General features: G+C 35.9%; 2 protein-coding genes, 1 long non-coding RNA gene, 1 other non-coding gene and 1 pseudogene across 6 annotated transcripts in view; 1 reads left to right on the top strand and 4 right to left on the bottom strand.

Moving 5' to 3' along the window:
• Window positions 1–15,551, top strand: part of LOC18442285 (phosphorelay protein) — a 20,601-nt gene extending 5,050 nt beyond the window's left edge. The window contains exons 2-4 of one of the 3 annotated variants that reach the window (XM_006852508.4): window positions 9,115–9,224; window positions 14,268–14,372; window positions 14,768–15,551. In XM_006852508.4, the coding sequence (XP_006852570.3) occupies window positions 9,115–9,224; window positions 14,268–14,372; window positions 14,768–15,436 (884 nt within the window). In that variant the 3' untranslated portion in view covers window positions 15,437–15,551. The remainder of the gene's footprint in view (window positions 1–9,114; window positions 9,225–14,267; window positions 14,373–14,767) is intronic. The other 2 variants (XM_020672341.2, XM_088868549.1) reach the window with 2 other exon arrangements.
• Window positions 15,552–19,860: 4,309 nt separating this feature from the next.
• Window positions 19,861–20,606, bottom strand: LOC18442284 (monothiol glutaredoxin-S3). The gene has a single exon (XR_016056712.1). It is a non-coding gene; the product is annotated as a monothiol glutaredoxin-S3 (transcript).
• A 21,890-nt stretch (window positions 20,607–42,496) lies between these two features.
• Window positions 42,497–49,580, bottom strand: LOC148783876 (uncharacterized). Its single transcript, XR_016056711.1, has 2 exons — window positions 49,382–49,580; window positions 42,497–42,794 (listed from the first exon to the last, which is right to left on the bottom strand). It is a non-coding gene; the product is annotated as an uncharacterized LOC148783876 (long non-coding RNA).
• Window positions 49,581–60,097: 10,517 nt separating this feature from the next.
• On the bottom strand, window positions 60,098–62,406 carry FLA13 (FASCICLIN-like arabinogalactan protein 13 precursor). Its single transcript, XM_088868502.1, has 2 exons — window positions 61,757–62,406; window positions 60,098–61,338 (listed from the first exon to the last, which is right to left on the bottom strand). The coding sequence occupies exon 2, from the start codon at window positions 60,958–60,960 to the stop codon at window positions 60,247–60,249; it is 714 nt and encodes a 237-aa protein (XP_088724628.1). The 5' UTR covers window positions 60,961–61,338; window positions 61,757–62,406; the 3' UTR covers window positions 60,098–60,246.
• On the bottom strand, window positions 61,115–62,310 carry LOC105420061 (glycine-rich RNA-binding protein GRP1A pseudogene; annotated as a pseudogene).
• Window positions 62,407–72,089: the final 9,683 nt, after the last annotated feature.

Below are 72,089 nucleotides of genomic sequence, written 5' to 3'. Positions count from 1 at the left end.
CTGAGAAGGATGAGATGACGTCGCCGTTATGGTTGCGGGAAACCCCTCCAGTGCCCGCTAGGCCTTGATTTCCCAAGGAGCATCCATCAAAATTAAGTTTAATAGCTCCCACCGGGGGAGGTGTCCAGATTGATGCGCTTGGGTCGCGGTGAGGGGTGAGTTGAATAAGGTTCACCCAATTGCTAAGGAAACTAGCCGCCAAAGTCCTGGTGAAAAGTCTGTGGTTGGATGCCCAAAAGATTACCAGCATAGTGGCCTTGTGAAACAGAGCTGCGAAATCGCTTTTGGTATCGCGAAAAATTCTTGACTTTCTTTTTAGCCAAAATGGTCCACAAAATTGCAGCTAATGAGGCTTTCCATAGAATTCAGCCCGATTTCGGCTAGTGAGAGTCAAAAGAGCAGGATGTCAGCGTTGGAATTGAAGGAGGGGTAACCCAAGATACTCCAAAAAGTTGGATAATTCGACTCCAAAGTTGAAGGGCAAGCTGACAATGAATGAACAGGTGAGGGTTCGTTTCTTCCTCGCATAGGCACATGACGCCCCTATTGGGAGTTTGGAAACCTCTTCTTTGGAGTACGTCTATGGTAAGTGCGTGTTCGGAACAAGCAATCCAGTGAAAAGCTTGCACTTTTGGAGGAGCTATGGGGAACCACACTTTGGAGAATACAGGGTTCGAGTTGAGAGGGAATGAAGGCTGCAACAATTTCTTGTAGAAGGAGGCCACTGTGAAAGAGCCGGTACGCGAGGGAGTCTAGACCAAGGTGTCTGTCCCCGAAAAGGCAAGAAAAGTAGAGTGGAGAGAAGCCGAGAGGGACATGAAATCCATGGTTTCTTCTTCTGTGAGGGTTCTCCTAAAGGATGGATTCCAAACCCTGCGATTGCTGGAGAGGACGATTTCCTCTGAGACCAGGGAGGGTTTATTTATTGCCACAGTGTATAGAGAGGGGAAGAGTTCTCTAAGCGGGGTATGGCCTAACTAGAGGTTGGACCAAAATCGCACTCTAGCCCCTCCTCTGGCATGGAAACAAATGAGTTGTTTAAACGGTTGGAGGGAGGAGAGCAACGATTTCCAGATGCTTGAGCCCCTGGTCGTTTGATTACCCTCAAGCAGACAAAGGTCTGGTGGGATGCTATACTTGCAACGGATAACTTGGGCCCACAGCTGGCAGTTTTGGGTGGCCAGTCTCCACCACCATTTTCTCAGGAGCGCAAGGTTGTGTTTCCTTAGTACTTTAATCCCTAGATTGCCCTGGTGTTTTGGAGACAGACTTTATCCTACGAAATGAGGTGGATCTTATTGGACACCGCATCACCTGACCAGAGGAAGTTCCTTATCAATTGGTCTAGGCGCTTAGCGACCGAGGCTGTCAGAAATAACGACATGAGGTCAATGGGGGCGTTGGCTAGGGTTGCTTTGATAAGCGTAGTTCTCCTTGCGAAGGATAAGTATCTGCCTTTCCATCCTGCCAACCGTCGGTCTACTCTGTCGATTACATGAGACCATTGGGCTTTCTTTGGCTTCTATAGTCCCAGAGGCAAGCCAAGATATGATGTGGGTAGGTCCTCCACCGAGCATTGCTAGCAGGGGATGAGGTTTCTGGTTTGGAGGTTGGATAGGCCTACACTAATCATTTTAGACTTATCCATGTTTACTTTGAATCCCGTCGTGTCCTCGAAGTAGGTTAGGAACAATCTAAGGTTTTCAATTTCCTCCAGGGTCGCTTCTAGGAAAACTAGCGTATCATTTGCATACTGCAAATGGGATACACACGAGCCATTTCTACTACTTTTGAAGCCTGAAAGGAATCCGACTTGATACAGTCGGGAGATAGACTAGCTAAAGACTTCCGCAGCCATAACGAAGAGGAATGGAGAGAGAGAGTCTCCTTGGCGAAGGCCCTTGTGGATGAGAAGTACCCTTTCGGTGACCCATTGATGAGGACAAAGAAGAAAGGATTGTAGTAGCAACCCCTCTTCCAATTCCTCCTGCTCGTCGAATCCCATCGTAGACAAGGCTAGGTCGAGAATGGTACAATCCACATGGTCATAAGCCTTCTCCTAGTCTATCTTGAAGATTAAGCCCGGTTTTTGCTGTGGTGGTGAGAGTGTAAGCACTCATGGGCCACCAGCACACTGTCTAGTATTTGCCGATCCTTGATGAAGGTGGACTGTGAGGGGGATATGACAAGAGGAAGAACATGTTTGAGCCTGGAGGCCAAGGCTTTGGATAGAATTTTATACGATGAATTAACCAGACTGATTGGTCGGAAGTCCTTCAACTCCTCTGCCCCTTCTACCTTAGGAACTAGCACAATGAAGGTTGCTTTGATGGCTTTGTGCAGTTTTCCACGATGGAAGAATTCATCAAAGAAGAGAAGGAAGTCATTCCTGAAGGTATCCCAGAAATCTTTAAAAGGGGTGATTGGGAATCCGTCTGGTCTTTTCCCAGGTTCTCAACCGCTTTAAAGATTTCAGACTTGGAGAAAGGGAGTTCCAACCAATCGGCCCAATGAGAGGGGAGAGATTGGAAAGGAAGCTTACCCATTCTCGGTTTGGGATATGAAGGGTTGGAATAAAGATTCTGAAAGTAAATGAGGATGACACATTCGATGTCCGGGGCAGTGTCTTGGATCAGGTTACCTTCCTTAATAGTGGAGATGGAGTTATCTCGTTTGCGGCAGTTTGCTATCCTGTGAAGCCAAGTAACTCGGGATCTCTGGTACCAGTACAATGCTTCTTTTTTCAGTTCTTCTTTTTTAGGGTAGAGAGATACTCCAACTTGGTTTTCGATCTGAGGCTAGCCTCAGAGGTCGATAGAGGCCTCGATTCCTCTGTCAAATCTAATGCTTGGATGGTGTTCAACTGGCTTTCCTTAGTAAGGGAGAAATTTTCTGGAAGGGATGAACTCCAAGTTTTAAGGGAGGCTTTGAGAAGTTGGATGTTTTTTTGCAGCCTAAAGCTAGTTCTGCCTGAGACTTTGGCGGAAAAATAATTCCACCTTATCGGAATTAGCGAAGACAGAGCTTCTTCTTCAAGCTAGGCGAGTTCAAACCTAAACGGTATGGGGCCTCTAGGAACTGCTATGGTGTCTAGGAGGATATGGCAATGGTTTGAAGTAGGTTTAGGCAAGGCTAAAGCATGAGAGTCGAAGAAGTTCTCATCCCAGGAGGGGGAGATCAGAAACCTATCCGGTTTTGACAATTTTGGTTGGGAGCCATGGTCCGATCAGGTGAACCGGTTCCCTTGTAGTGGGATGTCTATCAGCTCATTACGAGAGATGAAATCCAAAAAATCCAGCATTCCTTGGGAGATGTTGGAGTTGGAGTTCCTCTCGAATGACCATCTTATTATATTAAAGTCCCCGCCCAAGCACCAAGAAGGGTTAGCCTAAAGAAGAGTTCTTAGCTGAACTGAGTTGGGGCCGTAGATTGCGGAAAATTTCCACGGAAAGCCATTTGACCGTCTAGAAAGTAACGCGGTAACCAAGAATTCCTCAATGTGGGAGGAAAGCAGGTTGTGCTCAGATGGATTCCAAATCACCAAAATACTACCTGAAGCACTTGTCGCAGGCAGAGAGAGCCCCTGACAGGGTTTCCTGCTTTTTCTCATTTCACCTGTTTCAGTTCACCTCCAGTAGGGAGATACTTGTCATTGAGAGAGAGAGAGAGAGATCACAATGCTTTGCATCGAGCCATTTGAAGTACACTAAGCTTCTTTCGTGCCTAAGGAGTTGAGATTTACATCCTTATACTGGGTTTTTTAGTTTCACTTCTCATGTATGAAACACACTCAATGATAACACAAAGTTAAACAGAATTTTAGAGAAATGATTATTTTTTTAATGATAATTTGGTTTTTTAATTCAGAAAATTAATCATATTATTAAATGGAATTTGTTCCCGAACTATTGTACAATAGTTATGTGAACTCTAGGATCCTCGATCCTACGCTTGACAAGAGCCTTGAGCCTAAGCTTGATGGATCGCGTTCCCATATTGTTTAGCGCTTCTGGGCCAATTTAGATCGTCCTCCCCAGTGATTCAAAAAGCGGACCACTCAGCGCCTAGGCGGCTGCCCAGGCCTAAGCCCCGCCCAGAGGCGGAAAACCATTCGGTGAGGGCATTTTTCGTCTTTTTTTTATTATTATTTTGTAGGGGCCAAAACTTAGGGTTTTAGGTTCATTTGAAACCTAGAACTTATTGGAGCCAAATTTAGAGAGAGAAAGCCCCCAACAAACTAGATTGTGGTGAATTTTTTAGGATCGAAGGGTTACTCAAAGTTACTCAAACTAGATTGTTTTCTTCGTCATGGTGGTGTACTACAGTATTGGTGTAATACTATTTGATAACTTGGTTTGATAATTTTTTACCGCCCGACATTCCACCCCATAGAGCAAAGCTGGTCTCACAGCTATCCTATAGAACTTGCCCGTCATCTTCATGAAAAATATGTACGTTGGAAAATTTTAAGTTTTAATTAGATATGAAAACCTTTTTGCTTACATGTATAAAACCATAATTAGCTTTATAAAGTTTTTTTTTTTAAAGAAAAAGAAAGGAAGAAAAATTACCATCAACATTAAGTTGTTAGTTTTACAATCTACATGAATATCTTATTATTTATCAACGTATGTAAAGGGGAAATGCTACTTTCAAAGCATTCCAAGCATGATAAGATATGGAAAAAAGCACCAAAAAAAAAATCTAATTCGCATCATTAATTAGATAAAAACAACTATTACACATGTAAAAATATGTCCATGTATGTGAAAACGGAAAACAAAATTGAATCTTAGTGATTTTTTTGAGAAAACGTGACAATTTATACATGATTAGCTAAAATATATCTAGATCTATTGATATTTGTCCAAACAATTGAAGCTCAATCTCTCTTCAAATGCGATCCTCAAATCTTTGCACCTGGTGTGAATCTATCCATCCAGCTTTAGTGAAAAGTCATCATGTATCCCAAATCAAAACCCTTAGAGTAGATTTAGGATCTGAGTTTGGATCTAGTTAACCCAAGCTCTTGAAAATTCGGTGGAATGGTATTTTGGTATTCAAAATATCTTGAGTCCGAGATTCTGTGTGTTTTTTTTTTTTTTTGTACAAACTAAGCTTTGAATTGAATAGATAACACAAGTATAGGCTTAGGAATATTTTTTAGGGTCGATAGAGATAGGGTAGCAAAAATTTGAAGAAGTGAACTGTGGCCTATTCCTAGCTTGAAAACGTTTCGCAAATCTCATCATCGTCAAAGCCTTTTCCCTACTAATTGGAGTTGGCTACACAAATCCTCGTCCACCATTCTACTTTATTAAGGTCATACCCTCAGTGAGGCCATAAGTCCCCATATCTTCTCACTACTTCCAATCATGTCCTTTTAGGTCTACCTTTTGCACTTTCTGAGCCTTCCACTTGAACAAACTTGCACCGCCTAACAGGTGCTGTACAAGGTCTGCGCAACGCATGGCCAGCCCACCTAAATCAACTCTCTCATCTTATCGTCTATTGGTGCCATACTTAAATTTTTTTGAATGTATTCATTTCAAATTCTATCGCTTCTTGTTTTGCCATTTATCCATCTCAACATCCTTATCTCCGTTACACTCATTTTATGGGTATGTTGTTTTTTTACCGCCCGACATTCTACCCCATAGAGCAAAGCTGGTCTCACAGCTATCCTAGTGTCTGGAGACTCATTTCTTTTTCGACACCTACCAAATTAAATCTCGAGGTACTCTATCATATGCTTTCTCTATATCAATAAAGACCATGTGGAGGTCTTTTCCCTTCGTCCTAAACTTCTCGATCAGTTGTCTAAGTTGGAAAATAGCCTTGGTTGTTAACCTCCCTGGTATAAAACCGAATTGATTTTCTGATACACTTGCTTCATGCCTTAGTCATTGCTCAATTACTCTCTCCCAGAGCTTCATAGTATGGTTCATAAGTTTGATCCCTCGATAGTTCACACAATTTGAAATGTCTTATTTGTTCGTGTAAATAGGTACCCCAATACTTTCTTCATTCGTCTGACATTTTTTTGTTCTCAACACCTTGTTGAACAACTTGGTCATCCAGTCAATGCCAATTTCCCTGATGCACTTCCAAACCTCTATAATGATACCATCTGGTCTTAAAAGTCTTTCTTATCTTCATCCTTTTCAAAGCTTCTTTCACTACCGATATCCTAATCCTGCGAATGTATCTATGACCTTGGCCATCATTTATGCCAATGGTTCCTTCTACCACTATGTTCCTATTGTGTTTGTCATTTAATAATTTTTAAAAAATAAACTCTTCACCTTTCGTTGACTTCTTTATTCTTCACCAAGACCCTTTGATCCTCACTCTTAATGCATTTAATATGGTCTAGAACCTTAAACTTTTTCTCTCTCATTTTTGCTAATTTGGAGACATCTTTTTTACTTTTTCTTGTTTTCAGTTTACTATATAAATTATCATATGCATTAAGTTTAGCCAAAAATAGAGAAATCGATATCCTTGCCTTTATCGTAAAAATGTTTTCTAGCCTGATTTTCTTGTTACGAAGCCGGCGAATTAATAAAATACAATTAATTCTGCCAAAACACCCCCACAAATTAAAGAGAGAAACTATCTCAAATTTTAAGTTTTAGAGAGAATATTAAATATTTAGAGAGAAACTATATCTAATTTTAGAGAGAGAAACTACCTGAAAATTTTACTGAGAGAAACCATCTCAAAATTTTGTTAGAGAAACTATCTCAAATTTGAATTTTTAGAGAGAAAGTATCTTAAAATTTTAGAGAGAGACTACATCAAATTTTAGAGAAAGAAAGTGCCTAAAAGTTTTAGAGAGAAACAATCTCAAAAATTTTAGAGAGAAATTATCTCAAATTTTAAGGTTTAGAGAGAGAAAGTATATGAAAATTTTTAGAAAGAGAAACTATCTCAAAATTGTTAGAGAGAAACTATCTCAAATTTTAAGTTTTAAAGATGAACTATCCCAAAATATTTAGAGAGAGAAATTGTCAAATGTAAGTTTCAGAGAGAAAAAATCTTAGAATTTTAGAGAGAGAAATCATATCAAAATTTAGAGAGAGAAACTATCTCAAATAGGCGATTACATGAGAGAGAGTAGACTTAAGTGGGCTGGCCATGTATTGCCTTGATCCAATACAATACCTGTTAGGAGGTGCGAGGTAGTTCAAGTGGGGAGATTGAAAAGGTCAAAGGATAGGCCCAAAAGGACGTGGTTGGAAGTAGTTGGAAAAGATATGGGGACTTATGGTCTCATTGAGGGTATGACCTTAAATAGAGCAGAATGGTGGACCAGGATTCGTGTAGATGACCCTAGTTAATTGGGAAAAGGCTATGATGATGATGTTAGAGAGAGAAAGTACCTGAATTTTTTTAAAGCAAGTATCTCAAATTTTAAGTTTTAGAGATGGAAAGTACCTGAAAAGTTTTAGAGAGTGGCTACATCAAAATTTTTAGAGAGAGAAACTATCTCAAAGTTTAAGTTTTAGAGAGAAGCTATCTAAAAATTTTTAGAGAGGGAAACTCTAGCAAATTTTAAGTTTTAGAGAGGGAAAGTACCTGAAAACTTTTAGAGAAAAAACTGTCTCAAAATTTTTTAGAGAAACTATCTCAAATTTTAATTTTTAGAGAGAGTATTTTAAAACTTTAGAGAGAGAAACTATATCAAAATTTAGAGAGAGAAACTATCTGAAATTTTTTGAAGGAGAAACATCTCAAAATTTGTAGTTTTAGAGAGACAGTATCTTAAATTTTTAGAGAGAGAAACTATCTCAAAATGTTAGAGAAACTATCTTGAAATTTTTAGAGAAACAATTTCAAATTTAACAAAAATAATGACATTGTAATAAATAATACAACCAAAAGCATTTCACAAAAAAAATAAAAAAGAAAAACGCTATGAAAATGTTATGTATCCATTTACCATCCAAACAGTAGAAATTTATTTTCCAGGAAATACTTTTCTCAAGATATATATTTCATAGGAAATAGATTTTCTAAGACAATGTATTTCCAGATGTCCAAACGACCCCTTAGAGTCTCACCGGATCTTGTCTTCTTGCTCCATTGAGGCTTTTAACCCCTTCAACTCATAATTTATCAGTCATTACGTTTTGGGAGCCGGTTCTCTCAATGAACCAACCGGCGATCAAAAGACTATCGACCCTTTCATCTAATTGCCATGAGTTTTGAATCACGAGCTTTTGAAAGCTCTTCTTTGTAACGTGCCTTATACTCGAGCTGTATTGAGGTTGTCACGGGCAGAAATGAATTTTAGGTGCTGGTTCCTTATGGATTAACCATACTATAAGTCTATAATCCTCTTTAATTGAATTTTTGTTTAGGTGTCACAAAACACACCCAAACATCTCCCAAAAGGTTGGGATCAAGATCCAAAAGTTTGGGACCAAGATCCCCAAACTTCTGAGCAAGAGAAAAATCTTGCTCAGAAGCCGTTGAGTTCTTTGTAGGGTTAGACATAGCTATAAATTATCAGGCGGCATTTACTCACAGGAGCCGTTGCTTCAAGGAAGATTGGTTGCTCTTAGTGAACTTTGAAAATTTGTTTTTTTCCTCTCAATAATGAAGTCTCGTATATTTCATAACATGATTTTTTATTTTTACATTTATTGTTTTTAATCTTTACGAAGGCGTTTCAACTAGGAAACAACTTCATAGTCATTGTTCAAGTAAAATTCGAAACAGAAATGGGTTTTCGACTAGAAATACGGTAACTTAAAATTTGGATAATCTGCTCTTCAAATGACTAATAAATCTCATCAGTTGTACATCTGGAGAAAAAGGTCCCTCCCACATTCTGCAGCTCTTTTTAGTCAACACATGTATAGATTTAACTGTCAGTAACTGTTCCAACTGGACTTTGTGTATGGGCCAGTTATATGCTTGCTTGACCTCTTAACGATTTGTCAGAATCTAAACAGCTGCTATTGTGTTCCTTCATAGTGGTTTCTAATAAAAACATAATTTGAAATTTTATATTAGATCACAACTTAAAGTATGATTTTAGAGGCTGCATGATGTAGGAAATTCATTGTGGCCTTAACATAGTATTGACACTGATCTATTGTTCAGACCTTATACAGGGAGCTGGTCCTATGCTTTCTTTCAAGGGAAAAAGCCTCTTATCATGGAATAGCTATGATAATTTCATTGTGGATGACGAGGAGCATTTGAACCAGGAGGTAATTGTTGGTTTAGGTTTCACTTATCATTTGCTTTTAACTTAAGTAAGAAAACAAATAAAAGTATGCATATAGATATAGATAAATCAAGTTTATGGTTTTGCTTAGGCAAATGCCAGAAACTTGTTTTGCCTTATGTCATTAGTTATTTCTTGATTAGGCAAGGGACCCAAACCTGCTCTAAGTCAGTCTCCTCCATTCCAAAAATAGTTTCATGTAAAAAAAGATTTCATTTGGAGCTAAAAAATGCTTCAAATCCATAATCTCCCTTAAAAAAGATCTGGATTCTCCATTTGGATAGGCAGTGGATCAGGGCGACTTGAAGTTTTTTTGGAGCTCTAAATCAAATCTTATTTGGAGGAAATTGGTTTTGGAGCCTTTTTGGGTCCCTCCACCCAATCCAAAAATGGTGTGTTTGTTGTCTTATGTTTGAGAAATTGGAAACAATTTTTCCCTCTAAAAAGCAAGAACATGGAAACTTTTACTCCTAAAATTTAAAATGACAGTTTTTATGGTCATGTTGCATTTAACATCTAATTTAAGATAGATAACAACACACCTCCCCCCCCCCCCCCCCCCTCCCCCCCCTTTTTCCCCCTGAAACTTTTACTCCACAAATTTTAAATGACAGTTTTTATGGTCATGTTGCATTTAACATCTAATTTAAGATGGATAACAACACACCTCCCCCCTTCCCCCCTCCCAACTAATTTAAGGTAGATGTCAGTATCCATATCATATTAATATTCCTCTTTCAAGCTAGAAATGAATGAAGAAAATCAAATAGTCAGATAATCTTTGGTTTTAGTTCTCTCCCTTATCCTTTAAATATTTTGGTTTATTATTTATTTTGTTAAGTTTAATTAATATTTTTGCTTCTCCGACTTTTTGTTTCTCTTCATAGTTTTTTCTGTTTCTGGGGTGTTTGGTATCTTTTGGTCATAGTTCTATGGGTTTTCTCTATTTAATTATTTTTAGGAAATTATGTCCACCTTTACTTTGGGCATAAACAATTTAGACGTCCATCACAATAGGAGGAACACTACAAATGAGCAATGGAAGGCAATTTGTGAATATTTAGGGGCCAATCCTCTAACTTGGGCCCAATACAAGTTGTTGAAAGCCCCTTCGGAGTACCATTTCAGAAATTTTTAAGTTGAAATAGGAACTTAAAATTATTTCAGCTCTAGCATCGAGACTAAAAGATGGTGCCCCAAACTTGATATTGCTCTCACAAATTTGATATTGCCTTGCAAATTGGGTCTTGAAATGTGAGCATGAAGGCATGCGCCTGACAGAGAACTTGATCAAATTTAAAGGAAAAAAAATTTGATGAGAGGATGAAGCTACCTGAAAATAAGACTCCAGACTTTCCTAGTGAATTGTTGTGAGCTTTTGAAAACTGCCTCAGGTTTTGACACTTCAAATTATATTGGGAAAGTAGTTCTGCAGATTGCAAGGCTATTGAGATGACCTTGCCTGAGATACATTGGATCACTGACAAGTACCTCCTGAAGACATTTAATTTGGATGAATCTAGTTTATTTTGGACTACGGCACCAGATCATACAGTAGCATCTCAACAAATTTAGGGAATCATGGCCGTTGTTTCCAGTTGACCATGGCATTGGTAGCAGCAAATCCTGATGGTTAGAAAAGGTGGATTTATTTTTTACTTCTCGTTCCAACACACCTTGATACTTCAAGAAGAAAAGGGCTGAGCAATTGGGCTTTAATGATTACGGTCATAATAAAAAGGCTTGGATAACTATGCTTTTTTTCCAAGAATGGATAAGCAAAATCAATGACAAAATGAAAGAATGGGAAAGGAGACTTCTATTGTTATTGGATGATGTCACATGTCATATTCTTGGTGGCATGCTGCCTGGTAATGTTAAGATACTGCTCCTCCCATAAGACAATACTCCAAAGATCCAGCCCATGGATGTGTGCATTATTACCTCATCCAAGTGCCACTGTTGTTGGTTCCAACTACAACATGCATTGGGTAGGGATGAAGGTGGAGACTCAAATGATGAAGGTGGAGACTCAAATATTTATAATACTTACCAACTTTAAGCCAAGCAGAGATCAAAATTAGCTAGGCATGAAAAGATACTATCTCCCTTTAGAATGCAAAGATATTATCTCCCTGTAGAGATGATGGTTAGCCTCTATTGCCACAAGATATTCATGATGTGGTATGACAAGTGTGGATACATGGATGAGTGCAGAAAGGTCTAATATTCTGTAGCTCTTTGAGTTGAAGAACAAGAAGTTAAAATGAGCAACTGGAATGCATGGTTTAGAGAAGACCTAATGTCTATTGAGATACTCATGAGGGTGCACTGATGAGGAACTTTGAGTGGTTGGCCGAAACAAAATGATGAAGATAATTCAGATGGAACAGATCAATCAGGGCAATATCTGACCACAAGAGACATTGTTATTGTGGATGATTGTGGAAACACACCACATAGAGATCACTTTGAAGGCTCGGGGTAATATATTGTTGGGTCTTGTCACCTTTAAAAGCCTAAACTCTTGTATTGCCCTTGTGGGCACCCATCTAATTAATGTAATAAAAGAGAGATCCTAATTTTTGCAGGGATATGAAATGGTTCGTGTGGGACCAAGATTTTCCATGGATTAAAGAGGCCATTAGAGCAGGTTCTATGGATGAATGAGGTCATAAGAGCAGCATGGCATGAGTGCCTTTGCACTTACCCTAGGTTTGGCATATAGGCCATTGAGTCTTTAAGTTGTAAAAGCCAGAGACTGTGGGCTCTAGAGGGGCAAGAGGTCCTATACACTGTGACTATTGGGGGTTAGTGGGTTATCCTTTGTCAAGGTCAGAGTTGTGGCCCATGGTAGGTTGAAAAAGGAGAAATGTGTTCTCTTATGTGAGGATTGGATGCTTGTCGGGGCAAGGGCCAACTCCTTAATATTACCACCCCACTAGATGCATGCGTGATAGCTGCATCTTTGGGGAAGGAACATTTGCGGCCTTCATGTGCATGTGCTGAGAGAGGACCTCTGAACCAGAGCCTGTCTGAGGGTGAAATGACTTGTCCTTGGGGGACACGTATAATCCTCAGCAGTGTTGCAATCTGTCGACTTATTCACTTGCTTTGATAGGCCTAATTATGGGTCATGGGTCCTATTAGTTTAAGAGGATAAACCTTGACTGCAATGGCCAACATAAGTGGGGTGCCATGTTGATGTGTTACTGTTACTGCTACTGCAATTACCAACATAAGTGGGGTGCTTTGAGATATTAGAGGTCCCTAAATGGAGTTTTTTTAAATGACTTTTGCTTGATTCACGGTGTGCCATTGATGATGGGTGATTTTGTGCAGTTACTATGTCCCATGAGGTGATATGGGGCAATACTCATGGTATGTTATTTGCTTTTTATTTTTTTTGTTAGTAATTTAATTTTTACTGGCATTGTATGGACGTTGCAGCGCAAGTTCTTGGGCATTGTTCTTGATTTCAAGTGGAAGGCTCTAAAAGGGCAAGGGAAAAGCCCGGAAGGACATGGATAGAATTAGTGAGAAAAGATATTATAACTATTGGTCTTACTGAGGGTATTGCCCTTGATGGAGAAGAATGGAAGAATTAGGACAAGGCTTGGATGATGATGATGATGATGATGATGATTTTAGTTTGTAACTGATGTACAAAAGTGAAAAGCTGATGTACAAAGTATGGAGTGGCTACTGTAAATGGGCATACCTGTATGAAAAGTGTTTGGAAAAAAATTTTTAAAGGGAAAATTGCTTAAACCCCCCAAATATGGACTTTCTAGGTACTTTACCCCCAGCCCAACATTTTCTAACATATTTTCCCCAAAACCAACTATTCTAGCTAATACCGCCCCAATACAAACAATTCACTTTTTTTGATGGAAATACCCTTCCCTTACATAACAAATTATTTTCGCTGGAGAGGTCGGTCCGACGTTTAGAAGAGGCGGTCCAGCGTTTCATTGTGATGGTCCGAGGATTGGAGAAATGGGCAGTTCGGCGTTTTGAAATAGCGGTCCAGCATTTTGAAGGGGCAATCCGGCATTTTAAAGTGGCGGTATGACATTTTGAAGGGGCAGTCCGGCTTTTTAAAGTGGCTGTCGGAGTCTGGCGTTGTACAAGTGCGGTCCAGCGTTTCCTTTTATTGGGATCCAAAAGTGATTTGTTATGTTCGAGAAGGATATTTTCGTCAAAAAAAAATGAACTTTTTGTATTGTGGGGGTATTAGCTAAAAAAGTTGGTTTTGGGGCAAAATATGTTGAGAAAAGTTAGGCTGGGGTAAAGTGCCTACAAAGTCCATATTTGGGGGTTTTAAGCAATTTTCCTTTTTTTAAATGCAGCATATTGAAGATGAACTGAGGAGGGAGTAAACTGAGAAAGATGCACAAAAAAAACTCTTTTGACTACATTGTTAGAGATTTTTGGATGGGAATTGTTGTTGCCCTCTCTTTTATAGTATATGCTAAAAATTTTCCCTCTAATCTACATGGGTCTTTTTGTAATTTTAGTATTGAGTGTGTGATATGAATGATTATTAGTTTTTTGTATGCGAACCAATATTCAGAAAAAAATTGTATCAAATTGAAGAGGATATCTATTTTGACAGGATTTGTTTTGAAAGGTAATATTATTATATAGATTACTTTTCCCATTGGTATCATATAATGAATGTTTGCAACGAGTGAAAATATTGAAGTCTTTATTATTTTGTTTCGAACCTCTGATGCAGGCAAATTTGGGCTTATAAGTCATTAGCCAATATCCACATTCATGTTTTCATTCTTTTTAATTTTTTTCTTTTGCCAGTCAATCTTGTTATTTATGAGAGATATATGACTTAATTTCCTTCCGGGTGATTCGATGCGACTGTTCAATGGTTCTTGTAACTGTTTCAAATAAACAAATTTTTACAATCAGCGGGGTTCAATGCATCTTGTTTTTCTTTTGTTCAATTTGAATGTGGGTTTTTTTTGCTTTTTCTGTTCTCATTTAGTTTCTCTTTCGCTTGGTGCAGGCATCATTTCTATCTATTGATCTTCACAAGCTTGCAACAAAGCTTGCAAATATAAATCTTTCAAAAAGGATCTTCATTGAAGAAGACCTACTCCCTGAAGAACTGGTATGGCTGATAACTATTTATGATGTCTATAACCTGATAATGTGAACTCGTTCCAAAATGATATGCTGATGTCCTTCAATCTCAATGATTTAACAAGCTGGGGATTAAAATTTAAAACCTAAACCTATTATTGGGACCAACTCTGCCTTCTACTAAAATATGTTTGCAAAACAGTAGTGAACCTTTCTATGAGGTCACTAATGATTCTCATCATTCTTGATGAAAGATGAAGAGTATCCATGATGTGAATGGCAGTCCCTTGGCAATCCTCTCTAATCTATTGCTAGATTTTCTTCTAGTATAATGTTGCTTTAGAACATTTACCTATGTAAGGGTCCATGCATCACTTTTATTTATAATTTGTGGGTGGTATGTGTGTCTATTTCTTTCAACAGTGCGGGACTGAGAGGCAAGGACGTACCACTCTGGGCATTGAGCATGTTAAGAGAGCTCTTGGAAAGGATGGGGGAAACGTTGGGTCTTCAGTAATGTTTCAAGGGAACTCGGATTTGGGGACTAAGAAACATAGTCAAAATCATCAGGATTTGGTTACTTCAATAAGTGAAGATTATTTAGAGAACTATTCCCAACCAACATTTTCTGGGATTGATGTGGCAGTTGATCATTTTCTTAGAGGTTCTGAACTTCCGCAAGAACCCAAACCAAATAAAACTCAAGAAGAGCAGACACCACGCGGGGTTGCTCTAGATGGGACAAACTCTGGCAAAAATAAGGGTTTTGAAGCTGCGGCAGCTGAAGTCGAACTTGATTTCCTTCTTGATACATTTGGTGAGACAAGACGTCTCGACAATTTTAGCATAGCAGAGGACCCTAAGTTGGCAATCGGAGCTTCCACGTCATTCAGTAAAAACCCGTTGGATTCTTTTGGTGCAGGGCCTTCAAGAACTACGAAAGGTTATACTAGTTTGCAAGCTCCCACTACTGTGATTGGCGCAAAAGCTGGAATTGCAAACCCTCTTAACAATAATAAGGATTTCAGTCCTTCAGACATGGAAGGTTCTAAGGTCTTGGATGATTTTGATGCATGGTTAGATTCTATGTAATCAAAATTTATCTTTTTAAATGTAATTTGAGTTTTCATGTGTAGGCATTCAGGCTGAACTGATTTGAATGGCTGATTGAATGCATATGATATTTATCTTTGTTTTTGTCGTTAAATTCTCTAGTGGATACGTGGTTGGGTGTGCATTACTAGAACATGCTGCCTTTTTTTCTCATTTATTTACTTTGTTTTTTCTTCCCTTTTTTTTTTCCCGACAAGTTGGAAGAAGCAGGTCCAATATCGACTTTTTTCAAAAAACTGATTCAAAGAGAGAGAGAGAGATGTTCTACCAAACATACCCGAGAGAGAGAGAGAGAGAGATGCTCTACCAAACATACCCATCGATAACCCTGCCCTGAATACATGTGTGCCCCATAAAACCAAGTGGCTCGTGATTTGATTGCACCTCTGAACCCCTCCCCCCCCCCCCCCCCCCCCAGAAATGAATAATTGCACCTTTGAACCCCTTCAGAAATGAATAATTTTTAGCACCACATTCTACCAAGTTTTAAATCAATCTCGTAATTTCAAATAAGGGAAAATTATGTACTCCACCGAGTTTCTTACACATGGGCCCTTCTAACATTTATTCACATCATAAATTTTGTTACTGGTTTCTTTGCATTAAACCTCTTGAATTTTTGAAGTTATTTCAGATGAGAGTACTCCTCTCAAGTCAACATAAAAACAGGGTTTTAAGGCCACTGCGATCTTTGGACATTACTTATAGAATAGGTTCGGAATATATTTTGACATTTGTTGCCAGGTTGAAGAGGTTACATCCCAGAAAAATGAGGATCCGAGTGAACGAAAGAATTCTTCCCTGGGAGCATAGAATCTTTTGATAAATTAATAGACTATGTTTGGAATATATTTATTCATTTATTTTGACATTTGTGGCTAGGTTGAAGAGGTTACATGCCGGAAATTTGAGGATCCGAGTGAACGAAAGAATTCTTTCCGGGGAGCATAGAATCTTTTGACAAACTAAAAACAGCGACCGGAAATTTTAGACCATCCATGACAGTGAAATTTTAGACCATCCATGGCAGTATCACTGGATTCGAGCCGCATTTTGAAATAAGATGTAAAGAAATTCACTAGTGCTCAACAGTTCATGGGATGATGGTTCGCTAAGATTCCCAGGCCAATATTGGACGAAACAAGGGAGTACTCGATCGCTTTAAAAGTAGCATTTTGATGTTTTTTTGGTATTTCTATTGGAATGGGTAAAGCTGGTCCACCTGCTTTAAAGCTGTAACGCCCCAAGTCATTGCGTTATATTTCTTCTTTTTCTATTTTAATCTTAGGAGTATCTATCTACAACAGTGAAGACTTTTCAATTTTCTAACGCCACCGACTACTCTACTTGGCATTGCTAATTCCTAATTGGAGTAGTAGGTGGGCTTACAATGTTGCCCATGCGGTTCCTTCCTTGTAACACACCGACTCTTGAGACCATAAAAAAAAACAGCCCAAAGGTTTTCTACTCCCACAGGGGTATGCTGTACAGTTACTCCATCGGGCATAGAAATACCGTTTAGATCTCAAAATTTGAGAACGTAATCTCTACAACCATAACTAATCTTACTAAAAAAAAATCCAAAATAAAGTTTCTATATGCTAGAAAAAAAAGCCTCAAGATTGAGATCGTTTAAGTTTTGCAGAGCTAGATCTAAGTGTTATAGAACTCAAACTTCAATTTTTTTTTCTTGAAAATAATTATCTGGTAGTTCTTATGTGGTTCCCAAAATTTAAGACCAAATTACTCTTTCTAAATGAGTATTTTGCACAAGGGAGTAGATACATAGAATGCTCTTACGAGATATATCATCATCAGAGCTTTTTTTTCAATTAATTTTATAAGATTCATGATGAGTTTTAGTAAAATTTTATCTTAATTGTCGGCCTAACACAACCCATATCTTTTACCAGGGAATGGGATAAATTAAAAAAAAATTTAAGGTCATCACCCTTCTTAGACCCGAGAGCAGCGTACATAATCAACAAAATAATTTGTGAGAGAGAGATACATCTTATAAAAAACGAACAAAATGAAATAAAAGAGGAAAAGTCTGAGAGGGTTTAAAAGGGCCACGTGCAAATTGCGAAGAAACCAAAAGCTGTTTGCTTGTATACATTGTATGGCTGGAATTGCCGGACTTTAAGGCCCAAACCTGACCTCTTACCAGGCCTAGCTGGCCCTTAACAAGAGTTAAACAAAAAGCTGGACGGAAAGCAAAGTAATCAAAGTCATGGGGCTTTTCACTTTGATGACCTAAATTGTCTGTCTTTTATAATAAAAATCGTCATATAAAATCAAACGTACAGATTCAGTCTCTGTCTTTATATTTTGGTCGATGCTTAGGTCATTTTCACTAAATGGGGGAGACAAGCTGATAAATAACCATGACCCAAAATCAACACTAAAAAGAAAAGAAAAATCAACGACTCAAAATTTGCCCGCCCTTATATTAGAAGGCTCCTTTTTTTTTATTTGTTTATTTTTATTTTTCATTCTAACATATGAAACTAAAGGGCGAGGGCCCATGCTAACGATAACCCACCCACCTTCCCCATTTTATCCTCACAACTCATTTTACTCACAATGGGTACCGTTATATTGAATGGTTATTGTCCAATTTTTGAAGTATTGTAGTTCCTTGGTGGAGTTAAAGTCATGTTTTTTTATTTTTATTTTTTTACTATATTTTAACTAATTAAGGGTTTAAAAAACGGATAAGTGACCCAGATCGTACATCTGGATTTCTGATGAGGTTCGACAGATCAACCATCAAATTTCCAGAAATGGTCAACTAAAATTTTAAAAATTTGAAAAGATAAGACATAAGTTGGGCCAGTTCTGGGTAGTTCTCTGATAAAACCGACCAGAACAGAATGTGTCATGGGGAGAACCAGCCGGTTCTCTAAAGTTGGTTTTATCATAGAACTTGCCAGAATCTACCGTTTCGTGGGAAGAGCCGGCCACCCTCGACGATTCTCATTTTGTATTGGTATTTTTTTAAACCTCGGTTCTGATGAAAGATGAGCACGAATAAATACTAAATTGCATGTTGGTCGCAAACATCTAGTATATCCTTTTTCTCTTATAATGATTATATTATAAGTAAGCTTAGTCTCCTAATATAGAAATTAGGAAAAAAAGAAAAAAATGGACTTATAAATTTTAGGATGTTAGCAAGTCATTTGAATTTTGGACTGTTCATGAAACAAACTATTGGTGGGTAAAGTTAGGGAGCCTAACCAAGAGACCTATTTTCTTAGACACACCCTTTAATTCTTTAGGAACCTTGATGCCTCACTTAACTTGGAGCAAAAAGAAAAAGAAAACCCTCAAAGCAAAGAGCATAATAAAATGCTTGATTTTGTTGTGAATTATTGAAGCAAGACCTTTCTTGGGGTTTTATTTCAAATAAAACCAAAGAAAGACAAGAAAACGAAATTACATTTAAAGCACATTGGACTCGAGCAAAACAAGCCAGTCCAAGTGGCACGATGTAGGCTCAATCATCCCCCTTCAACTCACGTGATTCACGGATTCTTAGTCCTTGTTATTGAATCAATGGCCAAGACCCATCAAATATCGAGGGCCCTGTCTTATTATTTATCTCATCCCACTAGAATAAGTTTATGCGATGTTATAAAATTCTTATAATATGACGTACATATGGAATAGACATTTGGCATTGCTGCATAGCACATGCACCATTGATATGAGAGTTTTCGTATTTGAAAACCTTCTTCAAATGGATTTTGTTGGAGACTTGTATATATAAAACATTCATTCGAGACTTGTTATCTTTGTTTTGTAATGCAATATTTATTGATTAAAGATATTTTTCGTCATTAAAAAAGATGGAATAGATATTTTTATAAGATATTAATGACATTCTATTAGTGGTAAAAAAATAATCAATATTCAATATAGATGACGTTGGATGTAGATAATATCATTTTCTAATATAGTTCATAAACATTTTTTTTATAAAAAATATTATATTTTATTTTTGATTAATTGCTTAAAATGTTTCTAGATAAAAAATTACTATGTTGTGCATAGACATTAAATTTTTTTATTTTTTTTATTTTGAAACCTTAAGAAGAAAATACTCGTGTGGGAGTACCCTAACAAATCTGTTAATTCATATTCAAGTCCTTGGGGTGAAAGTAGAAGAGAAACCCATGTAATTTCTAAGTGAAAAATAAGGGGAGATGGGCATGTAGGCCAAGACTTGACTTTACGCAGAAAAAAGGCAACCAGAATTTCCTTAATTATTACTGTCAAGCACCCCGCTTTCTGCAGGGAATCGACTGATACTTTTCTGGAAATTCAAAATGAAATAAAAGAAATCAGGGAGGAAAGAAAAAAACAAAAACAAAAAGAAGAACCAAATTATACAAATCTTGCTTAACAATGGGAATATTTCTATGAATTGATAATAAAAAATTACAGAGCAACCAAATGATACATTTCTTCCTTTTACGATAGCAATTTTCGTTGCATATATACAAAAATCCTCCTCTACCACAAAAAAAAATACTCTCTCTTGCTCTATGTGCACACCTGCAATTTTTTTGAAGTCAATCAAGCAGCCTACCAAAATCAAAGCCAGTAAGCCAAATACTATTACCCTACGATCGATCTACCCTTCCGGTGAAAACGTTTTCGATCAGAGCCACAATGCACCCGCCTGCTTCAAGATGGGCACCAGCTCCCCGCTGATGTGCGCCGCCATCAACCGATCCAACCCTCCCACCAGCCTCCCCCCGATAAACACAGCCGGCAACTGAGTTCCTCCCCCCATCCTCCCCAACGCCTGCTCTGCCTCCTCCGCCTCCGCTCCCTCTTCTAATTCACAGACAGTTGGGTTCACTCCCAGCCCAAGCAAAAGCTTCTTCACAACATGGCACATACAGCAGGCTCTGCGCCCCAAAACCAACACACTGTTTTCTGACACCATCTTTCCAATATTTCCAGACGCCACCATCTCAGGCGGCTGCGTCTTCTGAATTGGTCCGAGTGGCTGAGCTCTTTGGCTTAGCATTTGTTGAGCGGTGGCGGTGGAGGTGGCGGTGGAGGCGAGATTGATGGATGTTTGTTGGTTGGTTGGGTTGGGTTGGGTTGCGGTGGTGAGTTTTGAGTTTCGGGATTGAATTTGTAGATTTATGGAGAGGGGTGGGAAGGGTTGAGCCCACGTCAACAACGGCAGTTACGGACGTGGGCCCCGCGTGGACGCGTCACGCGATGGAGGGTCGGCGTGTGAATGACGTCATCGGTGGATAGAGAGGAGTCGCATTTGCTGCTCTTGTCCTGGTGACGTGGATGACGCAGCCGTACTCGCATGTGCGCCCTGGAGCATTGGCCCACCCCTCTCCTTCTTGCCTATATCTTTTCCCTAAAAGACCTTTGTGCCCTCTCTTTTTTAGGCGTTGTTTTCTTCCTACTTTCTTTTGTATGGACGGAGTACGAAGAGGGAACTTATTTTTGACCGTTAATAGAGTGTATATTAATTTTTTATTCAAATTGATTATTGAGATGAAAAGAGCTTGCAAACCAAAATTTGGGTTATACAAAGACCAAAAACATGATTATCTAGAAGTGTAGCCTCAGTATATTATAATGATAGGATGATAAGATATCATTTCCCTTATATATAAATATGTAGACAATTTCTATGTGATATTGTGTTCCAAGAATTTGAATTTTAAAGAAATAGAGACTAGAAAGTTCCAAATCATAAGAAATCTTACAACTTGCTTGGGTGCAGAATTTTTCTGAAAAAAAATTGTTGACCAATTCTTTTGGTAACATTTGGTGGCAATTTTCCCCATCGCTTGAACCTTGACTTCAACTCAATGTTCGCAAAATCGAACCAAAACGGTTAACCGGTCATGAGGCTGAGAGTGGTTTGAACCGCAATCGGACTAACCAGTCAAGTAAATTTTTTTTAAAAATAAGAGTCAAAATCCCCAAAAATAATTTAAAAAAAATAGAAAAACTTAGATTAAGTATACACCATCATATTACATACATTTATCTTATAAAAAAAATTTGATACAACTTTTTATATAATTTAATATTTGAATATTATGAAAATATACAAGACAATTTATAATCTCACATAAATTCAATGGAAGAAGTTACAAAGTCCAACTAACAATTGATGATGCAACAATATGTGCTTCTATATTGTTTTAATGTGGAAAAACCCTTTAATATGGTTTAGTATTGGGTTTGAGAGCGTATTTTTTTGTAGCATGATGTTCCCAGCTTTTCTAATGGTTGTGAGTCAAGGTAGTAAGAAAGAGCTCCTCATTTACTTAGTAACTTGGTTATCAAATGCAGAGTGTAGGTCAAGGTGTTAAGTGCTACTTCAAATGGCCAAATCGCAAATTTTATAAAAATATGGCCAAGTCGATTTTCAAATGCCTAAATCAATTTTGAAATGACCAAATAGATTTTGAAATGGCCAAACCTCACTTACTCAGTAACCTTTTGAGTTGGGTTTTAACATGAAATTTTTTTTTTTATGTAAGATGGCAACTTTAAAATGTAGAATTAAGATGCATATTTAAAATAAAAAAAAAGAAAAGAAAAGCAAGTTAAGTTTTATCCATTTCAGCATGTGGAAACATGAGAGATGAGTAAAACACTTTTTAGTTTCTACCTCTTTTCTTCATAGAGGCTAATAAACAGATTTAATGAGCATGAAGTTGCAACAAATAATAGATAGCTTGTAACAAATAAAAAAACAAATTAGAAGAAAATGTCACAGCTAAACAAGAAGTTGAGAACACAAAAATCAATAACATACACCAAAAATAATATTAAAAATAAATAAATTTTTTCTCATATTCATCACAAAAGAATATTTTTACAAAAAAATATATAAAACATTAAAAACAATCCAACAAGCTCACCAAAAATGTATAACATTAAAAAGAAACAATTTTTTCCCTCATATTCATCACAAATAAACATATTTTTGTAGAAAAATATATAACATTAAAAAAAATCCAACAAGCTCATAAAAAATTTATAAATTTAGAAAAAAAAGAATATCTTTTTTTTTTTTCTCATATTCATCACAAATTTCATATGTTTATAAAAAAAAAAGTAATTTTATTTTAAAAAAATTGTTTTAAGAACCCTAAAATCAAGCCAAAGAATACATAAACTTTAGAGTCGAAATCAACCCCAAATCTTTCATTTTTTGGACAAATTGATATGGGGATATGATAGATACTTCAATTAATATTCAAATGCACCAAATTTCATGAAAACTTATTCACTATTGAGATTTTTATTCAGAAAATAGCAAATTTTTTACTTCACGAAAATTTCAGGAAAAAATGCAGCAAAAAAAAAAACGATAGAAAAAATTTTAGTCAATAGTAAATCAAAATAACTAGTTTATTTGATAGATAAGGACTTTACGATCAAACTTCAGCGATTAATTCAATAAAAATCGATCACTTGATCGATCAGAAATCAATTTTTTTGGATAAAAACAGTTCTTCGAGCAGCTGTACTTCGGGCCCAAAAAAAACCTCAAATCTTCATCGTTTTGGGAAAAATTAAATATGTAAACATTGAATCCTTCAGCAATCAATCAAAGCCCTCCATTTATATGAAAATCTATGAGGTATTAAAGCTGCATTGGATAGAATGGCGGAAATTTCTAATTTTTAAAAATCCCCATTTCAATCCACCAATAGCTCTTTGTTTTTCGACTTTTGATTCAATAATAGATGATCTATAGAAACTTTACAGTGTATAACATCAATATTTGACTGAAAAAACCAAAAAAAAACTACAAAATGGAAGAGAAAAATGCTGCAAAATATTGATCTATGAAAATAACGGGCATGTGTCAAATAACGACAATTATTTTATGTATTATAACGGCATTATAACGCACGAAAACAACAGTAAAACGGACCGGTTAGGAAAACCGGCCGGTTTTGAAGAAAAATCGCCGGTTCAACATTGAACACCGGTTTTTTGCCCTGACTTGTTTTGGAGAGTTTCCTCTTACCATGTGTAACTGGAATTGCCACCCCATCGGTAGCGATCTAACTCGTCGGTTTTGCGAACACTGCTTCAACTAGAGTATAAAATCTTATTTTTGTGAGAAAGATACATTCAATGAATGTTTAAAAGATTACTCATTTTTTTCTACTTCATTGCAAAGTTCTCATTGGAAAATATAAAATCCTGAATCAAGATAAATAGGTGAAATACATATTTTTAAAAGAGGTCCTCCGCAAGAGGCACTACTCTATAACAAATATGGTGCATATGGAATATCTATAAAAGACAATGGTATTCCGCCGCAACCATCGATTTAATGGATTGTGCAATCTCCCCCGGACCCACGTCAGCGGACCAATTCAATTCAAGTCCTGTTGCTCTCTCGATGACGTCACAAAAACGTCATTCAAGACATGGCTCGACGTCTCCCCACCACGTGGCACGCGCTGAGGTCGGCCCCATCCCCAAATCCACCGGCTCCCCTCCAAACTGCCATGCATGACGATGCACCAACGTCTCCTTATATCCGACGGATCAATTTGAGCCACGTGGAGGTCGGTGGAGGCCCCGCCGCCGCAAAAATGATCGAGGCACCACACGCAAAAGTCGCTTCTCCTTCCCACTAAAGAAAATAAAAACAGAGTCAAAATCACAACCCCAACGCTCCTGGTGATGTCACACGCGACCTCACTCTCTACACGTGTGGCCTCACACGCTTTGTTCGCACGTAATCGACCGGTGCGAGTACATTACCAGAGGTGGTGCTTTGTACGTGGTTCGTATCATCTTCAGATTTTCGGGAGACCTCACAAGTGTGGGGGCCACACGCTCAAAGGACTACCCATGTGCGAATGTATGCTCTAATTGAGGTTTGGCCATGCTCATTTGTCTTTCCCTTTAGGGATCTTTACACTATTTTAGAGCGGTTCTCCTGGTCCTTTAGATATCTATTTTTTAGCCTTAATATCTATTTCCCTATAAAACTCCTCATTATTAAATATGGAAGTGTTATAGCACTAGAAAACATGGTTTCTTAAACCATATCTCTCGGAAATCAAATCAAATCAAATACAATACGTCTTTATGGTTTCAGAAAGTGTTTAAATAAGTCACGGTTTTGAATCGAGGTTTCTAAAACTACAGAATTGCCGGATTCTTTTCATTTCTTATTTTCTTTTTATCATTCAAATATTGCTTTGAAACGCATATCGCTCGAATCAAATCAGGTGAATCAGAATCGATCCAATGGCAATTGGCCGAATCTTAGACATTGGTTTTAGGCGTGTCATTTTTCTAAGTCGTCGCCCATGGTCAATGTGGTATAATATTTATATCCTACGTCAATGTCCTATAATGACTTTCTACCTTTTGTTATTCTGAACGGACGGTAGATATGAAAGGCACGGTTTGCCGTCTATCACTAGTGATAACGTATACTGCTACGCAAGATGTATTTACCGTGATTTTCTCGCCATACAACGTACGGTTTAGAACTCTAGCACAATACCTATTAAGGAAAATTACAAATAACACCCCATGTTACTTATCCACAACAAAACATTTTTTCCATTTTTTACTTCAAATTTAACTTTTCTAATACATACCCCCAAGTAAAAAAAATTATATTTTTTCGACGAAAATGCCTGCAGCGCCGGATCATCCCCATTTTGTGCCGGACCGCGTACCCATAGTGCCGGACCGCCCCTGCTTTGTGTCGGACCACATGCTTTCCAGAAGCCCAAAATGCCAGGCCACATGCCCAAAGTGCCGGACCGCCCCCATTTTGTGCCAAACCACACGCTTTTCAGAAGCAAAGTGTCGAACCACCCCCATTTTTGTGCTGGATGCATGTATTTTGGTCTTCATTTGACATTTTTTATGACTCGGGGGTATTCGCTAGGACAGGTAAATTTGGTATAAAGACTTTTTTTTTTTTTGTTGGGGGTAAGTTGCTGCAAGTATAGTCTAGCTGTTATTTGTAATTTTCCCTAAATATTGTCCCGGAAGAATGCTATTGTGAATATTGGATTAGGGTTGGATAGACAATTAAAACTAGTGAGAGTATTTGCCGAGGCAAATTGGTAGGATTGGATTCTAGAAAAAAATAAAAGAAATAGAAATTATATTTTAAAAAGATTGTATACTAAGAGACTATTTATTTTTGGTACATAGAGGTTACAATTATTCTTAATAATTAGTTGTGTAATTCGAACTTTGTGCTGGATCAATGACATAGTGCCAACCATCCAATTTCACATTTATCGATTAATAATGATTGTGAAAGTAAATGTCATATTTTATATATATATTTTAAAAAATATATAAATTATATTAAAAAATTTATCCAGTTTTATTTAGCCAGTCAAAATCAGCTGGTTCGACGGACCAACTTCGATAAACCCTGTGTATGCTTTAGACCAGAGTGGCCAAAACCGTTTGTTGTCCAACTAAACGGTCTAGTCTTAAAAACTATTCTCAAACTACTAGATTCCAAGTTAACACTCAAAAGTAAAAATGAAAAAAAATAACGTTATCATTTTTTTATTTATTTTGCAGGGCTTCCGTTATTTATTGCAATGGTAGAGATAATGCAATATATTGTAATCGTAAATTCATACCTTCCAATTTTGAGGGGGCTAATGATCAACCAAAATAGACGCGTATATCTTGATTTAAGATTAAAATATTCTAATTATGGTAAGATTTGATTCGTATCTTAAACTTCAAAATATAAAACTCTGACAAGTTTGAACATCTGCCTCCCAAAACCTACATACATAATCAAATTCCCAAACTGACGGCCAAGCGAATCATGAGATGGAACTTCAAAGTCCACTTTTTAATCAAACATTTTATAAAAATGTAATTGTCATATTTATCTCTCATGTCTATTAACATGTTTATGTTTGTCAGTTTGATTGAGAATGGTACTCTCGACATCATGTTGCGGCAGTTTGATAATTAAATCTCGTGTGCAGTTAAAACTCATGTTTTAGCTTGGGACATAATAGGAATGAATATTTTTTTTTTTTTTGAAATATTATCTTGTGTTAGTGAGAATGGTACTCTCACATCATGTTGAAGATATATTGTGTACAATTAAAAATCATGTAATAGCTTGGGACATGATGAGAATATATTTTTTTTTTCTTTCGTTTTTTTGAATGGTAAATTGTGATAGTGAAATGGCACTATGCGTAGAGCAGGTCCTCATGAGAACGATATTTGTTGGAGTGCAAACCAATGTTTGTTGCCGAGATATCGACTATACAAGGGTGAATTCTGGTGCTAAAAAACTGTTGTTTATTCTCCACCATGCTATTGTAGTAATGATCGGTGGATTTCTGCATGGTGTACCATAAACCATAAGCAATCACATTTCACTTGTGCTTAGAAAATCAGTAATCTGGATCGAAACTGGGTGATCCTGATCGGACTAATCCAGATCTCATAAAATATCGGGAATATGCCGATTTTCCCATTTTTGTTTTTTATTTTATTTCTAATCATTGAACTGGTTGGTTCCAACCAATTCTACCATAAAACTGGACACAACCTACTCCATTTAATTTTTTTAATTTTGCTTTAAAATTTTCAAATTGTCGAGATCGGGACGATATGTGTCACTGATCCATTTCTAAAACCTCGCATTTCACTAATGTTAAATTATCACTGTACGGGTATTATTGGTTATGCTACATTTAACACACGTTCAGACCGGTGGTGGAAGGACATTGCACATGCCCGAGGCGCGTGATGGGCCCTATAGAGTGTGAGATGAATGGTGGAAAGGAGGTCAACTCGTTCAAGGAATGTTTGTATTTTGTCTCCTTTGTTTATTTCATTCTTACGTTAAAATAATCTTATTTTATTTGATTTATTACAACACCTAATGTCCCTACCTTGGTCCTTTAAATATGGGTTAATGAGGTTTTTCCTTTTTCTTTTTCTTTTATATTTAATGCATATGTCCCCCTTATTTGACTTTATGTTGCTAAGGTGGCAATGGACCCGGATTTGACCCATACCCACCACGTATATTTGACACGGGTCCAAGTCCAAGTTTTGGACTTGTTGCTAGGGTCCGCGTCCAATAAAAGATATACGAATAGTCTCAAGTTCGGGTATGGGTTTTGCTATATCCAACCCGATGGGTACTCGAATCCAAATTTTAGTTTACCCAAAGGCCAAAGCCCCAACCTTAAAATCGGTTCAATACCTTCCCTTAGTTCTCAAACGGCTAAACCCCATCGCCACCCTCCTTCTCTGCAATTTTCCCTCTCTTAGTTTCTTGGAGACATAGCTCTCGCTCTGGATCTCGAATGTCTCTCTCTCTAATCACCCACCCCTAAAAATTAGTTCTCTGTTATTCACCATTATAGGCTACAACCAAGGAAGCTCATAGTGAGGGTGGCAATAGACCCGACCAGACCGATGATCTGACGGGTACGAATATATGTCCAACTTTTGGACCCGACCTGTCGGGTCTAGATCCAAAACCTGGATCCGAATACATTTCGGTCTGGTTTCGGATCCAGTCGGATCCCACTCATACCCGACCCATTGCCACCCCTAATGTCTGCCCATGATGCCCCACAAGTCCATTAAAGGGGTTTGAAGTGGGTTGGTGGCATAGAACTATGGTCATGATATAGTTTCTACAAGAATTAAGAGCCCAAATATATAATGGCACATTTCGAACTCTCTTAATTACTTTTTGTATGAATGTAGAAAGAAAATCGACATTGATCTCTTAAAAATATTGGCATGGTAAAAAAAAGGGAAACCTATAAATATATCTTTCTAAAGATATATCTTATGATAGCAGGATTTGGCATTCAATATTGGGGTATTGTGAGTAAGAATAACATACAAAAGGGATTGTTTGGATGAAAATTAATTTTATCTGAATAAATTACCTTTACCTAAAACTAATAGTTTGTGCGGTTGGTAGAAGCAGTCAACCTTAAACAATCAAAGTAAGCCCCACCTCCAAAGTGGGCCGGAGATGCAATTTCGGTGGTTGAAAGCCTTGCGCTAGCACAAAAATCTAATTCCATTCATAATTATGAAATTAAAGCTCAAAAAGTTGTGCATATTGAGCAGATGCTGCAGATCTACAAACAATTAAAATTTTGAAAATGAATAGTCTGAATAATATGTTACAAGATATACTATTTTTGACCCCGTGGGTTTTTGAGGCCCGTTTTACTTCAATAGTACACCCTGGATAATATATCTTGTTAATTGTTTGATATATATTAATTATTTAACTTTTTTAGTTAGCTCTAGCTATTGTTAGCTATTTCTAACAAAAACACGGGTTTTTCTGTAAATTACTATAAATAAAGTAAAAATAAATTTAAAAAAGATAAACTTATTTGCAAAAATACCTAATAAGTTTTTCTCAAAAGCTTTATGATAGACATTACCAAGTAGTAAATAACTCATTATCAGGATTAATTTTATTGAAATAATGAATTATTACATATAACAAGTACATCCAAATTGGCACTATGAGTTAAACAAGATTCCTTTGTAAATTTCCTAGAAGAGAAATTATAATGGTAAGTAGAAATATTTTTGGGGTCTTAGAAGAGCTAGAATTCCTTGTTAGGTTATTAATCTAAATAAAAAAGAAAGATAACTTGTGAAACCCACACCCTAGAGATGTATCTAAAAGTTATAGAGGCTTCAAGAAACCCAAAATAAAATAAAATTAAAAAAAAAAAAAAGGTGGTGAAGGAAAATCAACTGTGGATGGAGCCACACCCAAGGAATGCATCTGCAAGTAGTATAGGCCTCAAGAAACAAAAAAGTGAAATATGATGAAGGGACCAATAAGTGTGTTAGGTTCAAATATAGGGACATGGCGTCGCTTTCTTACCTAAATTTCCCTGCTGCCTCTAGGGCAGAGAGAGACATCCATCATCGTCATCTTCCTAAAACAAAAAGAAAAACGAGATACAATTCAACCCTGAGTTTGTTATCACTTAGAACGCAACCAACCTTTCTCATTAATTCTTGGCTTTCCCACGAAGGAAAGGAGGAGCCTGCCTTTTAACGCTTCTCCACTGCTGATGCCTTGCTTTCTAGCCGAACATCACTCTCCCTCACACACGTATGCACTATATTCCTTGGTTTCTTGGCAACAACTCGGCTTGAGCTAGTGCAGGCCCCCGATTTAGCCCACCCTGGCATGGCCCTAATAAGGCCAGGGCTACAACCTTATGGGGACAAGGGCCATGCCAGGGTTAGGGCTGACCCAGCCCCAACCTGTCCTATTGCTGCCAGTGTTTGCAAACTCAGTCTGTTCAACTTGGGACCGGCTGGTTAGATCGGAACCGCACATTGGTTGGTTCTGATTTTGATGATTTGGCTGGATATTTTTTAAAAAAATTCAAAAAGAATTTATAAAATCTCAAAAAATAAAGAATTTGTTTATAATGCATTTTGAATGTTTTTTTATCATTTTGGAAAATATTGGGAAGTGTTTTGGGCATGGATACTTACTTTTTATATTTTCTCCTTTTTTGAAAATTTTAAAAATACCCACGAGCACAAATCAATTAATTAAAATCCATGTTTTTTTTAAAATTTTTAATTTTATTTGGATGTGCTTTGATCATGCTTTAAATATAATTTTCATATTTTTTTAAATCCATTTTATACTTTTTTTTTTTAATTTCTTTAACACGTTTTTGACGGCCGGGTGAACCGGCCCGTTTAGCGGTTACTCACAACCAGCCCTTGGCCAATTCGATTTTTCGAACCCAGATGGCGGTCCTCATCTCTCTCTCTGCCTTAGTTTCTGGGCAAGCATTGCTCTGCCTCTCTCTCTGTTTTTTCTCTGGGCCACAAACGTGGATTAGGCGTACGTTCCCCATCAAACCACTGCACTAAGCTATCTTTGCGTTCCACTAATTTGAAAATTGGAAGGGAGGTGAGCTAAGGAATGACGACTACTAATTTCCATCAAGACCTACTCCTAAATTTAGGTTCATTTCAGAGAATTTCGGCGGATGCATTAGTGATAAGACATTCCCCTGAACATAGACAAGTAAGCAGGCAATTGAGTGCTATAGTTGACACCTGGGAAACGCTCACAAGTGGTCGGGCTGGGGATGCCACATTATGACATGTTATGTTTCAACTAGAAATTGGATCGGTTTTCACTTATTCTCGATCTCTATCAGCCAATTCTGATCCGGATCGATTATATTCTTATATTGAGATTAAAAGAAAAAATCATAATAAATAAAGGGAAGATAAAGTAAATAATTTATTCAATTTTAGTAAAAAGATCATGACCATCTTGGAAGTGTGTCGTCGACTAAAACTTAAAATAAAAAATTTTCTCGAACTTTATGACACAATATAGCCATTTGATGTGAAATTGTGCGATAGTAGGTGCAACATAAGTATTCCAATACCAGTTGGGGATGTGTTCTTAGTGGAAAAGGGGGTTGGGGAAGCAAATAGCATTGTAGGGGAAGTAATAAAAGGAGTTGTTCTATGGGAATTGTAGAAAAAAAAGAACATAAGCATGTTCAGCTAGCGTGAAAATTCTCTCATGTAGTTAAGTATGATATTATTTTCATACCAATTGGTTTTAGTGCATATTTTCACACCAATTGACAACTAATTGATGTAAAAATATTCACACACTTAACCACATAAGAGAATTTTTCATGTGAAAATGTTTTTTAAAAAAGATTTTCACATAAACCAAAAATGAGTTTTAAAGGTGTAGAAATGGTGGAGGGTGACATATGTGTGAAAGTGAGGGTAACCTATGCATAGTGGCTATCAATTAGGAGAGAATAGTGGGGTGCTTCACAAACTGATTTACTGTATAATATCAAGGAGTTAGTCAAAGAAAAATCATTGGAAAGAATGATAGCGGGTGAGTAGGAGACTCTCATGGCAAACCAGGGTAACCTGGGATTGGTAGGGTTATTAGAGACCATAATGGGAATACACTTAAGGAATACTATTGTTGGGTGCGTGTGGGGCCTTATGAGTGCTTGTAAAATGAAATGATATAGTGGAACATGAACTCAGTGGGAGTGTGTTCTCTAGTGGACCATACTAAGCAAACGATGTTTGCTGATACCGATTGGTGCTTGACGGTCTAGACCAGTCGGTTGAAAAAAACCCATGTTACCTGGCCATAGAGTATTAACCGATAAGGGCCATGAGTCATCTATTGATGATGTTAGAGTATGCCCGCTGAGTGACTGTGTGACCTTTGTGTGTAATGGTGGTCTTCAGAGACGGCGGCTAAAGCCTCATCTATGTACCATCACACGACATGCATATTGATATACCATTTCGGGAAAATAAGCTACATTTCAGGTTGAATCGTATGCATGTGCGAGAGATATCCCTATGCGCCATAGGAGCTGCGGTCGCATCAGGTCTAGGTGACCTTGGTCCATCTTTAGGAGAGAACCTCAAATCCACAAATTGGGATTGCGACCCTTTGGCTCATCAGCCAGACTTTGGTGACGCACTAATGAGGCCATGCATGGATTGTGGGTCATGCAAAACACTCGGTCGGTTTGATAAAACAAGTGTAGTCCGTAGTCCACAGTTAAAGGTGGAGTGCCCCTAGTGTTTGATTGATTTAATTTCTAGACCATATGGATCATTTTTCGATCAAATTAATTTAATTATATTTGTTTTATGATATATATGATTTTAGAATTATTATTTGAATTTTTCTAGATCTCTGGATATTTTATTTATCAAATTGGGATTTATAAAATCAAAGATATTGATTTTACATTTATTTAAATATTCAAATAAATTCTAAAATTATTTTATTGAGTTTTTAAAAATATTTAAATTTGCATGAGGGGCCATTGTGCACAAGGGTCCACCATGGCCTAGATGGTGGGGCCCATGAGATCTTCTCATGGGTAGCACGCCCCACCCATTTAGAAGCTTTCTATTTTTGTGATAAGTGATTTTGACTTGTAGGCCAAGTTGTTATGTGTTTTGGAAATGTATTGGCTTGAGAAAACTTTGAATGAATATTTGGAAAGCATGAGAAGGCTTGTGCATTAATTTGGTATGCTCAATATTGTATTTGGAATTATTTTATTTAATTTTTATTAATGGAAAAATAATTTAAGAAATAGAGATAAATGTTCTAGCACCTTCCATAATGTTGATGGCCCATGTATGGAATGGATGACTCAAATCTCTCACCCCATAAGTCACCCAAGATCAATGGTTTGTATTCAATCTCACAAGAAGAGACAAGCTAAGGAAAATTCTAAGAAACCATAATCTTGTTCGAAGCCTACAAAAATAAATTGTCTCTACCCAAAATCTCTACACCTTATATTTCTATCTCTATCCTAAGAAAATTTCTCTCTCTCTCTCTCATGACAGCCCAAAGGGAACACGCCCCACTCTCTCATTTTTTATCTCTCTCTCTTCCATATTATAAAAAGGGGTTAAGAGTTTAGGTTATGTGGTTCTTCTATCTCCCATCTCTCAACTATAGATCTGTAGCTAAGGCTTTTAAGGGTGTAGCAAAAAGAGAATTCATCTCTTTCAAACTAGGTTGCTAAGGGAATTCACATAGGGTTTGAGTTTGTGATCAAAAGGGTTCATGTTCTATTGATGTCACTTTGACTAAACTTACTTTCTCGGTTGAGATTGAAGGTTGATCATTGATCTCGCACCATCGGATGGTCGTGACTCGGTGTAGGGTGTAATAAGCCGAGTTGAGGTAATCTCCGACACTCTCATTTTGTTTGTTGCTATATATCATTATATTGTCTTTATATTCCCAAGCATAAAAATTGTGAATATTTTTTTTGTTTAAAGAAAATTGATTTAATGACATCAATGTTTTTAATATTTAAGATTTGTTAGTTTAATTTTTTTTGAAACAAGAGTTATTGTAATAAGACTACTTGTAAGTGATCTTTGTCAAAAAAATAAAATAAAATAAAAAAATAAAAAATAAAAAAACATATTTTCCGACAATATCGCATTAGTCTTTCTTTCAACTATGCCCTCGTGGGATTAGTAATCCCAAATGAGGCAAAGCTAAGGTCTACTCTTCAGGTAGCGAAGATTGCTAAGGAGTTTAACATGAATGTAATTGTAGAAGGAGTGTCTTTAAATGTTACAAAGTGGATGACAAATGAGATGGAGGTTCTGCGGTGGTTATGTATAATATTGGAAGTATTGAAGGATGTGATTGCTGATATTGTGTGTTAATTTTTTCATGTTTAAAGGGAAGAGAATTTCATTGTTGATGATTTAGCAAAGATGGGAGTTACTGCTTGTGGTTTAACTATTTGTCAGGAGCATAAAGATTGTATTGGTATACAACATAAGTTGGAATGTTTGTCCACATGGCTATATCGCTAACTGTTGGAAGATGCAATTTCTTTAAATAATAGAAGTTTGTTAAATTTTATCAAAAAAAAGAACAAAGATAGATTCTATACAATGAAACTATTTATCTTTGATACAAAAAGGTCACATTTACTTACAACCATGTGAAATTTGGTAGCTTGGGTATCACAAAATTTCAAGAAACTTTTTTTAAAGTTTGAGTTTAGTCAATAGAATAAATGCAGCCATCTAATTTCACATAAAATTGTTAAGATTAATTGTGACCACTTTGTATGAAAGACGAATACTTTTTCAAAAAGAAAAAGTTTATATAAAGTTGCAATATTAAAATATAGGATTACAAATGCACCTCAAAAATCTATTGGAGAATGTTGTTTTAATGTTGAAAAACCTTCTAATTGATCATCTCGACATCAAGATGTATGAATATAATAAAAAATCTTTTGAATGTAAAAAATAGTGCATCTTACAACACATTATCTAAACCGTTTATTTTGAAGGTTTTCATATATTTATAGATCTACTTAATTTTGACCATTTTTAAAATTTAAAATTTTATAATTAGATATAAAAATAGATTTTAAAATAATTTTTAAAATTTTTTACGTCAAAATTATATATTACGATAAATTTGAAGTTACGCCTTAATTGGATTGTATAAAATTACTAGTGTATAGAAACCACACCCTTTTCAAAGATAGGTACACCATTGACTGCACTTGAAGTTTTTTGAAATTTGTAACATAATTTAAATTTTACATCTAAAGGTTGAAAATAATTATGGCCTTCTTGTACCTATTGATTTGAGTCACATAGTATACAATCGCAATTATTAATTGCATTTATTGTATTCATAGCACCTCCCAACCAGCACTTTGTTACCAAAGGATAGTCGTGACAGGTGTTAAAAATTTAGAAGACAGCCATGGAGAAACACATTCCAATTCTCCATTATTGACATCTGACATCTGACATGTGCTGTGAATCTCTAGTAAACCCAAACCCGACTGATAATATAGTATAGAAACCCATAAACAAAAGGAAAAAACTTATATTTACATCTTTATATTATAGGTGTAATATGCACTTCGAAAATCTAGTAAAAAATAATGTTATGAAGTTGGAAAACTTTCTAATTAATTATCTTAATCTTCAGAAGTATAAATATACATAAATAAAAATAAAATTTCAAGTTTAAAAGTAGTGCATTTTGTAACAAGCTATATGGGTCATCTATTTTCAAGATTTTGAAGTATTTATAAATTTAATCGATCTATAACATTTTTTTAAATTTTAATTTTTTTTATTTTTATCAACTACAAATTTTCAAGCCATCATATGATTTTTGACACTGAAACTATATCTCCATACAAAATTTAGAAGTGCACCTAGAAGTATAAGGAGGTGACTTTATATGGACCTAGCCATAAATAAAAATATGGAAGCAAAATTTAATGAGATTGGTAATTTGAACCGAAGTTTGTCTCAATTTCACGTAAATTTCACCATAGGTTTTTCAGTCAAAATAGCAGCAGTTGATTACAAAGCTCATGTACCATGGAATTCAGCCTCCTCTTTTTGGTAACTCCTGTGGAGCTCGCAGCCCAATTATTTGAATCTCAACGGGTTTAAAAAACCACTATTGGATCTAAAATTTCACAAGCTTATTATCTCAACACCATGATCGTGGGTCGAAAAGTTGTAGATTCTAAACCAAAAAATTAGATTTTTTAAACATTGCGTTTGGATCATTTTTGAACCATTCACTATTATACTTTTGAAATAAAATCTTTTAAGTTTTGTTTATTTATTTTAATAATCTTGGTAGTTGAGATTATGACCTGCAAAATTTTAGATCCAAAATCCATTATCTAAGATGGATTGTTGGAAAGGAACCGCATTTAAACTTTTATAATAAAAATTAATATTTTTATTTTTTAATTCATTCAGTATTATATTTGGGGATAATAATATTTTTATTTTTTAATTACTTCAGTATTATATTTGGGGATTGTCTACAAAAAGACCATTAAATATATAATGGTCACAACTATTCACACTCATTAAATATCTAATGGGATGGTTTCAGATGAGTCACGAAATTTGAGAAATTTTTTTTTGGACTTTTGTGTCTATTCAATGACATTCTTACAGCCACCTATTTTGAAATTTAAGGGGCATAAGTAAAAAAATTTTAAAAGATGAAGGTTTCGACAGAAAAAAAGAAAGATGGATAGATTTTAAGAATTTGTAGGGAACAATAAATATGTTGAGAAATTTGAAAATCGCATTAGGGATTCACACATGCTTGGCACAACAATCCAACTAAAAAAATTAAACGAGAAAGATTTTTTTAAATTATTTAATTTGTATTATATTAAATTTACTTTGTTATTTAAATTAATATTTGATTGTACACGAACACACACATGTTTAATTTTCTTTCTAATTTCTATTTAATTTGTCATATTTAATTTTATTAATGAGATTATAATTACTTTCGTATTTTTTGACATATTTATCGTGAAGAGGACTTGTGTACAGTTCTAGCCAAGTGAGAAATTTAACGGGTGTGGTTTGTATAGAGCCAAGGCTCTAAACAATCAAAGCAAAGCGCACCTTCGAGTAGTGTCGAGAAATGTGGTTTCAATACTGCAAATCTTTGTGATAGCCTTAAAATATCTTTTCATTACTAATTATAAATTTAAAGCTTCAAAAATATTGTAGATCAAGCAGATCTATGAAAACTTGAAAAATCTTGAAAATTGAAGATCAAAATATGCATTACAAGTTGCACTATTTTCAAAACTTGAAATCCATTTTTTCTCATGTCCTGCATCTTGATGTTGAAATGATCAACTTGAGGATATGGGCATCAAAACAACTAGTTAAAGTTTTTAGGTGGGCTCTAGTTTGATTGCTTAGAGCCTCGGTTCTATATAATTTTTTGCCAAATTTAAAATGTCTACTTACGATGCCTCTTGTATTATACAATTTTCAGCAACAATACAATTCAATGTGGGACAATTCCCAAAATATAAAACAACTCAAATAGTCCTAAAACTCAATTACAAACTTTACTTGATCAATTGTACAAAATAACAAAATGTTATCCACAGTGAAAAAGAATACTGCGATCTTGGTTGACTCCTTTAAGCTAGGTAAAGAGGTCAATGGACCTAAATTAAAATCGGTACTAACACTTAGGGAAACCAAAATTTTGTGATATGGTGTCACAAGAGAAACTAGCCTTCTTTGAAACGAAAAACGTCCCCAACTTCGAAAAAATTTCGAAATGTGATTCGGTATACAGTCATATCAAAATAATTGTTCTTGAGCCTCTGAATTGTATGCTCAAAAGACTCGCTCAAAACCACAATCACATGTACTAATATTTCTTCTAATCGGTAATAACATCAATAAACATCAATGGGTGGTTTGCATAAGGCTGAGGTCCTAAACAATCAATGTAAGGTATGCTTTCAAATAGTATCGAAAAAATTATTTCAGTATTGAAAATCTTTGTGAGGACCTGAAAATTTGTGTTCATATCTAATTATCAGATTTAAAACTTATAAAATAGCGTAGATCTAGCAGATCTATGAACACTTGAAAATCTTAAAAATTAACGGTCCAGAAAGTGCATTACACGATGCACCATTTTCAAGACTTGAAAACTAATTTTTCTCATGTCTATGCATCTTGAGGTCGAGATGATCGATTTGAGGATTTTTTGACATCGAAATAACCTCTTGTTGTGAATTTTTGAGGTTGCCTTAATTTGATTGTTTGGGACTCATCAAAACACAAGAGGGATCAAATTGAAATTAAGCATGTAAGATCAAAGTTGTAGGGACTTGGAAGAGCTATGTGGCCTGATTTAGGTGTGATCAAGACCGAAGAAGCGGGTCAAGGTCTATTTGCACACTATCTCAAAGGTTAAGCCATGAAATCAAAGATCCACCTTGGAACTCAAGAGTGGAACCATCAATCATCATCGATGGCTCAGATCAACTATAACAGCATTGAAATTTGACCTATGAGCAGCAAGTGTTTGATGTAAATGAGGTGGATGTGGTGCATGGTACACCTAAGGTCTTGGGTGGCTCAAGGCATGGCTAGGATGGAGGCCATGACACCCAGCTATGGCAGTTCAAGGGCCTAACCCTACCTGGTTTTCCTAGGGTTTTTAGGAAAAGAAGTTAGAGAGAGCCCTAGCTGATTTTCCTAGGATTTTTAGGAAAAAGAAATTAGAGAGAGAAAATCAAGGGCTTGGTTTTGGTAGGAGAGCGAGATTGAATTTCAAAAATTCAATTTCAAATTAAATTGAGATGCAAGAAAGGGGTTAAGGTCGTGTTAGCACACCCCCACCTCAACTTTTTTTTACGTTGTGCTTTCTATTTCTACTGACACCTTTAAAATTCACTAATTATTTAAAAAAATAAATAGGACTTGTTGTCCCACTAAATTATTAAAAATCGAAAACAAATTGAATTCACTTCTACTTACAGCTTTAAAACTCACTAATTATTTAAGAAAACAAATAGGTCCTGTCATCCCACTAAATTATTAAAAATCGAAAACAAATCGAATTCAGATGCCTATGCATAGTGTGAGGTGGGTAACTATCTTACCCAAAAAAGAAGCGGTTAAGTGAACTTCAAGACTCTGGAACCTTCTTATTCTCAGACTTGTAGAAAGTAATTTGAGCCACTGGTTAATATAATCCGTGGTGTGAACAGATGAAGCAAATATTGACCCCTTATTTTCTTTAAATTTGAATTATTACAAAAAATTATCATATTATCAACATGACATCATCAACTAACATCATCCTTGTTAGCTCACTTTATCCCTTCTAACCACCAAACTATTTAGAAGCTTCCAGATAAGTCTACACTCTTGACATAAAGTGCTCCGGGAGAGATGCTGATGATGTCATCATGACATAATTGCTGCTTGGTTGTGTGGGGGTAGCGGACCCTACTCAATTGGTCACTCAATGGCAGTCTTATAACTTGTGGGTTCTTTTTGTAATCCAATTTCATTTAAAAAAAATATATAATTCACATTATTTATCTTTGGTACGAAGTGGACACAATTGGTTTTGACCATTAATTTTTGATACAAAGCAGTTACAATTAATCTTGACAATTGAATGTGTAATTGGGTGACCGCATTTATGTCACTTATCCAGTTCAAAGTTAAATTTTTATTTTTTTCGAACTTTATGTCTTACCTAAGTTACCAAATTTTATATTGAATGGTTGCGAGTAATTATGACCTCCTTCTACCAAAGGTAAATAATATCATTATATATAATCTCTTTGGCCTAATTTTGGGATCGAAATGCCGCTCAGGATTTGTCCGGCTTATCCAATTCACGCCTTTTCTCTTTTGAAAAAGTAATTTTATAATAAAAATAAAAGAGTCCAATAAGTCATCACGACGCCAAAGTGAGGAACGGGAGACTCAAAATAGGAATGAATCAAACCCTGGTCAAACCTACTCCAAACGGTGATCCTAGAGTTCCAAACTTTAATAACCCAAAGGTGCTCTAAAAATTCAAGTCATTCCCATATCGAACGGCCCCAGATATGGGCATCTAAAGTTGATGACCACTTAGGGGTTGCAAAATTACAAACGATCCCCAAGAAATTAATGACCAAATGATGTGAAATACCATATGAAGGTCGCCACTCCCATAATTAGCCTATATCCAAAATTCGGGCCCATCCCGATATCAGGAAATACCAATTTCGAAGTGATCTTCGTGGGAATATCGATAGACTACCGGTTTTTAAGGTGAACAGACCATATTGTGGCCATGCTCATGTGGTGGAAGAGGAAAAATTAACAAATGACAAATTGAACCTTACTTCAAGTTTCGACCATATCTCCCAAACCAAACATTCAAATGAGGAGAAATTTTGTATGTTGTTCTTGACTCGAGAGTTCTTCCCATCGAGGTTTATATGAAATGGGTTCTCTTTATGGATCAATACAGATTGAATAAAAATGTAGGAGATCAAGAGGTTGTTTATGAGTTGCAGTCCACATAAGTAGATCTACTTTTTGATCAATTTCTCACCATCTACATGGCGTTTTGAGCTGAAATTTTGTACATATGATCCTCTCTCAACCCCTAAACATCAATATTGAAATTTTTTAAGAGCTTGTAGGAAGATTGTGTTGGATATAGTGCTATCCAAAATCACCCACATAAAGATATTTTTATATTATGTGGGATTGAGATGCTATCAAATTATGTGGGATTGAGATATTTCCTTATATAAGATTGATATTTGATAAATTTCTTAAAGGAAATAGAATTTCAAAAAGATCAGGACAATTGGATGGATATATCTCTTGATCGTTTGAGACATATGTAACACCAATAGGAAGTTTCTTATTTAATATGGAATTCTAATCTTATATAAATGGGATGAAAGTACAGAGAATTTGTGTCTTATTTCGGTCACCATATGGAAATGGTGGTTCTTCTAGAAACAGATGGATGCAAGGCCTCTTGTGCATAAGATGTAATTTTCTCCTAGAGAAGAAAACTTCATAAGGAGATAAACATTGTAATGGTGTCTCTTTTAGACTTTCGAAAATTGAAAGACTTGTTTTTTATAGAGAAGCGGTTCCCATTAAGATTTTGGAAGGTTTCTCTTTTAGTTAGAGAAAAAGTCAGTTTCTCGTTGCTCTCGCATCTCTATCTGGTGTTGTCGGTAACGGTTATCAGAAGTAAAGAGAAAGAATGGATAGTGGTTTAAAAGGGTTTGCTCGACTTGGGTTTTTGTTGATGTTTGTTTCAAATATTTGCTGTAACTTTCATTGGTATAGTGGATTTCAGTTTGCCGTACCCGTGGATGTAGCCCTTTTGGGGTGAACCACATAAATATTTGTATTCTTGTGATATGTGTTTCGTTCTTTATTTCTCATACTGTATTTATTAAAAATCAACTTGCCGGGTTTAGAGCTCCCGCGTACAAGAGATTGTGCGGTCGAATTAGAGGTTGAAAGTGTCCAAAAGAAGCATACTCCTGAAAACGTGCTAATAAAATAATCATAACTCTTTTAGGTTCTTTAGATTTTTGGTTTTTTCTTTTCAATCCAAATTTGATGCAAAAACTATTGGAATGATGCTTTACAACTTCGTAAATTCAAAATTATAAGAAATTGGGTGGGAACATGGATATTCATTAAGTTTTGTGTCAAAACCACAAAAATGCTCATAACTTAATCTTTTCTTTTTTTAGTTGTTGAGACAGATTTATTGCAAAATGCTATATGATCGATGCTTTATGGTTTCCTAATCCAAAATAGACACAAATTAGTGGAAAATCGATAAAATAAGCGGTAGAGGAGAAGAGCACATGGAATTCCAAAGTTTTCATAGGTAAATGGTGATATTTTCATGAAAATGACCTTAACAAACTTACCCTGCTACAAAGTGACAGTAATGAAACATGATATTCCATACATCAGCTCCCATTTAGATTTTCCACCCATGTTTCAAAGAGGCTATATAAATGCACTTTCCCTCTCCATTTGAAAAGGCTGGAATTTAAAAAAATTTTAAAGAAAAAAATTTTAGTTAGAAAAAAGGTTAGAGAGAGAAAGAGTTGAGGCTGAAGTCAATCCTAGCCCTCACTTCCTAGAGTGAGAAATATTTCCAGACAAACCCTAAATCCCAACCTAGTCCCAAAAGAATCAACTCCCAAATTCTATCTTTGTCCCAACACAAGCAAACCCCAAAGCCTAAGCTAGTCTTAAAAGAAACAAATCCAAATGCTAACCTAGTCTGAAAAAGAATCAAATCCCAAATCCATGCCTAGTTCAAAAGAAACAAACCTTTAAATCCTAAGCAAATCCAAAAGAAACAAGCCATCATATCCCAAGCAAGTGCAAAAGAAACAAGCTCCCAAAACCTAAGCTAGCCCAAGGAGAAAATACAATAAAAACAAACATAAACTTGACCCAAGAACCCAACATTTAGGTGAATCAAACCCCTCTCTGCAAAACCCACCAGTATAAGGCATTGAGGTGAGCCACTCTTCTCTCAAAAGAAAGCAAGGCAAGGTTATATTCACTGTAGGAGTTTCGGATCACAGATTAGTCTTCCAAAGTGCCTAAGGGCACCCCCCAGTATCATATACACCGGGAGGTCTAAAAGGGTATGCCAAACCAAGCTTGGGAGAACTCAAGAAACCCCCAACACTTGTGTAAGTGTTCAATTCTAATCAAATAGAAGTTGTCTCACTTTTTATGTTTTCTTTATCCTTCCAAAATGGGGTCACAAATCAAAAGCATGCGAACGAATAGTCCACTTCGATGTATCTGCCATAATGGAAAGAGGGATGCAAAGGGAAGACAGTCATCAAGAAGAGCAAGAAGAGAGCCAATAGTTTGTAAGCCACCTCAAAATGCTTCCAACAAGTGCAACTATGTGAAACAAGCATATGTCTATTGATCATGGTGAAGAACATGATGAACTTAAAAATGAATATGAAAAACCACATGACCATCACGATTGAAGTTGTATTTTTTGTACCTAAGTGCTTTACTAGAGAAATCAGTGGCATAAACATTATGTAAGTCCAAATACCATCATAATTGTGTGAAGCTATTATAATTAATGATATGGATACATGAAGTTTACATGTCTCAATAAAAAGAAACTCATCTTTATGCGGCTGTTGACACGCCTTTGGATAGATGCATTTCTGTCACACCCCAAGAATTTACAATACTGATATTCTTGAGATGTGACAGTCAAAACATATATACATCTCTTTTTAGGACAAATTTACAATGGCGAATTCTTACAAAGTAACAAAAGAAAGTTTAAGCACAACAACAATATCTTCCAGAGTTGATCCTGATGAGCACTAAAAATAAAACCGCAGTTATCCTGAAAAAAAAAATGTTTACCATAATTGGATGAGTTTGGCTACTCAGTAAGTGATCATCATAATCTTAAAAATAATCATGGTTGAAAGATATCAATATTTTAAGAAAGGAGATCTATTAACAGAAATCCATTAACAATTTCACTTTAAAAAATGCATAATTAAGTATAATCCGAATAATTGAAATGCAAATATAACATTTTAACGGCAGTGCATAATTCAAAAGATTTTCAAATTATCGTACTGGCGTCCCAAGTAAGTCACCTATATACCCCATCAACGTCCTGATGGGTCCACTTAATCCCTATCGGCGTCCCAGATAGGTCCACTTAATCCCTACAGGTCCACTTATACCTCACCGGCATACCGGGTGAGTCCACTTAATTGCTACCGACGTACCGGATACGTCCACTTATACCTCACCGGCGAACCGGATGAGTCCACTTGCATACTTAAAGTATTTCTAAATCTCTTTAAACATTCGAAAGCAGCAATATCATGTACTCATATCACTGAAATTATTAATATGAATTTCACTGAAACCATTAATAACAGTCACTTTCAATAACATTTCAAAAATAACCAGTTAAATATTTTGGCTCAAATTTAGAAAGGTAGCAGTCCGTAAAGACATTCTAGCATAATTGCCAATCTAATATGTGTAGAAAACTCTTATAGAAATTCAAGAATAAAGAATTATCACAATTTATGGGATGTCAATTCGCAAATAAACATTTCACAGACAATGCTACAATCAATTGTAAAAATATCAGTTTTCAAATAATAACGTAGTCATTTGTACATGAAATTTACAATGTCTAAATATTCAAAAACAGTAGAAGGAAATCTCACAATTTTATTAAAAGCAGAAATATCACATTTATTTCTAATAATTTACAGCATTTAAAGTATTTTACAATAGATAAAATATCACCATTTTTACTAAAAATATTATTCTTCGAGACAATGAGATCGCTTTCATTAACTCCGAAATTGGGGGAGCATCAGTTTCATCCCACACAAAAACATCGGTACTTTCTTCAGAGACTCGATGTGAATGAAGAATCTTTTCTAGGGAAAGAAAGCATATAAAATCAACTTAACAGGGATTGTGATTTACAGGACCAAATGAAAGTAGTGTATGCAAAAGTTACCTTGCATACCAAATCGACAACCTCATTCTTTTTCACATCCCCAATCCTTTTTTAAAAGAAGCACATATTTATCACTACCTAAACATAAACAGTAACCATGCTAGAGAGAGAGAGAGTGTGTGTTGAATAAAATAGAAACACCTCAGATGCAAGGTGTTTTACAAACGACATAAGAGGAATGTAAAGCCGCCACGTTAAAAACAAAAGCTTGTGTTAACATAAAGTTTTAAGATGGTGGACTTAAAGTCCACCCAAATAAAATTGAACCCTCAAGTATATTAACAATAATATCGTTTTATTTATTGTTAATATAAAAGTAGCAATATCTTAATGGTATAAAATTATTATTATTGTTATAATTATCATTACTAATATATAATTATTATTTTATTTATTTATTTTGTATTTATTTCTGTTAACACCATTAATATTATTATTATTATTATTATTAATTTATTTTTTTTTTTGTTCCAAAAGGTTTAGGTCGTCACAATCTCCCCCCCTTAAAGAAATTTAGTCCTCTAAATTTGTGTACCTGATTACTGAAAAAGATAGGAATATTTTTCTCTGATATCGTCTTCTCGTTCCTAAGTCGACTCCTCTCTTGAATGGTACTGCCATAATATACGGACCAAGGGAATCTCCTTGTTGCGCAACAATTGTACCCTTTTATTCAGTATCAAAATTGGCTGCTTAATGAAGGATAGGTCCTTTGTGATCGGTAAAGGTTTATATTTCAAGATATGGGATGGGTCGGGCTGATGTTTTTGTAGTGATGATACATGGAAGACATTATGGACGTTTGCCAATTCGGGTGGTAAGGCAAATCTATAAGCGACACCTCCGATTCTTTCCATGATTTCAAATGGTCCGATGTAATGTGGGCTCAGCTTTCCTTTCTTGCCGAATCTCATAATGCCTTTTATTGGTGAGATATTTAGGAAAACTCGATCACCTTCTTCAAATTCAAGATCTCTCCGTCGGTTATCGGCATAACTCTTTTGCCGACTCTGAGCTGTCCTGAGCCTTTATCGAATTAATGTTATCTTATATATGGTTACTTGGACAATTTCTGGCCCCTAAAGCTTTCTTTCACCAACCTCGTCCTAATAGATGGGTGACCTGCATTTCCTTCCATACTAGGCTTCATATGGTGCCATCTGAATACTGGCTTGGAAGATATTATTATAAGCGAACTCAATCAAAGGTAAATGGTCATCCCAGCTTCCTGTAAAGTCAATGACACAAGCCCACAACATATCTTCCAAAGTTTGGATGGTCCTCTCTGATTGTCCATCAGTTTGGGGGTGAAAGGCAATGTTAAAGGTGAGTCTCGTCCCCATGGCTGACTGTAACCTAGCCCAAAATTTAGAAGTAAACCGAGTATTCCTGTCCGATACAATACTGACCGTAACTCCATGCAACTGCACTATTTCCTTAATGTACAACTGGGTCAGTCGATCCAAAGTGTACGTCGTGCGAATCGGCAGAAAATAGGAAGCTTTGGTCAACCGGTCCACAATGACCCAAATGCTATCATGTCCTGAATTTGTTCTAGGTAAGCCAGAAGCAAAATCCATAGAGATGTGCTCCCACTTCCACTCTGGCACGGGTAAAGGCTGCAACAACGTAGCGGGCCTTTGATGCTCAGCTTTTACTTGCTGGCATGTTAGGCACTTAGACACAAATAGTGCTATCTCTTTTTTCATATTATTCCATCAAAAGGTTTTCTTCAGATCTTGATACATTTTAATACTTCTTGGGTGTATCGTATAACGAGAGTGATGTGTTTCTTCCAAGATAGCTTTCTTCACACTCTCATCATTAGGGACACAAATCCGACCTTTGAATCTTAGTAAATCCTCACTACATATAGAGAATTCTTCTTTCTTTCTTCGCTTCACCTCTTCTACAATTGTTATAAGCTGAGGGTTTTTCTTTTGTACCGATCGAATCTGTTGGATTAATTGGGGTTCTGCCTTAATGTTGGCAATCATACTTACCATACCATTAAAGAACGGAACAAAATGCCAATCCACTATTTCCTCTAACAATCTCATTTCTTGGATCATTAGATGAGCTAAGACTCTCGTATTTTCTACTTAGAGCGTCGGCCACAACGTTAGCTTTTTTTGAATGATAATGGATTGTACAATCATAATTTTTTAAGAAATCCATCCATCTTATCTGCCGCATATTTAAATCCTTCTGACATAAGAGGTATTTCAAGCTCTTATGATCCGTGTATATTTCGAATTGCTTACAATATAGATAATGACTCCACATTTTCAAAGAGAATACTATTGCAGCTAGCTCCAAGTCATGAATTGGATATTTTTTCTCATATTCTTTCTACTGTCTTGATGCCTATGCCACTACTTTCCCATATTGCATTAATACACAGCCCAAGCCTTTATGTGAAGCATCACTATAAGTCACTAATCCCCCACTCCCCTCAGGAATAGTTAAAATAGGTGCTGAAGGTAATCGAACTTTTAGCTCTTAAAAACTCTCATCACATTCACTTGTCCACTCAAATTTGATATTTTTCTATGTTAATCGAGTCAATGGGGTTGCAATTCGAGAAAATCCTTCTACAAATTTTCTGTAATATCCTGCCAATCCCAAAACGCTTCGAACTTTAGTCACATTACTTGGTTATTTCCAATTAACAACAACTTCAACCTTTGAAGGATCAACTGATAGACCTTCCTTAGATATGACATGTCCTAAAAATGTCACTTGTTTAATCCAAAATTCACATTTACTAAGTTTGGCATACAATTGCTTTTCTCTTAATATTTGCAATACCATTCTTACATGCTGCTCATGTTCCTTCTAATTCTTGGAATAAATTAAATATCATCGATGAATACCACAATAAATTCATCCAAAAAGGGCTTAAAGATCTGATTCATCAAATCCATAAATGCAGCCGGTGCATTGGTTAATCCAAAAGGTACGACTAAAAATTCATAATGGCCATACCTTGTTCTGAAAGTTGTACTGGGAATATCTTCACTTTTAATCTTAAGCTGATAGTATCCAAATCTAAGATTAATTTTTAAAACACTTGTGATCCTTGTAATTGATCAAATCAATCATCAATTCTAGGTAGTGGATACTTATTTTTCACTGTTACTTGGTTCCACTGTCTACAATCGATACACAATCTCATGGTCCCATCTTTCTTTTTAACAAACAAGACTGGAGCACCTCAAGGTGACACACTGAGCCTAATAAAACCTTTATCTAATAATTCTTCTAATTGTAGTTTAAGTTCCTTGAGTTCGGCAGGTGCCATTCTGTAAGGTGCCTTAGAAATTGGGGCTACCCCTGGTAATAATTCAATAGAGAATTCAATTTCCCTATCATATCTTCGAGGAAAACGTCAGGAAATTCTCGGATAACCGGAGTGGTATCCAAATTTATCTATTCCTTCTTATCTTCTTTGATATACGCAAGAAAGTCTTGACACCCTTTTCAAAGGAGGCGATTAGCTCGAATATAGGAGATTAAATATGATGAGGAGTCTTCTTTGATACCATCGAAGTAAAAAACTGGTTGATCCGAAATACTAAAAGTAACCATTTTCTTGTAACAATCAATACTTGCATGATATGCAGAAAGCCAATCCATGCCTAAGATTACATCAAAATCTTGAATTTCTAGAAGTATTAAATCAACCAACAGTTCCTCTTCTTCTATCTTTATTACACAAGATTTGTACACTATATTGGTGTCACTTAAATTTCCCATCGGTGTGGCTACCTCTAGAATGTATTCAAATTGTTCTGGTTCTACCTTTAAGTGGCATGCAAAGTGTGGTGGCACAAATGAATGAGTAGATTCAGGATCAATCAAAACATGAGCTACTTTTTGGAAGATAATAAGAGTACCTTGGATCACTGATTTTGAGGCCTGAGTGTCTTACTGGGTGATCGTAAATACTCTTCCCTTCATCTGAGGCTTTTGAGCTATCTCTCCCTTCTTTGGAAGCTGTTGCATCTGTAAGCTAGGACATTCTCTAATCTGGTGCCCCAATTTTTCACATTTAAAACAGGCTCTAGCATTCTAATAACAAGGGCTCCATCCATGCTTTTTCCCACATTTTTTACATGGTTCTATTGGGCTTGGAAGTGGTAAGGGCTTTGGCTTCTTGTTTGCCATTTCAAACTGTTGTCGATTAGATGGTGCGGGTTTAACCTGACTTTTCTGATTTTTCATCTTTTGGCAATATTCGAAATCTTTTTCGACAATTTGGGCTTAATCCACTATTTTAGCATAAGTTCTCAATTCTAAGACTGATATTCTGCTTCTAAAAGCTGGACTGAGACCCCTTTCAAATTTTTTTCTCCTTTCTTGCTTCATTGTTAATCATATGTGGTGCAAACCTGGCCAATTCAGTAAACTTGGCCTCGTACTGTGCTACTGTCCGGTTTCCTTAGATTAGATCCAAAAATTCCATTTCTTTTTTGTCTCGAATAAAATCTGGAAAATACTTTTCATTAAATGCTTCTAGAAATACTTCCCAAGTCAAGGGTTTATTTTCTTTGACCAATACACCTTTTGCCATTCGCCACCAATGTTGTGCTTCTCCTTTTAACATAAAAACTGCCAAGGCCACCTTCCGATCATCAGGACATTCCATTACCTCGAAGATTTTCTCCAATTGCATAATCCATCCCTCGGCTTCCAGTGGGTTTACAGCACGCTTAAAAGAAGGTGGGTTCAATTTCTTAAATTGTTCGATATTACTCCCACGATTTCCCATAACTGACTGCCTGGGTGAATTGTTGTTTTCCATCTGATGTTGCATTAGAGCAACCATATTTTCCAAGGCTTTGTGAATTCCTTTCATATTAGCTTCAGCTATTCTCGATCTTGACTTCGCATCGGTCTGTACACGCAATAAATGTGATTTTAAGTACATTCCTTTTAAATTTCCTAAGAATCTTAAACCTATTGCTCTGATACCATATTTATCACACCCCAAGAATTTACAATACTGATATTCCTGAGATGTGACAGTCAAAACATATATACATCTATTTTTAAAACAAATTTACAATGGTGAATTTTTACAAAGTAATAAAAGAAAGTTTAAGCACAACAACAATATCTTCCAGAGTTGATCCTGACGAGCACTCAGAATGAAACTGCAGTTAACTGAAAGAAAATGTTTACCATAATTGGATGAGTTTGGCTACTTAGTAAGTGATCATCATAATCCTAAAATAATCATGGTTGAAAGATATCAATATTTTCAAAGAGGAGATCTATTAACATAAATGCATTAACAGTTTCACTTTAAAAAATGCATAATTAAGCATAATCCGAATAATTGAAATGCAAATAACATTTTAACGGCAGTGTATAATTCAAAGGATTTTACAAATTACCCTACTGGTGTCCCAAGTAGGTCAGCTATATACCTCATCAACGTCCTGATGGCTCCACTTAATCCGTATCGGCATTACAGATAGGTCCACTTAATCCCTGCAGGTCCACTTATACCTCACCGGCGTATCGGATGAGTCCACTTAATCTCTACCAGCGTACCGGATAGGTCCACTTATACCTCACCGGCGAACCGGATGAGTCCACTTGCATACTTAAAGTATTTCTAAATCTCTTTAAAAATTCGAAAGCAGCAATATCATTTACTCAACATATCACTAAAATTATTAATATGAATTTCACTGAAACCATTAATAACAGTCGCTTTCAATAACATTTCAAAATAACCAGTCAAATATTTTGGCTCAAATTTAGAAAGGTAGCAGTTCGTAAAGACATTCTAGCATAATTGCCAATCTAATATGTGTAGAAAACTCTTATAGAAATTCAAGAATACGGAATTATCACAATATATGGGATGTCAATTCGCAAATAAACATTTCACAGACAATGCTATAATCAAATGCGAAAATATCAATTTTCAAATTATAACGCAGTCATTTGCACATGAAATTTACAATGTCCAAATATTCAAAAACAGTAGAAGGAAATCTCACAATTTTACTAAAAGCGGAAATATCACATTTATTTCTAATAATTTACAACATTTAAAATATTTTACAATAGATAAAATATCACCATTTTTACTAAAAAGATTACTCTTCGAGACAATGAGATCGCTTACATTAACTCTGAAATTGGGGGAGCATCAGTTCCATCCCACACAAAAACATCGAAACTGTCTTCAGTGACCAGATGTGCATGAAGATTCTTTTCCAGGGAAAGAAAGAATATAAAATCAACTTAACATGGATTGTGATTTACAGAAGCAAATGAAAGTAGTGTACGCAAACATTACCTTGCATACCAAATCGACAACCTCATTCTTTTTCACACCCCTAATCCTTTTTTTAAAGGAGGCACATATTTATCATTACCTAAACATAAACAGTAACCATGCTAGAGAGAGAGAGAGTGTTGAATAAAATAGAAACACCATAGATGTAAGGTGTTTTACAAAAGAGATAAGAGGAATGTAAGGCCGCCACGTTAAAAACAATAGCTTGTGTTAACATAAAGTTTTAATATGGTGGAGCTAAGGTCCACCCAAATAAAATTGAACCCTCAAGTATATTAACAATAATATCGTTTTATTTATTGTTAATATAGAAGTAGCAATATCTTAACGGTATAAAATTATTATTATTATTATTATTATCATTACTAATATTTAATTATTATTTTATTTATTTATTTTGTATTTATGTCTGTTAACACCATTAATATTATTATTATTATTATGAATTTAATTTAAATTTTTTTTTTCAAAAGTTTTAGGTCGTCACAATCTCCCCCCTTAAAGAAATTTAGTCCTCTAAATTTGTGTATCTAATTACTGAAAAAGACAGGGATATTTTTCTCTGATATCGTCTTCTCGTTCCCAAGTCGACTCCTCTCTTGAATGGTACTGCCATAATTTACGGACCAAGGGAATCTCCTTGTTGCGCAACACTTGGACCCTTCTATTCAGTACCAAAATTGGCTGCTCAATGAAGGATAAGTCCTTCCTGATCGATAAAGGTTCTTATTTCATGATATGGGATGGGTCGGGCTGATATTTTAGTAGTGATGATACATGGAAGACATTATGGACGTTTGCCAATTCGGGTGGTAAGGCAAGTCTATAAGCGACACCTCCGATTCTTTTCAAGATTTCAAATGGTCGGATGTAACGTGGGTTCAGCTTTTCTTTCTTGTCGAATCTCATAATACAATATATTGATGAGATCTTTAGGAAAACTCGATCACCTTCCTCAAATTCAAGATCTCTTCGTCGGTTATCGGCATAACTATTTTGCCGACTCTGAGCTGTCCTAAGCCTTTATCGAATTATTGTTATCTTATATGTGGTTACCTGGACAATTTCTGGCCCCTCAAGCTTTCTGTCACCAACCTCGTCCCAATAGATGAGTGACCTGCATTTCCTTTCATACAGGGTTTCATATGGTGCCATCTGAATAGTGGCTTGGAAGCTATTGTTATAAGCAAACTCAATCAGGGTAAATGGTCATCCCAGCTTCTTGTAAAGTCAATGACATAGGCCCTCAGCATATCTTCCAAAGTTTGGATGGTCATCTCCGATTGTCCATCAATTTGGGGGTAAAAGGCAGTGCTAAAGGTGAGTCTCGTCCCCATGGCTGACTGTAACCTAGCCCAAAATTTAGAACTAAACCGAGTATCCTTATCCGATACAATACTGACCGAAACTCCATGCAACTGCACTATTTTCTTAATGTACAATTGGGTCAGTCGATCCAAAGTGTACGTCGTGCGAATCGACAGAAAGTGGGCAGCTTTGGTCAGCCGGTCCACAATGACCCAAATGTTATCATGTCCCGAATTTGTTCTAGGCAAGCAAGAGACAAAATCCATAGAGATGTGCTCCCACTTCCACTCTGGCACGGGTAAAGGCTGCAACAACCCAGCGGGCCTTTGATGCTCACTTACTGGCATGTTAGGCACTTAGACACAAATAGTGCTACCTCTTTTTCATATTATTCCACCAAAAGGTTTTCTTTACATCCTGATACATTTTAATACTTTCGGGATGTATCGTATAACGAGAGTGATGTGCTTCTTCTAAGATAGCTTTCTTCACACTCTCATCATTCGGGACACAAACACGACCTTTGAATTTTAGCAAATCCTCACTGCATACAGAGAATTCTTCTTTCTTTCCCAGCTTCACCTCTTCTACAATTGTTATAAGCAAAGAGTCTTTATTTTGTGCTGATTGAATCTGTTGGATTAATTGCGGTTTTGCCTTAATGTTGGCAATCATACTTACTACATCATTAATGGACGAAACCGGATGCCAATCCACTATTTCCTAACAATCTCATTTCTTGGATCATTAGATGAGCTAAAACTCCCGTAGATTTTCTACTTTAAAGTGTCGGCCACAACATTAGCTTTTCCTGAATGATAATGGATTGTACAATCATAATCTTTTAAGAAATCCATCCATCTTATCTGCAGCATATTTAAATCTTTCTGAGAGAAGAGGTATTTCAAGCTCTTAAGATTCGTGTATATTTCGAATTGCTCACCATATAGATAATGCCTCCACATTTTCAAAGCGAATACTATTGCAGCCAGCTCCAAGTCATGAATTGGGTATTTTTTTTCATATTCTTTCAACTGTTTGGATGCATATGCCACTACTTTCCCATATTGCATTAATACACCGCCCAATCCTTTATGTGAAGCATCACTATAAGTCACAAATCCCCCACTCCCCTCAAGAATAGTTAAAATAGGTGTTGAAGTTAATCGAATTTTTAGTTTTGAAAAACTCTCATCACATTCACTTGTCCACTCAAATTTGACATTTTTCTGTGTCAATCAACTCAATGGGGTTGCGATTCGAGAAAATCCTTGTACAAATTTTTTGTAATATCCTGCCAATCCCAAACAGCTTCGAACTTCAGTCACATTACTTGGTTGTTTTCAATTAACAATGGCTTCAACCTTTGAAGGATCAACTGATAGACCTTCCTTAGATATGACATCTCTTAGAAATGTCACTGGTTCAAGCCAAAAATCACATTTACTAACTTTGGCATACAAGTTATTTTCTCTTAATATTTGCAATACAATTCTTACATGCTGCTCAAGTTCTTTCTGATTCTTGGAATAAATTAAAATATCATCGATGAATAGTAAATTAAATTTATCCAAAAAAAGCTTAAAGATCTGATTCATCAAATCCATAAATGCAACCGGTGCATTGATTAATCCAAAAGACATGACTAAAAATTCATAATAGCCATACCTTGTTCTGAAAGTTGTCTTGGGAACATCTTCACTTTTAATCTTAAGCTGATAGTATCCAGATCTAAGATCAATTTTTTAAAACACTTATGATCCTTGTAATTGATCAAATAAATCATCAATTATAAGTAATGGGTACTTATTTTTCACTGTCACTTGGTTCCACTGTCTATAATCGATACACAATCTCATTATCCCATCTTTCTTTTTAACATACAATACTGGAGCACCCCAAGGTGTCACACTGAGCCTGATAAAACCTTTATATAATAATTCTTTCAATTGTTGTTTAAGTTCCTTATGTTCTGCAAGTGCCATTCTGTAAAGTGCCTTAGAAATTGGGGCTAGCCTTGGCAATAATTCAATAGAGAATTCAATTTCTTCGTCAGGCGGTAATCCTGACAATTCTTCAAGGAAAACGTCAGGAAATTCTCGAATAACAGGAGTAGTATCCAAATTTATCTCTTCCTTCCTATCTTCTTTGATAGACGCAAGAAAGTCTTTATACCCTTTTCGAAGGAGGTGATTATCTCGAATACAAGAGATTAAATATGATGGGAAGTCTTCTTTGATACCATGGAAGTAAAATACTGGTTGATTCGGAATACTAATGGTAACCATTTTCTTGTAATAATCAATACTTGCATGGTATGCAGAAAGCCAATCCATGCCTAAGATTACATCAAAATCTTGAATTTTTAGAAGTATTAAATCAACCAACAGTTCCTTTTCCTCTATCTTTGTTACATAGGATTTGTATACTATATTGGTGTCACTTAAATTTCCCATCGGTGTGGCTACCTCTAGAATGTATTCTAATTATTCTGGTTTTACCTTTAAGTGGCACGCAAAGTGTGGTGACACAAATAAATGAGTAGATCTAGAATCAATCAAAACATGAACTACTTTTTGGAAGATAATAATAGTAACTTGGATCACTGATTTTGAGGCCTGAGCGTCTTGCTGGGTGATCGTAAATACTCTTCCCTTCATCTGAGGCTTTTGAGCTATCTCTCCTTGCTTTGGAAGCTGTTGCATCTGTAAGCTAAGACATTCTCTAATCTGGTGCCCCAATTTTTCACATTTAAAACAGGCTCCAGTATTCCAATAACAAGGACGCGATCCATCCTTTTTCCCACATTTTTTACATGGTTCTATTGGGCTCGGAAGTGGCAAGGGCCTTGGCTCCTTGTTTGCCCTTTCAAACTGTTGTCGATTAGATGGTGTGAGTCTAACCTGACTTTTCTAATTTTTCATCTTTTGATAATCTTCGAAATCTTTTTCGACAATTTGGGCTCAATCCACTATTTAAGTATAAGTTCTCAATTTTAAGACTGATATTCTGCTTCTAATAGCTGGTCTGAGACCATTTTCAAATTTTTTCACCTTTTTTGCTTCATTGTTAATCATTTGTGGTGTAAATCTGGCCAATTCAGTAAACTTGGCCTCGTATTGTGCTACTGTCCGGTTTCCTTAGATTAGTTCCAGAAATTCTGTTTCTTTTTTGTCTCGAATAAAATCTGGAAAACACTTTTCATTAAATGCCTCTAGAAATACTTCCCAAGTCAAGGGTTTATTTTCTTTGACCAATACTCATTTTTCCATCCACCACCAATGTTGTGTTTCTCCTTCTAACATAAAAACTGCCAAGGCCACCTTCCTATCATTAGGACATTCCATTACCTCAAAGATTTTATCTAATTGCATAATCCATCCCTCAGCTTCCAGTGGGTTTACATCACCCTTAAAAGAAGGTGGGTTCAATTTCTTAAATTGTTCGATATTACTCTCACAATTTCACATAACTGACTGCCTGGTTGAATTGTTGTTTTCCATCTGATGTTGCATTAGAGCAACCATATTTTCCAAGGCTTTGTGAATTCCTTCCATATTAGCTTCAGCTATTCTGGATCTTAACTTCGCCCCTGTCTGTACAATCAAGAAATGTGATTTTAAGTACATTCTTTTTAAATTTCTTAAGAATCTTAAACCTATTGCTCTGATACCATATTTGTCACACCCCAAGAATTTACAATACTGATATTCCTGAGATGTGACAGTCAAAACATACATACATCTATTTTTAGAACAAATTTACAATGGAGAATTCTTGCAAAGTAACAAAAGAACGTTTAAGCACAACAACAATATCTTCTAAAGTTGATCCTGACGAGCACTCAAAATGAAACCGCAGTTATCCTGAAAAAAAAATGTTTACCATAATTGGATGAGTTTGGCTACTTAGTAAGCGATCATCATGATCCTAAAAATAATCATGGTTAAAAGATATCAATATTTTCAAAAAGGAGATCTATTAACATCAATGCATTAATAGTTTCACTTTAAAAAATTCATAATTAAGTATAATCCGAATAATTGAAATGCATATACCATTTTAACGGCAGTGCATAATTCAAAGGATTTTACAAATTACCCTACTAGTGTCTCAGGTAGATCACCTATGTACCCCATCAGCGTCCTGATGGGTCCACTTAGTCCCAATCGGCGTCCCAGATAGATCCACTTAATCCCTGCAGGTCCACTTATACCTCACCGACATACCGGATGAGTCCACTTAATCCCTACCGGCATACTGGATAGGTCCACTTATACCTCACCGGCGACCGGATGAGTCCACTTGCATACTTAACGTAGTTCTAAATCTCTTTAAACATTTGAAAGCAGCAATATCATGTACTCAACATATCACTAGAATTATTAATAAGAATTTCACTGAAACCATTAATAACAGTCACTTTCAATAACATTTCAAAAATAACCAATCAAATATTTTGGCTCAAATTTAGAAACGTAGCAGTTCGTAAAGACATTCTAGCATAATTGCCAATCTAATATGTATAGAAAACTCTTATAGAAATTCAAGAATACGGAATTATCACAATTTATGGGATATCAATTCGCAAATAAACATTTCACAGACAATGCTATAATCAATTACAAAAATATCAGTTTTCAAATTATAACGCAGTCATTTGCACATGAAATTTACAATGTCCAAATATTCAAAAACAGTAGAAGGAAATCTCACAATTTTACTAAAAGCAGAAATATCACATTTATTTCTAATAATTTACAGCATTTAAAATATTTTACAATAGATAAAATATCACCATTTTTACTAAAAAGATTATTCTTCGAGTCAATGAGATCGCTTACATTAACTCCGAAATTGGGGGAGCATCAGTTTCATCCCACACAAAAACATCGATACTTTCTTCAAAGACTCGATGTAAATGAAGAATCTTTTCCAGGGAAAGAAATCATATAAAATCAACTTAACAGGGATTGTGATTTACAAGACCAAATGAAAGTAGTGTATGCAAAAGTTACCTTGCATACCAAATCGACAACCTCATTCTTTTTCACATCCCCAATCCTTTTTTAAAAGAAACACATAGTTATCATTACCTAAACATAAACAGTAACCATGCTAGAGAGAGAGAGAGAGAGTGTTGAATAAAATAGAAACACCTTAGATGCAAGGTGTTTTACAAACGAGATAAGAGGAATGTAAAGCCGCCACGTTAAAAACAAAAGCTTGTGTTAACATAAAGTTTTAAGATGGTGGACCTAAGGTCCACCCAAATAAAATTGAACCCTCAAGTATATTAACAATAACATCGTTTTATTTATTGTTAATATAAAAGTCGCAACATCTTAACGGTATAAAATTATTATTATTATTATTATCATTACTAATATATAATTATTATTTTATTAATTTATTTTGTATTTATTTCTATTAACACCATTATTATTATTATTATTATTATTATTATTATTATTATTATTATTATTAATTTAATTTATTTTTATTTTTTTTGTCCAAAAGTTTTAGGTCGTCACAACTTCACTCCCATTTCTCACTTTCAAAGGTACGAGTACTATCCCGGCAGTCACACGACACTAGAGCAACAACAGTTAGGCTTGAGAATTTACCAGGCTTGGATTTGAAACCCGAATTTCGGATCCGGGTATGGATCCAATATTTGGATCCAATCGGGTCTGGACCTGGATCCCATGTATACTTTTTCGATTTGGATCCAGATCCAAATATTTTGGTTCCAATCGAACTTGGATCCGGATATGACTCCCATGTATACTTTTCAGTTCCAAATCTGGATCCTGTTGGATCTGAACCTGATCCGGCCCATTCTTATCCCTAAATAAAGTCTATCTTCTCATAGTCTCGATTGACTTCTGAATCAACTATATCCTTTTTAGGTAACTCTATTTCCAAGTCTACCCTGGTTGACTGTAAGCCCTTTTTCAATACTATTCATATTGTTGATGAAGCCACTAAGGAAGATTAAAAAATTGGCTATATTTCCCCTACTTCTGATCCTTCTGGTAAATTGTTTCTGATGTCTATCATGTTCTTTTATTACCATGAATCTTCTTTTTGTTTGTTACATTACTAGCTCATATTATAATGTTGTATTTTCTTCTTCTGGTTGAATATATAGGATCGGCTATCAGGGAAGCTCATTGGGATTGGGCATAAAGTTGGAGATCTCTATTACTTAGACTACCTTTGTATGCCAAGTCCTTTAGTTTGTGTTGTGACTACCATTAGTGTCGTATCTTTGTGGCATTAACGCCTTGGTCATATCTTACCTTTTCGGTTACAATTTTTATTTTTTGTTCATGGTACTGTGACAAATAAAGACTTTACTAGCATAAAAAATTGTGAAACGGTCAAACTTACAAAATCTTATGCTTTGCTATTCACTTGAAGTAATTCTTTTTCTCTTTCCATATTTGATCTTGTGCATATTGATGTATAGAGCATTCTCTTATTCTAACAAAATGGGGATCACAATATTTTGTAACTTTTTATTGACGATCACAATATATGATTCCACTAAAAAAAAAAATGAAAGACGTGACACCAACACCAAAATATAGTGTTCCTTTCATTTGTTAACAAGAAAATCGAACGTGACACCAAAATTCAATGGTGTGATATCTTCTTGCCCTAAACTTCCACTTGCTCTTTTTATTTATTTATTTTTTAACAAGTAACGTGATTTTCATATATTATTCCACTTGCTATTTGAGTTGTTTATTCAAGAGGTCAAACCTAGCAAAACCAATGAATATTAAATTCCTTCAACACTTATTTGAATGAATCAATTTGGCAGGTGGGTGCTTAAAGAAAATCCAAGGCTCGCTGTCTTCGTCCTTCATGCTGAATAAACAACTACTAAAAATGGGGGGATTATTGCAAGTTTCTAATAAGACAAACACTTTGGGGTCAAGGCCAGCAAGAGATACACATGGACCACGTATGAAGGTCGGAGATAGTAGAAGCCGGTATTTTGGGTTATTTCATATATATGGAAAATGGTTTCAAAGGGATGCACTTGCATTAAAATAAGTAAAGGTTTTCAAAAATTTTAATTATGGTGTTGAAAAACCTTCAAATTGATCATCTCAACCTTGACTTGACTGTGGTTGTGAAAAAAAAAAAAAGGATTTCAATTTTAAAAATAGTGTACATTGTACTAAATTGTCTAGACCATCTATTTCACACTAAAAATAAATGTTCATGGATCCACAAGGTTTGTATCTTATTTGGGCTTTAACATTCATTTTCGGTGTTGAAAATTGATTTTAGATTTGTGATGCCCAAAGTCCTTACCCTATGAGGATTCTAGGTGAGGCTTTATTTTGTTTTTATAAAGCCTAGGCCTTATAGAAACCATATCCAAGTTGAAGTTTTTACTTGAAATACAAATATTATTCAAAAGACACAAACATATTTATATATTTGTATATAAAGTGGTTTTTTTTGTTTCCTTCCAGAGGCTCCTTAAATTTAAAGGTTACGAATGATTGAGAGAGAAATGGAAAAAAAATCAATTTATTCTTCTCTTTTTTTTCTTTTTTTTTTTATAGTTAAGGTGGTTTGAATGTGGGAAAAATATCAAATCCCATCCCTTGACTCGGCTTAGACAACGTGAGCGCCATGGCATTGGGCGTAGTCGCATGGGACCAATAAAACTAAGGGAAAAAGACCTATACCCGCTCCCCATAATTTTCACCTTTATCATGCTCTTGGATTCACCAAAATCTTATGTATCGTCAGAGTTTGAAATTTTGGGATAGTTAAAACTTAATTATTATTATTATTTTTTTTTTTTATGAATTTAATCTTCCATTAGTCAATTCCCTACTCTTTCACTTTCATTGCGAAAAATCAACCTTACGTCCGGGGACTCCACTATACAAATTTCGACATGAAAAGAAAGCGAATTTTTTTTTAATATTGTAACCTAGTTTAGAATAACATCAATATCTTTTAAACTTGCAAAATGATTTTTATTTATATTGTTAATAGATTCTTGTCATTATTTGTTTTTTTATTAAAGAAATTTATCAAAATATCTACAAGAGATGTAACTTTTAAAAAAAACAAAAGAAAACATATTGGAGCTAACCATCCCAAAATTTTAAACTCGATGGCACAAGGGATTTTGATGAACCCGATGGTCTACCAAGGATGAAAATTATGGGGTTATTTTCCCTAAAACTGACCCCATGCAAAGGTCAAGAGTCAATTGATGGCATTGTCCAATAAATAATGGTTGCTTCTCACGTAGAGACGACTGAGCAAGAGATATCTTATCACAAAATGCTGGAATCTACAATCCCATACATTACTCACCACATTGCAACATTTATCGAATTCCAAAGAACAGACCACTCATTCATACGGATCCGACTCAAATTCCCTCTTAAGAATGAGAGAGAGAATCAATGAAATGCAAATTCTCAATCTGAGAACAAATCAATAGAGAAATGAGCAATGCAGGAGATCCAACACACAAATCTCCATATCCACATCCACCCGATCACATAAATCACAACAGATACAGTGCAAATTACAAAGCCAGAAAAAAAAAAGTGAAAGAATATAAAAAAGAAAGAACGAAAGAAGTAACTCACATGCACTTTTCAAGAGTGATGGATCACAACTTCTTCAAGGTTGCACAACCCAAACCACCACAGCCATCACCACGCCCAATAAGCTCCCCCTCGCGACCGACGACGCTGCGTTGGACCCACCTCCTGCAGCAGTCGGCCCGGCTGCCACCGGTGTCTTCGCACCCGCAGTTGGCGTTTCAGCAGCCTGTGGCGCACCAGTCGGCGGCTTCACCCCAAACATATCTAGTGGCAAAAGCACTTTGTCCACCTCATAAACAGCAAGCGGTGAAGTCACATTGATCGAATTCGCGATCGGTGTGGTCACCAAACCGGTTGTCACATTCACCTGCATTGAGCTGGCCACTGTGGTCACATTCAATGTGTACTGCCCTCCACCCATACCCGAGGCCTGCGTCCTAACGGGGTTGCTCAATGTTTGGAACCCCTGCAAACTGTAGAACTGTGGCAAAACATGGTACAAAATCAAGGTGACCTGGTCCTGCTGCGAAAGTGAGTTCAGAGTACCAGGAGGGAGGCTGTTGAACGCGTTATCGGTGGGGGCGAAGAGGGTGAGGCCTTGGTTCGAGTTGTTGAGCGTGTTGGTTATCTGGTTAGCGACCTGTGTGCTTTGGAGGAGGCGGATGAGGACGGTAAATTGGCCAGCACGGCTGAGGATCCCAGTCACGTTGGGCGGGGCCTGGGCGTGCGCACCGCTCAGGCACGCTAGGGCCGTGAGGGTCAGGGCCAGGACCAGGACTGAGGGGGCCATGCTTGATTGATTGATTGATTGTTTGTTTGTGGGGTGGAGTGGGAGAAGATGGGGGTTTTATTGGATAAGGAGTTGGACCAGGGGATCGGTGGGAGTGAGCTGTCACGGGGTTGGAGTGGTGTTATAATGGAGGAATGAGTCTGTACAAGTTGGGTTTCTTGTTTTCTTTAAGTTTTGTTGCATGGTGGTTTTTCTTTTTTTATATTTTTTGGGGGGCAAATTATGGGGTTAGTGGGAGGTTAGACTTGGGGGGCTATTGTTAGGGATCTCGGTTGGTCAGGATGTGCTTTCATTGGACTAATCGAGTATGCCCATCTTCCTAACCTGTTCACCAGTCGATGTTTAAATAAACATCGGATGCAGTTCTTGTAAGAGCCGCTGATTAGGTACACATTAACATACAAAAACAGCAGGTGAAATATAAAAAGAGTTAGAATTGATTTAAAAAATTAAAAAAAAATTAAAAAATAAAAAAAAAATTATTGGGATCAATTACAAAATAAGATCACGTTTGTCTCAAATTATGGGCGGCATCCCCTCTCCCTTTGTCTGACAATGCGAAAGCCAAACATTAGACAGATGAGGTTTATACTGTACAAAAGCAAAATAATTGTTTGAAATACTTAGCTTTCCTCGTATGGGGGTAAAACCAGAGAAGAAAAAAGTTTCCTTAGTTAAAAAAAACTGTACCAAAAAACGGTTGAGATTTGGAGGAAAGAGAGTGGCCGAAAATATATATGGTATCCCCCACCAATCAAAAAAAAGAAAAACAAAATATCGATATTCATTTCTTCACCTGAAAACTTATAGAAACTATAATCAGCCCCAAATTAGTTGCGTAGTCATCCCGGTGGAAATTATAGAAACCAAACCTATCTAAACACTTAATCTAGTTTCTCCAGCTACCTTGAGGAGCACCACCGCTCCCTGACGAATAGTGGGAACCATCACCCCTGCTATAACCGCCACCGCCACCATCACGATTTACATAACCACCATCGCGGTTATAGCCACCACCATCACTTCTACGCCCGTAGCCACCACCACCACCACAGCTTCGGAATCCTCCGCCGCTGCCGCCACCACCACTACCTCTCGACTGAGCGTCATTCATAGTAATGTTGCAGCCATCGAGAGTCTGCTCATTCGATTGCATCACGCATGGATTGCTCGCTGCTTAATGTGACAAAAAGGAAGCCTCGGGAGCGGCCAGTCAGTCACACAGTCACTAATTATCTTGGATTCGATAACATCGCCATAGGCACTGAAGGCCTTCTAAAGAGACCTATCATAGGTGGCCCATGCGAGATCACCTACGAAGCTGCGGAATTCAACATCTGTAGAAGCCATGGATTCCAATAAACAAATATCCAAACCCTAATAAAAGAAAAACAAAGATCCAAACCCTAAAAAGTAATTTAAAAAAGGGAAAAAAACAAATGTTTTGCTTTGCATAGCATAAACCCGATTTATCTAGTGTTTGTATTACCGGACTGGGATAACTTGGACCTTTTGAGGGGGTGCCACCTGTAATTTGGGACAAACTTAACTCTATTTTTGTAATTGACCCCAATATGGTCCGTATATAAATTTCTCCAAAAAACAGTTACTGTTGATTTTTTTCAAACTCTAAAAACAGTATATATTAAGTAAACCATTTATTTCGCCCTAAAAGCTGGTGTTCATGAATCCACATAATTTGTTCTATTTTTTTGAGATTTTAATTCCATAGTCAGTATTGAAAATTAATTTTAGAGAAATCATGGTGATTTACGATGTCCAAATTGCATTCCGTATGAGGATTCAAGGCGAGGCTTTACTGAGCCTAGGCCATATGAAAATTGCATCCTTTTTATTAAAGTGGTTGTTCATACTCGAAAGTCTTGGTTCCAACGGAGTAGGTGGATGATTTGATCTCTTTGATGTCAATTCCTCCCATATTACCCAAACCCGTTTTCAATTTTATTTATTTTCTTTTCAAATTCAACTCGTTGGACCGGGTGAACCGTGATTTAGGGTCTATTCCATGTTTTAAAGCACTGCTCTTCATCGACACCAAAGTGAAAGTAGGAAAAAATGAACTCGGGGCATGCAACGCTGATTTTATTTCATTGCCATAACGGAAAATGAAAAAAAAGGGAAAGACACGATAGTGGAAAATATCTATCCTGTACCCGTTTTTACAAATAGTTTAAGAGTTATTTTTTTTAAAATGTTAATAAAGTGAGAGAATAAAAACCACAACGTGATGACTAAAGTATAGGGGTGCTACCAACACTATCCCAACCCCTTTCATGCCACTCTAGAAGTTAACTATACCTGAGTGGATATTCACCATTAAGGAGTATGGTCAATCTTCACAATCCCTTGTCAAAAAAACAAGGAGAAGGAAATATTATTATTATTAATCACCTTTATTTTGAGATGTAACAGCATTTCTAATGGTTAGCCGAGTCTTTACTAATCAATCGTTAATATTATTATTATTATTATTAATCACCTTCTTTTTCTTTTCTTTTTTCAGTTTTTGCACGTCTATTCATATTTAATAATATTTGAATAAAGTTTAAAATGTATTTAGTAGTTCTTTTATAACTCGCCAAATGGCCTTGGTTTGGCAGCTCATCAAATCAAGTTCAAGGCAGCAAATCATACACTTGAAAAATGGAAAGCAAAAATTCACAGATTAATGGTCTAACGAATATTACAGGTGGGTGATTTTCTTTTTCTATATTTGGACAGGCAACAATGACACTGTACGACAGAAGAAATAGAAAGAGAAAAAGAAAAAGACAAATGGACCGAATTTTCTTTTTCTTTACTAGGGCAAGCAAATTTCTTTTTTTCTTTGATTCATTGAATAAAACGATGAAAACTTACAAAAGAAATCTGGCCCGTCAGTCAACCATACAGAGAAGAGGCAAAAATAGTAAGAACTTATCAATTGGACCAAGTGGCCTTCCTAACAATATAAAAGAACAAATTCTCCCAACCGTGGCAAGGGCTGGGCCCGGTCCTTTGTCCCCATAGGACCGCCCTAGGCCTGACCCTGGCCCAATTAGGTCCGGTCCAAGCCAAAACAAATGAAGAAAAATAAATAAATAAAATAAGAAAAAAGGAAAGCCGAACCAAGCCAAAACAAATGAAAGAAAAATAAGAAAGTCGAGTCAGGGCGGCATTGGCCTTGGCCCGACCTTCGGGTTGGGTTTTGTGACCTAGGCCCTTCTTTTTTAGGGCCTAGCTAACCGACCCATTGCCAATCCTATTCTCATAGCAGTACAGTACATGGGGTTGCACCAGTGATTTAAAAAACAGATCGGTGACCCAGATCAGGAACCCCAAAAATTAGTCTGTATCATTGTTTTACTGCGTATAACAAACATTGAACCCATGAAAAAACACATGAAAAACAGGGAACCGGCCAAAAACAGGTCCAGATTGGTGAATCAGCAGTCCAGATCGTCATTTTACCGTAGAGCAAGGTTTTAAAAAATAGATAAGTGGATAAGCGACCTAGATCGGCTAGATTGGCCGATTTCGGCCTCAAATGTTAAAAAAAAAAATTACTAAAATTTGAAAAAAAAATCTCATTTTTTAGGTTTTGAAAAAAATAATAATGGTGTTGCACTATGAGTTTTTATTATTTTACAAAAATATATAAATATTGAGAACGTGTTCCATGTTAGAGTGTTTGTTGTATTAAGATAATAGTATATCTTACCACACAAATAAAAGTATTGATTAGGGGTTGTTAGGTCAATCATCAAGGACAAAATACTAACTCAACCATGGAACATGGATAACACTATACATTTTAATACTACATCGTCTTTTCTTTTTATCCAACAATTAATTTTCTATACACATGGTACAATATAAATTAACCAATGCCCCTCTCTCTCGCGTTGCCCAATCTTGCCCCTCTCTCTCTTATTTTGTTGGGACTTTTCACCTATTTATCTCTTTCTAACGTTACCCCATTTCTCTCCCTCTCCCTCTCTCTCTCTTATTGCGTGGGGCAATCTTTTCACCATACGGTTTAGTCCCACAGAAAGCATAACAAAGTGTCACGGGACGTTAGAGGTCGGAAAAAGTTTTTATAAGATATTAACCTTACCGATAAGGTACACCTAAAAACCCCATTAATGAAGGTTCTTCTTACGCTGGAAAACCCACAAAGATCATCTCCACCTCATAATTTATAGACATGAAAAAGAATGGATTTTAGTCTTAAAAATAATTTATCTTTGAACACATTATCTAGACAGTTCATTTTTATGTCTATGAAAACTTAAATTTTATAATTGGGGTATCAATAGATTATCAAGCTTTGCGGCACCTAAGATTTATTTTTGGCATAGTTTTGAGGCGCTCTTAGTAGGTGAACGCCTTATACAAGCCTCACAGGTGAAGGAAATGAGAAGTGGTGGGCTTATGCTACCATGAACACGTGGATGGGGCTCATAAATATTTACAGAAAGTGTGGGCCGGGCCTTTAAAGTTTCAAAATATAGAATGTAGATGATGAAATTTAACAAAGAGACGTATAAAGAGGGGGTGGGCCCCACCGCCACATTTCTTTACTAAAAAAAGTTCAAACTTTTTAAAATTAAAAAACTTGTTGAACCCCTCTGTCACATTTCTTTAATAAAAAATTCAAACTTATTAAAATTTAAACTTGTTGAACTAGTTGAGGAACGATTGACCCCAATTTTGTATGAGAACTATTACGTTACCCGACGCTTTGTAAGGGAAATCAGCCGGTTCTCTATATTTTAAGAGATCTGGATCGGACTGACCTATTCTTGATCCAAGTCGGCCGGTTCCAATTTGGACCCCTGATTTTTAAAACACTGTTATAGAGAATCGTCGTCTTACAATGTAAAACCATCGGTTCCTTCTAGACTTAGTTGTTTTTCTATATATACACAAAACCGACCGATTCCCATGTATATATACGTAGAACCGAAACAGGATGACAGATACCTGAATTGAACAGAGAGATTTTATTCAACCTGGCATTTTTTAAATTACTAGGTTAAAAAAACTTGAGAGTTTATTATCGAAGTGCTCCTTTGAGAGAGAATCACAAGTTCAGTGATGGATATTGTTTCAAAGAAAGTTGGACAGTGTTGAGAGTCCACGCAGAGTTGAGGTGGAGGAGGAGGTCTTACAAAGAAAGGCAATAAACAAGGTTTTAAAAATCGTTGAACCAATTCAGAATCGCACGATTTGGATCGAAAATTGGAAGAACTGTTCTTAATCTCTTAATATTTGGGAACCGCCCGGTTCATCAGTGACCCCTAGTTCTGTCAAAAGAGAACTGGCCAGTTCTAAGGTGAACCTCGCCATGTTTATTTTAGTTTCAAAAAATAATAATTTCACAGTGCATTTTAAACTACATTTCTACTATGAAATTAATGTAAACATTAACCAACATTCATACATGACATGAGTTCTCATTATTTATGTATTTTCGATAAAACAATGAAATTCCGTAATGCAACACCCTCATTTTTCTTGTAAACCTAAAATACTTTAATTTTTGATAAATTTAAACAATTTTTTGAACTTTTTTTAAGGCCGAAATTGACCAATTCGGCCGATTCTCCGATCCAGATCCCTGATCCACCAATCCGACATGATTTCTAGATCGAATTGTGTTAGAAAACTAGCCGGTTAGAATCGGAACCGGTCGATTAGATAGGAATCGCTAGGTTCTCGAGTCTGGTTAGGGCCAGTTTTGAGTGTATAGTATCCTAGGGTACACCCCCGTAAAATGTGAGGCCCAAAACCGGCCGGTTGGGGGTCGAACCGGCCATGTTTTTGTCTAACCAGCCAGTTTTATGCTAATCGGACCAGTTAGTCAGTATATCGGGCGTTATTTACAAATAACGGTTCTGTGACTGTAACAGACGTTATTTTGATATAGTGGCAGTAGGCACCTGTTTTATATTGTATAATGCCTTTTTCTTTATCAGTTTTCCTGTCCATTTTTGGCTTTTTTGTCCATTATTGTTGTGAATCACTATCTAATGTCTATAAAACAAGAAATATGGATTGAAACATTGCTAAAAAAAAAGAAGAAGAGTTTTTTTGGATTGAAATGGTAGATTTTCATGGGTTTTGAAAATTTCTGCCATTTTGTCAATAATCTCTTCAATACCAAATGGTTCTTGATGAAATTTGGGGAATTTGATAGATAATCAAAGCATTTACCAGATGTGTGTTTCAATTTGTTCAAACAACAAAAGATTGTGGGTTGATTTTGGCCCGAAAGACTGGTGCTCAAAGAACTTGTGTTCGTGACAAAAACATAGATTTTTATCAATTTATTGGGTTTTTTTTATCAAATTGATTTGTGCATTTTGATCATCAAAGCTTCATATCTGAAATAAAATACATATGTTTTTTTTTATGATTGAGTAAACATTTTTATATGAATTTTTTTCTTGCACGATGGATTGAAACTTTCATAGATATGAAATTTCTGCCAAATTTTCAATTAAACAAAAAAATGCGGAATATTTTTTTATGAGATTGGGTGTGTTTGAAAGATCGAAGCCTTTACTATGCATGTATGTTGACTTATCCGATTATCCAAATATTGAAGGTCGTTTTTTGCTCGAAATGTTGCTCGATTTTAGGGGGTTTTGAGAAATTGATTTTTCAAAATAATATATATATATATATATATATATATATATATATATATATATATATATATATATATATATATATATTACTTAATAAAATTATGCTTTTTGAAGAATATGGGAGGTTTTTTTTTTTTTTCTATTTTGCTTAATAAATTTATTTATTTATTATAAAATTATTTTTTAATAAAATTATGTTTTTTGATGAATATGACAAAAAGTCGACTATTTTCTTTTTAATGTTATATTTTTTTCTAACAAAAATAAAATAAGTGCATGATAATGTTGCTCGATCTTTTGCTCGATTTTTTTTAATTATATTTTTTTAAGTGCATGATATAGTTCTATTTGTAATCATGGAAATGGGACATTTTGTTTTTTTAAGTGCATGAAAAAATTTTGGTTGCCTTCTGTTCAATGAAACACTACACCGTTGTGTATATGTTTAGCTCTTCTAAAAAAAAATTTCTTAAGATAAATGTAGGTAATAAGATAATGTAAACTAAATCGATGTTTTTCTTTCACTAAATCGATGTTTTTCTTTCTAATTTTTTTGAGATTTTTGAACCATTTTTTTTAAAAAAACTACCATACCAGTTAGTTGGTTAACCACCCTGTTAGCCCGGTTCAAGTTATAATCGCTCCCGGCCCTTGTCCAGTTAACCATTTAGGTACGATTTTGCGAACAATGGGATGAACATTCTGGGTCATCCACCCGTTCTAAGAAACCTCGGAAAAATACCCAATGGTGATGGGCAAAAAGAAGTACGACTCAAGGTAAAGTATTGCAATCCATGTAGCTGGATCTTTTTTTCCGCTAGCTAAATTTTCCAGGTCTTAAAAATGGGTGTATTGTTGAAAACACGCAGACGTTTTGGTTGATGATGGCATAGATCAATCAGGCAAAGATCAAAATAAAATTTGAATGACTTGGCTTTATATAAAAGTTACGTGCCAACCATATTTACTCCATTACGTTACAAAAATTACGCAGAGACCACCCCCTCTCGTACCCTTTTTTTAGAATCTTTCTAAAATTGTCCACGTATCCAACATTTTCAACACTAAATAGGTGGGAAATTCCCCATTTTTTCTATTTTTCTTTTATTATGGACTGTCCGATATAAGAAAAATCCAACAACCTTATTATGGTCTGTCCAATTTTTCTATTTTTCTGTCGCCCTCTCTCTATATCTCTCTCTGGCCCTAGCCTTTCTTTCTCTACCTCTATTGGTCATCCAAAGGCGACAGTTCATTCCTCTTTGTCATAGTCTCATATCCAAGTGTAGACATGAGGGTGCATCTCTAGTGTCAGCGTACACCTAAGTGGACCACACCCTTTTTATGTTTAACTTACCTTACTACATGAAGAGAGGTAGAGAGAGGTTGTACATCTTCATGAGGGGGTTACCCTCCCTTGAATGGCATGCACCATACACTATAAGGGTGCCTATTCATGAGGAGGTTACTCCTACATGAATGAGATGGTCATTTCTCTCATTATAAAAGAGGGAGGGATGGAGGTATCTACACTACAACACACACACGATAAATGTGTAAGAGCTCCTATTGAGAGAGAGAAAGAGAGTGAGTAAAATCCCTTTCACATTCGAGTTCTAAGGATAAAAGCAGTCATGAGAGATAGAGTTATACGTGAGAGAGAGAGTGAGAGTAGGCTCGGACTGCTCCTCAATTGTATTTGTAAGAGTGTTTGTAAGCTTCCATGTAACAATCCTAAAATTTCAAAAAAAAAAAAAAAAGAAGAGAAAAGATGATTTTAAATAGGTGATGGTCTGTTTGAGTATGATGGTCCTTGGAGACCATCACTATTTTCAAAAAGTTTTACTTGGTTTAACTTTTGCTTGCCTGCTTTTGCTTGCTTGCTTTTGCTTGCTGCTTGCTGCTTGCAGCTGGCAACGTCCTTTAGCGGACGTGGTTTTCGTATGTTAAAAGCAGACGCTTAACGCGACACCTCAGGTATGAGGTAGAGCGTAATAAAATAATAGAATAATATGTTATAAGAATTTAAATAGGGGAGGTGAGCATTCCTACCTTAGAAAATTTTGAGATCTCTCTCTCTCTCTAGCCGAATTTTATCGAAGTTCCCTCTCAAATATTTGTGGGTAAGTGACATCGTCTTCCTGAAAAATAGTCTGTTTTTAATAAATAGTGATATTTCCGTCCAGGAACTTTATTTTATAAGTTTTGTGTGTAATTGACCCCATTGTCTCGAAAAATAATCCATTCTTTTTAAAAATGAAATGAAATAATTATTTCTGTTTATTATCATGAATTTTAGGCGCGATAAACTTTATGCGCACGTGACCTCATTATCTTGAAAAATAATCTTTTTAATAAAAATTTTGATATTTTATCTATGTTAGAAATTTGGAATGCTGTAAATTAGAAAAATAAATTTATTTATTTTTCTTGTTTATTGTTAGAAATAAATGTGATATTTCTGCTTTTAGTAAAATTGTGATATTTCTTTCTACTGTTCTGAATATTTAGATATTGTAAAATTCATGTGCAAATGACTGCCTTATTATTTAAAAAAATTGACATTTTTACAATTGATTATAGTATTGCTGTGAAATGTTTATTTGTGGATTGATATCCCATAAATTGTGATAATTCCGTATTCTTGAATTTTTATAAGAGTTTTTTTATACATATTAAATTGGCAATTATGCTAGAATGCCTTTACAAACTGCTACCTTTCTAAATTTGAGCCCAAAATATTTGATTGGTTATTTTTGAAATGTTATAGAGAGTGACTGTTATTAATGGTTTAAGTGAAATTCATATTAATGATTTCAGTGATATATTGAGTACATGATATTGCTGCTTTCGAATGTTTAAAGAGATTTAGAAATAATTTAAGTATGCAAGTGGACTCATCCGGTTCGCCGGTGAGGTATAAGTGGACCTATTTGGGATGCCGGTAGAGATTAAGTGGACTCATCCGGTACGCCGGTGAGGTATAAGTGGACCTGCAGGGATTAAGTGGACCTATCTGGGACGCCGATAGGGATCAAGTGGACCCATCAGGACGCTGATGGGGTATATAGGTGACCTACTTGGGACGCCAGTAGGGTATTTTGTGAAATCCTTTGAATTATATACTGCCGTTAAAAGTGTTATAAGCATTTCAATTACTCGGATTATAGTTAATTATGTATTTATTGAAAGTGAATCTGTTGATACATTTCTGTTAATAGATCTCATTTTGGAAAATATTGATATCTTTCAATCATGATTATTTTTAGGATTATGATGATCACTTACTGAGTAGCCAAACTCATCAAACTATGGTAAACATTTTTTCAAGATAACTGGGGATTCATTTTGAGTGCTAGTCAAGATCAACCTTGGAAGATACTGTTGTTGTGCTAGCTTTCTTTATTTACTTTGTAAGACCTCGCCACTGTAAATTTGTCCTGTCAATAGATGTATATATGTTTTGTCTGTCACATCTCAGGAATAACAGTACTGTAAATTCTTGGAGTGTGACAAATATGGTATCAGAGCAATAGGTTTAAGATCCTTAGGAAATTTTTTTTTTTTTTTAAAAAAAGAATGTACTTAAAATCACATTTATTGTGTGTACAGACCGGGATAAAGTCAAGATCCAGAATAGCTGAAGCCAATATGGAAGGAATTCACAAAGCCTTGGAAAATATGGTTGCTCTAATGCAACATCAGATGGAAAACAACAATCCACCCAGGCAGTCAGTTACAGGAAATGGTGGGATCAATATCGAACAATTTAAGAAATTAAACCTACGTTCTTTTAAGGATGCTGTAAACCCACTGGAAGCCGAGGGATGGATTATGTAATTGGAAAAAATATTCGAGGTTATGGAATGTCCTGATGATAGAAAGGTGGCCTTGGCAGTTTTTATGTTAGAAGGTGAGGCACAACACTAGTGGCGAATGGCAAAAGGAGTATTGGTCAAAGAAAATAAAACCTTGACTTGGGAAGTATTTCTAGAGGCATTTAATGAATAGTATTTCCCAGATTTTATTCGAGACCAAAAAGAAATGGAATTTCTAGAATTAATCCAAGGAAATAGGACAGTAGCACAGTAAGAGGCCAAGTTTACTGAATTAGTCAGGTTTGCACCACATATGATTAACAATGAGGCAAGAAAGGTGAAGAAATTTGAAAGGGGTCTCAGGCCAGCTATTAGAAGCAGAATATCAGTCTTGAAATTAAGAACTTATGCTGAAATAGTGGATCGTGCCCAAATTGTCGAAAAAGATTTTGAAGATTACCAAAAGACGAAAAATCAGAACAGTCATGTTAGACCTACATCATCTAATCGACAAAAGTTTGAAAGGCCAAACAAGAAGCCAAGGCCTTCGCCATTTCAAAACCCAATAGAACCATGTAGAAAATGTGGGAAAAATCATGGATCAAGCCCTTGTTATTGTAATACCGGAGCCTATTTTAAATGTGGAAAATTGGGA

Source organism: Amborella trichopoda, chromosome 1 (genome assembly GCF_054954075.1).
Source record: "Amborella trichopoda isolate Santa Cruz 75 chromosome 1, AtrichopodaSantaCruz75HAP2 v2.0, whole genome shotgun sequence".
NCBI lineage: Eukaryota > Viridiplantae > Streptophyta > Magnoliopsida > Amborellales > Amborellaceae > Amborella > Amborella trichopoda.
Note: the sequence above shows the minus strand (reverse complement) of the source record. Positions and strands in the feature narration are given on the sequence as shown.

Coding starts and splice junctions, on each gene's coding strand:
- FLA13 (XM_088868502.1), bottom strand. CDS start 60,960: ATGGCCCCCTCAGTCCTGGTCCTGGCCCTGACCCTCACGGCCCTAGCG.